This window comes from Rhinopithecus roxellana, chromosome 3, assembly GCF_007565055.1.
Source record: "Rhinopithecus roxellana isolate Shanxi Qingling chromosome 3, ASM756505v1, whole genome shotgun sequence".
NCBI lineage: Eukaryota > Metazoa > Chordata > Mammalia > Primates > Cercopithecidae > Rhinopithecus > Rhinopithecus roxellana.
In genome coordinates this window covers 133,395,868-133,467,956 of record NC_044551.1, presented here as the reverse complement: position 1 = coordinate 133,467,956, position 72,089 = coordinate 133,395,868, and the positions used below count along the sequence as shown (strand labels likewise).

Sequence of the window (72,089 nt, the reverse complement as noted above, 5' to 3'; positions counted from 1 at the left end):
CAAGATAGGGCTGCCCACTTCAAAACTATCATTCAGGATTGTACTAAGGGCTTACCTCACCAGCAAGAGAAGTTAAAGAAATCAGAGGTACAATATTTAAAGTAATGTAACTTTCATCATTACAGATAATGAAATTATCTACTTGGAAGATCCAAGAAAATCATCTAAGAAATTTCAAATTAATAAGAAATTAAGGCTAACATAAAAACAACGAATATGAGCTACAGTCAAAATGTGATTTTAAAAAATCTTACATTCACAATACCCCGGTTTGTCTTTGTCTAGTTATTCACTCATCTATCTTTTTCAATAATTTACAAGTAATAATAAAATATGTATTTTTCAGATTTTGTGTTTTTGGGTGTTTAACAGGAAATTGTATTGCATATGAATTGATTAGGCAATAATGGCCAGTATTAATGTGTTTTTTACACTCTCCTGAATAAAAACAAACAAAAAAATACAATTACTGTTGTTTTTGGGAAAATAAGAACGATACTGATAATGGTTCTTTAGAAATCTCAGATGTTCTGTTTTTATTTATCTGTTCTCAAACTTGAAAAAATTCATTGCTATACCATCTCATTTCAATACAATATAATTTATCTTTATTCCAAATATTGCAATTTTCAGGTGCCTCTTAAAAAATATTATGTGACAGAGATAACTAATTTGTATTTATTCTTATGTTTATATTAAACAATGGACGTATATTAATTTTAACATAGGATATTCTGGTAATTTCTAGGAACACCTTATTATGTGTAATTCACAAACATAGCTCTAAAGTTTTAAATGTAAAACAAAGCCTTGCCCTAGAAAATAAGCACTGATTAAAGTCACAATGTGCTCTTTTGTGGTGGTGTTTTTAATAAAATATTATCAGTGGTAAAATGTAAATAAAAAAGCAAATTGCTTCATTCATCATGTATTTGAAGCAGTTAAAATGAATGAACTCTCCTTTGAGAAAACATCTGACTAAGCAAAATAATGGTTATGAGTTTGGGAAAATGTTTAATGAACTTACTGGTTAAAATGCAGTTGTTATTTTAGAGCCCATTATTGTGTGTTTTAAATTAACTGAAGCTTCTTTGCTGAAAGACTTTATTTTTTCTTTTTTTACTTAATATACTAAAATAAGTGACCTTAGTAACTCATGTGGATGCCAAGAAGTTACCAGGTTGGGAAGGCTGGTTGACATAACAATGTGTACCTAGAAGAGTGTGTAACCAGGAATCTTTATATGTATTTATCTCATATCAGTTCAAAGGCAAAGTGATCGATGATCAGACACAAATGTGCTTTGAAGAGCTCATATTGTAAACACTCTGGCTGGTAATCTCTTTCTTTGTGTTCTGTAACACACTTATTTATTGTAGATTGGAGGTTGAAATAATATTTCTGTCTATATATTGAAATATTTTAAACAATATATGTAACCATTTGCTTAAGGCAATGAGAGAAAGTATTTACTTTAAAAATGCAGCTTTATTCTTTTTTTTTTTTTTTTTTTTTTTGAGACGGAGTCTCACTCTGTCGCCCAGGCTGGAGTGCAGTGGCTGGATCTCAGCTCACTGAAAGCTCCGCCTCTCAGGTTTACGCCATTCTCCTGCCTCAGCCTCCGGAGTAGCTGGGATACAGGCGCCCGCCACCTCACCCGGCTAGTTTTTTGTGTTTTTTAGTAGAGACGGGGTTTCACCGGAGCCAGGATGGTCTCGATCTCCTGACCTCGTGATCCGCCCGTCTCGGCCTCCCAAAATGCTGGGATTACAGGCTTGAGCCACCGCGCCCGGCCTTGGAGCTTTATTCTTAACTGCCAAAACTTGGAAGCAAACAAGGAGTCCCTCAGTACGAGAATAGATACATAAACGGGATCTAGGCACATCCAGACAATGGAACATTATTCAACACTAAAAAAAAAAATCAGCTATTAAGCCATGAAAAGGCATGGAGGAAACTTAAATGCATATTATTAAATTTAAAAAGTGAATCTAAAAAGGTTATGTACTGTATGATTCCAAATACATGATATTCTGGAAAAGACAAAACCATGAAGGCAGTAAAAAAATATCAGTAGTTGCCAGAGGTTAGTGGAGAGTGATGGATGAACAGAGGGAGCACAGAGGCATTTTAAGACAGTGAAACTACTCTGTATAATACTCTCACGGTAGATACATGTTATTATAGATTTGTCCAAACCCATAGAAGGCACAACACCACGAGTGAAACCTAATGTAAACTATGGACTATGGGTGATAATGAAGTGTCAGTGTGGCTTCATCATCATTTGTAACAAATGTGCCACTCTGGTGAGAGATATTGATAATAAGGGAGGTTATGCATGTGTGGGGAAGGGAGTGTATGGAAAATCTCTATTTTCCACTTAATTTTGTTGGGAGCATATAATCTATTACTAAATGAGTTAATGATGACAAGTCAATCTGTGTACCATGGAGAATACTATGTTCCTGCACATGGTAGACATTTAGTAAATCTAATGTAATGTTTAATTAAGCTAAAGAATAAGTAAAATGAGAGCTTAGACTAAGAAAAGATGAAGTCATTTTGGCAGGGGTAATCTATAAAGAAATGACAACAACAACAGATCACAGCCAGAGACATTTTGAATGAGTTCCTTCATAGTAGAATGGGTTTGGGAGTCATGGCATTTGTCATCTGAACATGAATTATTCTACCTTTTCATTTATAAGGTCTATATGTATATTTACTTTATAGCTTTATGGTGAGGAATAAACAAGGGGGTACATGGATATTATTCAAATGAATATAACTGAAGTAATACTTAGAGAAAAATTAACTCACAGTATCAAGATTTCTGAAGCATGAACTTGCCATTCCATTGTATTCCACATCCTATGGGACCAGTGCATTATCTGATGCATAGTTAGAAACTAGTTAGCATGTGTTGAATGAATAACAAGGAAAATATGGTGACAAGAAAGTACGTGCTGGGTAAGAGTGATTTTCTAAGCCACATTGTGAGGAATTGTGGTCAGAATCTTTTGTTTGTTTGTTTGTTTGTTTATTGTAGTTTTACATGACACCCTGCACGGTGGCTCACACCTGCAATTCCAGCACTCTGGGAGGCCAAGGTCAGTGGATCATCTGAGCCCAGGGTTTTGAGAGAGATGATATGGTGAATCTTAAAGGTCCAAAAATAAATAAAGGGAAACTAGTATTGATACCTACTGTGTGTCTTTATAGTTTAAAATATGTGGTAAAAAATTTTGTATATATTATTCAAAAGTGTGTTTGATATTTTGACTGATGAAATTGGGCATTTTATATATATGGCAGCCATTATTACATATCCTATAATGTTCAAGAATTAATTAATTCATTCATTCAATGACATTTCTTGAGTGTCTATAATGAGCTAAGTATCAGAACAAAGCATAAAGACAATGGCCTATTTTCATGACGCTTATATTCTAAAACAAAAAGGTGATAATTATATTGATAATTCTGATTTCATATTTCCTTGATCTATCAGATATCTGATAGAGACATCAAAATTATATGATAGTATATTCAATTATCTTTTTAAAAAGCATACTTTAAGAATACTTTTACAGTGGCTCACGTTTGTAATTCCTTTGGGATTTACAACTTTGGGAGGCCAAAACAGGTGGATCATGAGGTCAGGAGTTCAAGACCAGCCTGGCCAAATAGTGAAATTCAGTCTCTACTAAAAATACAAAAATCAGCCTGGCATGGTGGTGCACTCCTGTAGTCCTCACTACTTGGGAGGCTGAGGCAGGAGGATTGTTTGAACTGAGGAGACAGAGGTTGTGGTGAGCTGAGACTGCGCCGCTGCACTCCAGCCTAGGTGAAAGAGTGAGACTCCATCTCAAAAAAAAAAAAAAAAAAAAAAAAAAAAAAAAAAAAAAAAAAATTAAATTAAATTTGCGTACAGTAAAATTAACTATTTTTAGCATACAGTTCTATAAATTTAGGCAAATGCATAGAATTATATAACCACTCCCATAATCAAGATATAGAACAGTTTAATGAACCCCAAAAGTCCCTTGTGAAAACAAACTGTTGATAAAGCTTTGAAAATTTATAAAGAAAATAGAAATTTAACCAAGAGTAAACCAATTAACTCACAAATTGTAAAAGTATAATTAAGCTCCATTAAGTGTAGTCTTAAGGCATATTTAACCTCAAGAAACGGAAATCAGTGCAAAGTAATTTAAGTTAAAACAAGGAAAAAACACGGGATACAGTCTTTGTTAGTGAAGACAGCAGTGTCTTTCATAAATGAAACGCAATGTCAGTACTCACGGGAACTTTCTATTTGTTAGTCCACTACTCACTTGAGCTTCCTTTTGTGGTCAACATAATTGTTTATTTTTGTAGTTCTCTGAGCAACTGTCCACTCGGTAGTGATGGCTGTTCCAAAAAGGCATCCTCAAGCCATGAGTCCTTGTAATCTTACAGAATCTGTACTCACATGGAATAAACATATGCCAAAATCAGGTCCCAAATTTCAATTAAAAAAATATATGTGGCCAGGGAAGCAAATCAGGTTGCATACAGAATTACACAACTTAGGACCCATAGGAGGGATTGGCAACCTCCTGCTTCACTGCAAAAGTAGTAGTAAGTGTAGTCGAAGTAGAAATTATAATAGTAACAACAATAGTAATTCAAAAATACCAAGGTGGAGAGCATACTTTATTTTAAAGGGATGTCTAGAGTATAGCTATTATTAAAGTGCACTAAGATGATATCTCAAACAAAGGAGGAACTATCAGATCTAGGAAAAGTGAGAGTCTCTATTAAGGTAATACTAAAGTAACTAAGTGAGAAAAAAAGTTGTAGTAATAGTGATCAGTGCTGAAATTAACACAGTCAATGTTTAGAATCTGGGTTATTGAACAAGGGATATTCTCAAAACATATTCCCTGAAGATGATTTGGAGATATGTGTTTGAATAATATTAATACAAATACTCGTATTATAGTCGTTTGGTTGATAGTTTAACCTGAACACATTAATAAACACAATTTTAAGACACTGACAATATAAATAAAACATTAATACATAAAAGTGAGTTCTATACAATAAAACTTAGTTCATTACACTAAATTTTAGATTGCCTGCAACAGTTGATGAAATTATTTGTTTATATTCCTATAATGACATACGTCAGTGATATTGGACTAGAATATTTAGATCATCTACAATTAAAGTTGCATATCTCATTTATCCTAAAGATCTTGATTTAAAAATCAATGGTATAAATGTAATTACCAGTCACTCTGTCAAGTGTCCAGGAAAAAAAATAATACTGAAAATTTATAAACAAGATGGAAAGAGAGGGATATATCTATATATTGCTTTTCATTTTCTTTTAAATGAGATCCAAGATGATAGAGAGAGATTCAAAGCACACCTTTTCCACAAGCAAAAAAAAAAAAAAAAAAAAAAAAAAAGGTGATTCAGCTTGAAAACCGGAAAAAAATCTCAGAGTGGAAAACAATAAGAACTAGAATGTTTGTAGAGTACTTTTTAGGGTCAAAATTGTATCCAAAAATTGTAAGTATTAGTTTTATGCAAGTGATTCCTGACTCAGCAAAATAGAAATAAATAACTCATTTCTAAGGAGTCCTATTTCATATTCATATTTGCATTCATTATGGAGAGCAAATATATTTTAAGCCATCTGCCGTGTTCTCTCCTTTTGGCCTCAGTGGTTCTTGGTACCACAAAATGAAATCTATTCACACACACACATGCATGCCCATGCACGTGCTCACTCACACATAAACGCAAAGCAATAAATTGTAAATTTTGTAATTTTCTAAATATAAGACTGATAAAATTTGAAATTAATTGTGGACTAATAGATCTACAACTAAAATTTATACCTATATTGATAGGATCACACAAAGTAATAACGATCAGTATAATAAAAATCTTGTGCTGATATGAAGAGTTTAGATAGAGTGTCTATAACTTCAGTGTAGATTAGATACATATCTGTGGAAATAATATATTCTACAATTTGGAATATGATTACTTGCAAAATATTTATATTTCTTATATCATCTAAGGATCTTGCTTTCATGAAAGGAATGGATATATATTCCATTCTAAACCCGTATTGAGGATTCTGAGTGTGTGGGTCTTTTCAGCTACAGTCAATGAAATGGACAAAGTCTTTAGAACTTCTGAAAATAGATTTTGAGCTACATCTCCAGAAATTTTTAATTTAAAAAAAAGTGCACGTAGCAGGCAGAGCCTTAACTTAGTTAAATTCTTCATTATTCAATGGCTAATTACTCATTTTGTGGTGACCCAGGTCTGTGACTTCTCCTCTTTTCTCCCTCTGGCTGTCTGCCTTTGGCCATTTCACAGTTCATTAGCACCTTTAACATAGGAGGGGCAGGAGAAGAACCTAGGTATGGCTCAAATCAGTCAATTTTACAAGTTTGCATTACTGGGACTACAGATTTGGTGAGATTTGCAATTGAAACTAACACATAATATGGAATTACAGAGGTATTTCTGAATTTCAAATAATTGTTTCCACTCAAAAGTTGATTACACTGAGATGGTATAACTAAGCATTCTTTAAGAATTGATTTTTTGGTAGAAATTTCCTCTGTTCTCTCTTATATAATTACTGAAGGTTCACTAGTTCACTGTATAATGTAGAGACATGACAGACATAGAATGTGGCTGGATTAAAGCCATGGAAAGAACACGTTGCACTAAATTTAATATTGACCACACATCACCAATGATCCCTTATCTTCTTAATGACTTTCTCTCAAGTAAATGAATAATATAATAAGTAAATGTAATACATACATAAAATACTGTGTGGTATAACTGTATATGTCACTGTTATCATATTTTGTTTAAGATTCATATTTTTTCATGTATCTATTGTGATTTAATGAATAGATACACAGTTATGGCATAGTTTCTTTAGAAAATCTATGGAGAAATATTTACGTATTGAAATTAAGAAAACAGATATATAAAAAGAACAAGTGACTTTACTCATTTAAGCTCTGTTTGCAACAAATTTAATGTGAGATTTAAATAAGAAAAATATATATTGTGCATGATAATGCCTGGAGCATAGGAAATGATCAACAAATAGCATCATATATTGTTAAGCTTATATAAGTACATATGTATTTATATAATAGTTGTCTTTGTTTATGGTTTCAGGGTAAGAAATCCTGACCTCAGTGCTACTTTTACTGTTGACATGCATGTCTCTCTAACAATCTCCCAAGGGATATATTCCATTTATACCATGTACAAGCTTCACCCATGCGCTATAGAGTGGGGAAACATCTACATTCAAAAGGCAAGAGTTAATAACTGAGTTCTAGTTTTTACTGTGTTTTTATATACTGTGTGACTCTGAGTAAGACGTTTGATTTTTCAGAACTTCAAAACTTGATTTATATAATGACCAAGGCCGAACCTACATCATCATTTGCTGTATCCACTGCTGAAATATTTTGTTACCAACTTATCTCTGATCTTACTGGACCAGTTTTTTTCCCATCAGTGTCTTACATTCCATAATGGTGTAATTCGAATTCGATGTTTTCTTACTTTGCATTGCAGTAATCTTCTTTAATCTGTCTAAGTTTGGGGAGTTTTGGTGTCTTATCCCTTTATTATGGTATTAGTTTATAAAATTTTGTAAAATGGGACCACTCTTACTTTAAGACATGGTAAGATAGTCACCCCTCTGTTACTTACATATCCTATTTTATCTTCCCTTGAAATTGTCTTGCCCTAGTCCAGTTTGTATATCTCACTTTCTTGTCTTTATAGACATTATCTCATATCCTTACCTTTCCCCATTTTTTGGTATATAAGCAAATTATATTTATAGGAAAGCAAAAATGATGTCCTATTTTGCCCTTCTGGAGTACTCTATTTTTTTCTTTTTTGGATCCAGGAACTCCTTACAGAGTCAAGGACATAGTGGGGGGTCTCAGGAAATAGGAGTTGAATTGGTTGGGTGAGAAAGACTACATGATCTGAGTTGGACCATATGAGAAAGTATTGAACACCAAAGTACCTTGATGGATCATTGGATAACTGGAAAGAAAAGAACAAGCGAAAGATGGGGAGACTGAAAGAGAGTAAGTGAGCATTATCGGGGGAAAGAGCAAAATGATCAATGTTAAGAAATGAGAAGTTCTCTGAAAGAAGGGGAGTCTCTTCCAGGGTGTGATGTAGCATCAGATAATCCATCTACCTTCTTTTTGCTTCTGTTTTTAAAATAAAGCACCTTTCTCTAGTCTATTATTTTATTTTAAACTTATTTGATTAATCCATGCTATGTGCAATAAATCATAATAAGAAATGTTTGAATGAAAAGTTTTTAGAAAAACAAGAAAGGCCAGTTGGATTAATTTTTTTGTATGTGACTTTATTGTCATACTTTTTCAAGAGGGGAAGATTAAATTAAATGAGATTTTTGTAAAAAATGCATTTTTTTGTAAAAAAGGAAGCAAATTGCTGAGCACAGGTAAATATCACCACAGAACACAGATATTCATGTAAGAAAATCATCCTAATTATAAAAAGAGAGAGAGTACATGCATGCATAAACACACAAATATGTGTGTGTGTGTATATGCTCTAAAGTATAAACTCATACTTTATATCCATACACACACAACCACAGAGAGAGAGAAAGAGAGAGAGAGAGAGAAGTCTGAAAATCCAATCTCAGGTACATATTATTATTATTATTATTACAGAAAAATAAACAAATCAGTACAAAAACCAGGCTAAATTTTCTATTTCAATGAAATAGCAGATTTGAAGCATTTTCACAATAACCGTGTCTGCTGACAATGAGTAGTAGAAGAAAATGAGAAGTGTTTTCTTATGAACACTTTGTACCTTTGGTTTCTGTATTTAAAATAAAATAATTTCCTTCTTATGTTAGATGTTAATTATGACCTTTGACTCTAGATACTAGTGTATAATGACTACTAGGCTTCATAATATCTCTGCTTCTAATTTATCTAAATATTTTGAGCCTATATTTTTATATTTTCAAAACTTAATATGAAATTAACACATCTGATTTCTGAGTAATATATGATCCTAAATCGTTTGTTACTAAAATCTTATATATAAATAGGATCAAAAATGCAAACAGAAACAAAGAGAAGCATCACTCTACAAACAACTATACTTGACAGGTGTTTGTTTGAGTTTTGTTGTTATTGATAAGCTTTTCAGAGCATTTTTTTTGGGTAAAATTGTATACTCTTCTACCTTCTGTCTCATTTCCAACATTACAAAAAATTGTTTGTATTATTTCAATTAAAATGATATTTTGGAATTACCATATGGCCCAGCAATTGAATCCTATGTGTATACCCAAGAGAATCAAAAACATATGTTCACACCAAAATGTACATGAATGTTCATATCAACATTATTCATAATAGCCAAAAATGAGAAACAACAGAAAATTCTATCAACAGATGAAAGGGCAAATATAATTTATTACATTCATGAAATGGAATTGTATGCAACATAAAATGGAACAAAGTACTGATATACTATATGCTGCAACATGGATGAACCTTGAAAATATCGTGCTTAATGAAAGAAGCCAAATGCAAAAGGTCACATATTACGTGATTTTATTTACATGAAATATCCAGAATAGGCAAATACATAGAGAAAGAAAATAAGTAAACTGTTGCCAGAGAATGGAGGAAGGGAATGGAGAGTAGCTGATAATGAGTAAGGGTTTATTTTTAGGGTTACAAAAAAAAAAATCCTTCAGCTAGAGGTGATGATTATACAACATTGTGAATATGCTGAAACCATAAATTGTACATTTTTAAATGGTGAATTTTATGGTAAGTGATTTATATATTAGTTAAAATATCTAAACACAGTAATATTGGGGTTTGCTTTTATTTTTTAATTTGACTATTTTGGAGTAAAGTTTGCAATATTTTTCAACTTTGGAGGTTTCTCAAACTTAGGAGATAAATTTTATCACTTATAACATTATCAATTCTTTGCAGCTCTTTCTTGAATAGTCTTTATTATGGCCTTCAAGCAAGTGCTCATGGTGTTTCCCCTAAGTAGACCTTTTTTTTCTTTTTGAGACTGAGTTTCACTCTTGTTGCCCAAGCTGGAGTGCAGTGGCACAATCTCGGCTCACTACAACCCCCGCCTCCTGGGTTCAAGCGATTCTCCTGCCTCAGCCTCCCAAGTAGCTGGGACTACAGGCGCGAGCCACCATGCCCAGCTAATTTTTGTATTTTCAGTAGAGACAGGGTTTTACCATGGTGGCCAGGCTGGTCTCGATCTCCCGACCTTGTGATCCCCCACCTCTGCCTCCCAAAGTGCTGGGATTACAGGTATAAGCCACTGCACCTGGCCCCCTAAATTGACTTTCCAACAGTAGCAAAAGATGTTGATCATGAGCATCTCATATGCCTACTCCCCAAACATGTGAAAATATTAAACATTATCTGAATTTACGAGTGAAAAATGTAAATTACTGGAATGTTGCATCAAGAAAAGAAAATACAATAAAAGATTGTTACAAGTACAGATTTAGGAATACAGAAATTAGGTGAAGTTACAACAAAAATGTTCCTTCCTAAGTTTATTATCTTACTATTGATCATATTTGTATTTTGTAAAAAGTAAGCATATTTAATTGCAGAAGTCTAACGTGACACTTTCCAAAATTGTACAAATTTATCCTTAGAGCCCATTACGAATGGGGTACTGATAAAATGTAATGAAATAAGTCCATGTCACAAATCTGATAAATTACTTCCTGCACAATTTTTCATAATATTTCACCTACGAATATCTATTCACAAGCATCCTGGATTTCAAAGAACATTAGTGTACTACAAAGTGACAAAACAGTCAAAAGAGGGAAATTCTAAAAGACCTACATTTTTAACTTGAAGCTGGTAATTAAATAGTAGGATAATATAAAATAATATAAACGAAAATAGAGTATAAGTATCAGTTTGAAATTCCATTTTCTTAGAAATTATTCATCATTCCATAGAAATATATAAGTGCCTAAAGAATATTCAGAAGTTTCTGTTTTCCAGACAAAATGTATCTTATCCCATTCCTGTGCAAATCTTGCATACCAACCAGGTTTGTCTTTTAGCGAGAGTCTAAAAACTCAAACATATCTAAAAGCCATGAAACAGACGGCCTGGAAACTGCCTGGAATGATGAGGACCACGGTGAACTCTGAAGTGCATACTCATGTGAAACGAACAAGTGCTATTCAGAAGAAGCAGATTGTGTTAATGTGGATATCTAAGCCTAGAATCCTGAAATTCTATTTTTAAGAGAAGAATTACAATGTGAATTTTCATGTTTCATCATTAAAATGCTTTATTAAAACACTAAACATGGCCACAAAGCTTTATGGATAAAACAGACAATATCTGGATATTTTGCATGAATCATAAAACAAGAAAAAGGAGTAAGGAGTTGGCACCATATGAATCATTATAAAAAGGGAGAAAGTGCAAAAATTTATGGTGTAAAACTGAGAAAATATCTCTGTAATATATGTGCCTACTGTTTTTAAATAAAACTTAAGTTTTTGTATTAAATTATTTTTAATGATTATAATATTTGTTATAGTATTTCAAAAGATATTTTAAATGGTTTGCTATTAAACTTGATTATTTAAACACTAGGAAAAAAACTTAATGTTCTTCTGTATGTTACAAGTCTGAAGGTGATTTTAATACCCCACATCTTTATGTTTGAGCCGGCAGCCAGCAGTTGAAATTGACATGTGAGAGTTCTTCTAAGTCCCAGATGCTAGCTGCCAACTGCCTTTTTGTTCTTGTTTCCTTGGAAACGGAGGTTGGTTTCATGAAAACAAGGTAAGTACAACTTTTACAGCAGAGAAGTGGAACGCTCCTTTGTCAGTTTCAGCTTGCTGGCTGAGACCTGTAAGTACAGCCTTCCAGAATAGACTGAAGTTGGAAGCCAGTTGAGGCACATCAGAGTTTATGGCAAAACATCAGTACATATGTTCTTCCTATTTAAATTTAATGTGGGAAAATGATCCAATAAAAGATTAAAGTGATGAAAATTAACACAACAAAACTTTATCAAGTCAAAAACACTTGGAGCCTAAAGTGAAAAACATGATATAGCACATTTAATAATGAAATGCTTTTAAGTCTTCAATAATCTCAAATATACTCTCTCTGAGGAATTATCTGGGTCAGTTGTTCTCAGATATGACATACTTCTCAGTGGCAAGAATGGCTCACCCTGCATGACTCTGGGGAGAGATAAGGAAAAAAATAAGAAGTGAAATGAGGCATTCTCCCCCAGCAATGTTTTGCAAAAGTTCTTCAGGTGATTCTGATTGGTCTCAATTCCTCTTCTTTTAAAAAATCACTGACCTGATCTAATCAGCTAATTTTAGGGAAAAGGACACCAAGGCACAGAAAGATAAAGTTAGTCAGCAAACTTGAAGTCCAGCTAATGGTGAGTCAGGCAGAGAATCTAGCTCTGTTTCTGCTTCAAACGTTTTCCTTTTTATACAATGATACAGATGGTTCCCCTTGTAATTATTTCAAAATTCACTTGGTCACGTTATTTTTCTTTAGTATCATCAGTTGAATGTAAAAAAGTGTACTCATGGTATCTGTAATACCATGTATACTATATGTATCATAAGGTAATGATACATATAATTATGTATTATAAGATACAAGTATTTCAACAGTTATTCTGGATTTCAACAGTCACCCTTTTTTAACACCATAGTTAATTTGTCCATGCTATATACATAATGAGCTGAAAAATGTAGCAAAATTAGGAGAGGGCATATCTTACTTTTTTAAGTTTTAACTTAATCAGTGGTGGTAATTTTGCTTGACTTCAGTTTCATCCACAGAATTTATGTAGGAAAAAATTCACCTTCTAAGAGTTGAACCATATTGTGTGAAGATTCTTTGTATCCCTGAAGTGAATTGCTGGCCAAAACAAAGGCTGTAAAAGCCCATGGCTACATCTGTTACCTGTTTAGGTGTCTTTAAAACATATTTACATTTAAAAAATTGAAATTCCCTTTCCTCTCTTGGTCATCACTTGGTAAATTGTCAGTATGGTCTGATCTTTTAAGAAAAACTGTCTCTTTAAAATCATGATAAAACCCAGAACTAAAAAGCTAATTTCTATTTCAGTGAATCAAAGAACAGCGATTAAACACAAGGTTCCTTCAACGATGTTCTATCACAGCCTTCATGTTTCCCATCACACTACATATGGTCCAATTGTTTACAGATTACAAAAAAAATCCCTGCTCAGATGTTAAAACAAGATGTTTTCTTCACTTTCAAATGGCAGGCTGACTGCCAATTTTTACAATTAGTTATTCTGTGCAAAGAAAAAAAAAGAAGTTTAATTATCACAATTTCTCATGTTTGGACATTACTCTGTGATGGGCGATCAACCTGAGAACTGACAGAAATGAACTCTGGTTCATGACATTGGTGGAAGGCTCTTGGGAAGGCAGCTTTTTGTAAGAGAGAAAATAGCAAAATAGAAAGGGGAAAGAATCTTCGCCAGAAATAGGTATCGAAACATCAAGGCAAACCAGCCACCTGCCAGTGATGCTGTTTCCCTATGGCACCGTCTGGCAGGCAGAATTTCACAGTGTTAAACAATAGTGCTGTGTACACCATGAGTGCACCTATCAATGGGTCACTGACTCTCTAAAAAGACTTGCTGATGGAGGTAGAGTGATTATAGGAGAGCAACAAACTGGTGGTAGAAAGCCTCCTGTTCAGATGCCAGATTCCTCATATTGCATGAGCTCAAAATTGGCATTCTCATTTTTTAAAGGAATTATTTGCATCTGCATTAAATTATGATAGAACTGTTAACAGAAAGTTGAAGAAAATAGATTAATGAACTATATACTTAGAATTCCATGCCCCTCCCCCCCCACATACATCAGTATCCACTCTCCCTCAAGCCTCAAACAAGCAAGCCCCCAAGCTGTGCATATAATAGTCAATTTAGAAATTACTATTTGGATAAATAGTACATCCAAAATGATAACCAGTGACCAGAGACAGAGGATCATTGCTGGTGGAATTAAATCATTTTACTTCATTTTGATTGCCTTCTAATAGAGTTATATATTAAGAATCAGAGTTTTAAGAATTATTTGGGACAGTGATAATAAATATTAATTTCAGGAAGAGTTGGGCTAATGCAGTGCCCAGCAAAGCTTTTTTTCTTTTTTCTTTTTTCATCCTGTCTCTTTTTGTAGATGGAAGTAGCTGAATGCCAGTTTTCTGAGATTTGCCCAAACATGGATGACTCGCATGTTACTAAAGGATTATGCTGTGTCAAATGTTTTCGTTTCATTTATTAGTTAAGACATGTAATTCAAAACTCTTTGGCCACCTCTAGAGGTAAGTATCTCATTAAGATTATGTAAAAACTATTAATAGTTTCACAATTGAAAACATAAGTATGTGCCTATTTGGGGAGGAGGGGGCATTCAAATGACAATTAACAGAAACAGAGTAACAGAAACTGCAATCTCTTGCCTACCTCTAGGTCCGTTCCCAAGAGTAACATTGTTAGTCTCACCCCAATTCTATTTAGAATTTAGTGCTATTCATCTATATCCTGATTTAATCATTGTTAAAACAATTAATTTTGCTCTCATTAGGAAAAAATAAATAATTTATCTAAAACCTATCTCTTTTCCTCTTGTACATTGAAGGTTTGTTATAATTTTCCATTCTACTAATGATTCTCATTTTAAAGCATTCGAATTGATGTTAATTGCATAAGGAATACAGTAATATTTCTTCCTAATAAAAATATAAAATGTTGCAAATAAGGCTATTACCCCTTTCTTATTTTGATCTACACAAACAATTGAATATTTGTAAGGCTGTGATACAATAATCACAAATAAGTGATACAATAATCACTTTGGCCTCCCAAAGTGCTGGGATTACAGGCATGAGCCACCGCGTCTGGCCAACATTTACTTTTAACATGTTACTGAAACCACTATTCAGGTTGAGTATGTACATAATGGAAGCTGACTCAAAATTTAACTACTCCTATCGGAAAAAAAACTATGCATTCTCATATTGTTGTCCATCCATTCATTTATTCATTCATTAAATTGTTTATGTATTAATGCAGAGCCAGATATTATGAATACTCAGATGATTAAGAACCATATATTACTCTCAAGAATCCACTGTGAAGTGAAAAGATCAATGGTCAGTCACAAACATCAATTCCCAAGCCAATATTAAGTCATTAGATCAATAGTAGCCAATAATAGGACCAAGCCTCCTTCCCTTTGGACTCCTATCCAGCTGTTGCCTCTGTCAGCAATGCAGCTTCCTAATTTATTTGGTATACAAGCTTTTCTAGTGTTTTCTTTACTTTTTTTTTTTTTTTTTTTTTGAGACGGAGTCTCGCTCTGTCGCCCAGGCTGGAGTGCAGTGGCCAGATCTCGGCTCACTGCAAGCTCCGCCTCCCGGGTTCACGCCATTCTCCTGCCTCAGCCTCCTGAGTAGCTGGGACTACAGACGCCCGCCACCTCGCCCGGCTAGTTTTTTTGTATTTTTTAGTAGAGACGGGGTTTCACCCTGTTAGCCAGGATGGTCTCGATCTCCTGACCTCGTGATCCGCCCGTCTCGGCCTCCCAAAGTGCTGGGATTACAGGCTTGAGCCACCGCGCCCGGCCTTCTTTACATTTCGAAGGCCTCTGCCACCACTTTTTAAAATTTAGTTTATTAATTGTCACTACTTAAGTTAATCTTTGTTCTAGGAGACATATTTTCTCAAAAAGATCTAGAAAGAGATAAGTTTCATTAATAGAGACATTTTCTTCTTAAAAAGTTGCCGGAAACCGTTTTCTCATGCTTCTAAAAATAATTATTTTAAGAATAAGGTGGTATTCCAATAAAGGTCTTAATTAACATAAACTTAATAAAATTTGACCTAACGAGGGTTTACTTAATGTAGGCTTCATTAGAAATGTCTTTTATTCTAAAATATTAAACCTAATCAACCCAAGCAAAATTACTCAGCATGCTGAATATGATACTGAATGTAGTTCTGTACAGTGTTTTCTTTAAATTTGAAAGGTCAATCCAGACTATCAAACCATGACCAGCAATTACCCATTACAGGATTGTCAACAATTTTAACTTTGAAAATAGTAGACAGAAAATAGGAGTTCACAATTCTTTGCTGAATGAGTGAATGGGAGCTGGAACAGGACTCAGGCAACCTAGTATAATTACAACTAGTTTGTATTCCCTGGCCCGAGTTACCTCACCTGCAGAGTGAGATACTTGGATACCATTCGATTGTAACATATTTTATACGTATTAGGTTGGTGCAAAAGTAATTGCAATTTTTGGCCTTACTTCCATGGGCAAAAACCACAATTACTTTTGCACCAATCTAAATACTTTCTATATACTGGTGACGACAGAAATTCGATGATTCAAAAATATAATAGGAATGTTTTTCCCCTCCAAGTACTTTCAGTTTAGAAAAATTGCCAAAATTTCTGTCTGTGATAGTTCTAATATTGAAAAAATAAAGGTAATATAAACCATAACAAACAGCAAAAGTATATTTTATGTGATTATTTTGCTCATTTATTCCCCAATAATACATGACTATTTCCTGTGTGACACGCACCCCACCAAGTGCTTAGTATGTAATATAAAAATATAGACATACCTCATTTCATTGCACTTTATTTTATTGTATTTTGTATTATGCTTTTTACAAATTGAAGGTTTATAGAAATTATAGAAATTCTGCATCTAGCAAGTCTATCAGTGCTCTTTTTCTAATAGCATGTCCTCACTTTGTGTCTCTGTGTCACATTTGGTAATTCCCACAGTACTTAAAACTTTTTATTATTAATATATCTGTTACAGTTATCTGTCATCAGTGATCTTTCATGTTGTTTTGTAATTGTATTGTATTGTAATTGTACTGGGGCACCCAAACTGTGCCCGCAGGACATATAAGATGGCAAACTTACACAGTAAATGTTCTGTGTATTCTGACTGCTCCACCAACTGGACATTCCCATCTCTCTCCATCTCCTTAGACCTCCCTATTACCTAAGACACAATATTATGGAAATTGGGTTAATTAATAACCCTACAATGACCTCTAAACATTCACATGGAAGGAAGAATCTCATCTCTCTCACTTTAAAGCAAAAGCTATAAATTATTAAGCTTAGTGAGAAGGGCATATCAAAAACCAATATAGGCCGAAAGCTAGGTCCCTTGTGCCAAACAACCAATTTGTGAATGCAAAGGAAAATGTATTAAAGAAAACTAAAAGTGCTCCTCCAGCAAGCACACAAATGATAAGAAAGTGAAAAACTCCTATTGCTGATGTAAAGAAAGTTTGAATGGTATAGACAGAAGGTCTAACAAGCCAGATTTCCTTAATCCAAAGCCTAATCCAGAATAAGACTCTAACTCTCTTCAGTTCCACAAATGCTGAAAGAAAGAGATGAGGAAGCTGATGAAGAAAAATTTGAAGCTAGCAGAGGTTGGCTCATGAGGCTTAAAGAAAGAAGCCATCTCCAAAACATGAAAGTGCAAGGTGAAGAAGCAAGTGCTGATACAGAAACTGCAGCAACCTATCCAGAAGATCCAACTAAAATCTTTGATGAATGTACCTACATTAAACAATAGATTTTCTATGTAGACAAAATAGCCTTCAATTAGAAGATAATGCCATCAAGAACTTTCACTAATAAAGAGAGGTCAATGCCTGGCCTCAAAGCTTCAAAGGACAGGCTGACTCTCTCATAGGTGAAAGGGACTTGCCTCGTCTCATCAGACTTTGGACTGTGGACTTTTGAGTCAATGCTGAAATGAGTTAAGACTTGGGGGACTGTTGAGAAGGGATGACTGTATTTTGCAATATGAGAAGGACATGAGATTTGGGAGGGGCCAGGATTAAAATGATATGATTTGGATTTGTGTCCCTGCCCAAATCTCATGTAGAATTGTAATCCCCAGTGTTAGAGAAGGGGCCTGGTGGGAGGTAATTGGATCATGGGAGAGGATTGCTCCCTTGCTGTTCTTGTGATATTGAGTGAGTTCTCAGGAGATCTGGTTGATTAAAAGTGTGTAGCACCTCCCCATGTGCTCTCTTCCTCCTGCTCCAGCCATGTAGGACGTGCTTGCTTTCCCCTTACCCTAAGCCTTGATTCTAAGTTTCGTGAGGCCTCCCCAGCCATGCTTCATGTACAGCTTGTGGAACCATGCACCAATTAAACCTCTTTTATTTATAAATTACACAGTCTCAGGTAGTTCTTTATAGCAGTGCGAGAATAGACTAATAAATAATTCTATAACTACAGTTCTTTGTGAATTGGGATTTACTCTCTTCATTTTTTTTTTTAAACTGAAACAAATGCAGAAATAAATCAGGAACTTCTGCTACCAGTCATGATTGAAAAACAGGAATGAGATTTACCCTCCTACCTTAAATAACTAGAAATCTGAGCAAAATATATAAAACAGTGCTTGTCAGGCAATGGACAACAGACTGCTGACTGCAGAGATTCCTGAAAAAAGGAAAGTAAATGATTAAGAACATTGAAATTATTTCTAGTAGGAAATCTTTTGTTTCAAAGCTAAGTCACTAAAATATCTAAAAACAGCTCATATTTCTTTTCCTAAACATAAATGTCACATGATAAGCAAACAAAACTTACAGTATAGTGTTTCTTGCATAATATTTTCAAAATGCCACATACTACTTTTTCTATTGCATACATTTTTGTGATTCTATTATGTGAGACTCTGCCAAGCCAATCTAGTTGGCATTTAATGACTTCTGACTTATATAAGTACTAGTAGAATGTTTACCTTTAAATTTTAACTGCATGTATGTGCATATGTTTGAATTAAGGAATAAAGAATGGAAGAAAAAGAGAGGAAAGAGAAAGAGGATTGCTGAAGAAGAAAGATTATTTTTTGAAGGTCAGAGGCAAAATTCTCAAGACAGAGAATATTTAGAAGTACATTAAATATATCCATAAATGTAGCCAAGTAAGCTTCTTGGAGAGCTCTGAATTATCTTTGCAACACAATTAATTCATTACAGATATTCAATAATTTTTCTATATAATTTTTTCTTAAGGCTATAATAATCATTACAATGATGAAGAAAAACTATACAAAAGAAATTCAACTCAAACTAAAAGAATTTGAAACTAGTTGGTGTAGTACAAGGGGATTATGGACAGAAGTAGTATAGAAAATTAGTAGGAAAGAAAAAGATGAACCCTCATTCTGGTCCTAGAAAGCAAGGATGTGGGGTTTAAAGTTTATTCTCTGAGTCAGTCATCTCCAAAAAATGAGTTGTTTTCTATTTGCAAATGATGAACCATTGAGGAAGCAATCGTAAAAACAAGTTTTTAACATTTATTTTCCTAAATATAACAATCATATGATAAACGAATAAAACTTTGTATTAACTGCACATACCCAGTAGCTACAGATGTATAATTTAGAGAGAATTATACATCTGGATGTATGTTTAATATATATATATATTGTGTGTGTATATATATATATATTTTTTCCCCCAAACTGGAATTAAATGATCAAAAATTATCAAGATCATAGTCCTAAGCAAAGAAGGAAGGGGCAACTGAAACTTCTTGAGCAAAGGGATAACAGGATCAAAGCAATGATTTAGGAAAACTCTTTCATTTTTCGTTTGTGGAGTTGTTCCCAGTTTCACTACTTTAGGCAATTAGAATGATTCAATCTTTAGAAGTCTCATCCTCTTTTGCCACAGCTGTCACAGCCTTTCTTGCCTCTATTGGTGCAAAAGGAAGAGGCTGTCCTGAGTGGTCATTTGGGAAATTTTAAAGGGCAATAATTTGAAATGTTATTTTATAAGAACAAAATATGAAGAGCAGACCTTTTCATCCTTTATGCAGCATTGATATTCAGGCTGTGAGAACTGCAAAGGATAATCAGGCATTTGTTTGTGAGATAACTACTAAATTACATTGTGTGCTTTATCCTAGGTAGGAGAGGAAGCTGGCAGTGTTCTTCAGCTTCTGAGAATGCTGTCTAAAGGCATGGCATGGAAGGAATTTACTTAGCTTTCTGTTTTGGAGGGTATTTCAGCCTGCTTCAGTTGACTATAATGTGTAAACTACTCTCAGTATAATATCAGTGTGTGTGTGTGTGTGTGTGTGTTTCTAAGTGAATTAAAGTTACTTTGCCAGAGTGAGGAGGGCCTGGTATTTACTCTTAACAATTAGCAAGCTTGAGAAAATACTTAAATATCAAGGAATGATCATGCTAAACGTATGGTAAATTTGCATATTAATACTGCTAAAAGAGAATGAACACAAATACAAAGACTAAATCAAAGATATCCCTCATCTTTCAGATGCTGACTCGAGTTAAGACATAGAATTTTAAGAATGCATGATGGAATTAAAAGCTAAAAAATGTATATTTCAGTTTATAAACATTTCTATAACTTGAAAAAATATGTAAAGCTAGGCATAGTGGCTCACACCTATAATCCCAGCACTTTAGGAGGACAAGGCAGAAAGATTGTTTGAGCCCAGGAGTTGAAGACTAGCCTGGGCAACATAGGAGACCCCATCTCTAACAAAGAAAATAATGATAATTACGTGGGTATGGTGGTGTATACCTGTGATCCTAGCCACTGAGGAGGCTGAGGTGGGGGAATCTCTCGAGCCCCAGAAATTGAGGCTGCACTGAGCCATGATCATGCCACTGGAATACAACCTGGGCAACAGAGTGATACCTTGTTTTGAAAAAAATTATTTTTTGAAGTTTCCTTTTAAAAATTAAGAATTTTAGAATTTCTATATAAAACAAGTGCTGTGAAAATAGTGATCATATATTTTTGATATATGGTTCTAAATCTATGGATCTGTGCTGGCCAATATAGTAACCACCAGACATAGGTAGCTAATTACATTTCCAGATAAATTAATCAATTAAAAGAGCCTACATTTAATAAAATTAAAAATTTAGTTCTTCAGTAATGCTTGCCACATTTCACACGTGGCCAGGTGCTACTGTTTGGACAGCTATATCATACCATAGTATTAGTATAGACTAACATTATTTCTAAACTAAATCTGAAAATAATTTGGGATCTTGTGATAATAAAATACTTGATATTATTGTCTACGTTTACATTTGTGTATGGTTTCCATAAACAAGAACTATTTCAATAATCAAAAAGACTACTAAAGTCCTTTTTATTGTAGGAATGCTGAAATGAAACCATTTTATAGTTTTACATACCAGAGTGGTGCTGTAGATAGTAACAAATTATTATCATCCATTTGATTAATTCATAATGCATGCCACTTAAAATAATGGGATTGCTACAATGGTCTGTTATCATTCTTTCAATTAAACATGAAAATAATACATTTCACAAGCATCAAAATTAATATTCATTTGGCATTCTATCAAATTACTTCATAATCATTGTGAATTTCTCAATTAGAACTATAAACCCTTGTCTTACTCAGAATAATATTAACAGAATTTTTAAAATAAAAGTACAAAGCAGGTCATTTAAAACACATCTGTTATAAGTTTGATAAGTAATCATTATAATTAATGCTTTTACTGAAGATTTTACTGCAGGAGTTCAGTTTGTTTGTGATTTAAAAGCCTGTCTAGAATAGGTATGTTACTATTAGGCAAGTTTAAACATAGGGAATTTAATATATGACCAAAAGACAACAGGATATGACTCAGAAGGATATAGTCAGTAGTTTAATCCTATTACATTTTAGGTATAATTTAACCCAACCACCCAATTTTATTGATGAAGTGATTAAGATGTATGTGTGTGTGTGTGTGTGTGTGTGTGTGTGTGTGTGTGAGAGAGAGAGAGAGAGAGAGAGAGAGAGAGAGAGAGAGAAAGACAGAGAGAGAAAGAGAGAATGTGTTTGTATAAATTAATTGGCTAACCCAAAATAGAGCCTAGTTTTCCAGAGTACCGAGACAATGACAAGGTTCTTTTATTTCTGTACCCTTGTCAAAGAGGCCGAGAAAGGTGACATTAGCTTAGCAAAAAAAAAAAAAAAAAAAAAAAAAAAAAAAAAAAGAGAAAAAAAGAAAGAAAAAAAAAGGTAAAAAGAAATCCAGTGTCTTGTCTTATCATTAGCCATTCGAATATGGAACATGGTAACTCCCAAGGTTACACATAATTCATATCTGACATTCATGACTATAGGAATAAATGTCCAGTAAACTGCACATAAATCATTATAAAATAACTCCTTCACACATTAACAATTAGAGTGGTAGTCAAAATGAAAACGATAAATTCAAAGTCTTGACTTAGCGTATAAGATCCTGAACAATCTGGCTCCAACCTAATTTCTATTGCTTATATAACTAAACAAAACTTTGCTTTAATCAGTAAATTTTCAATTCAATGAACATTTATTATGGTTGCCTACTATGTGTCTAGAATTGTTCTCAACATCAAAGATGGCCCAAGAAAGAAGGCACTGTTACTGTTTTCAAGAAACTGAGCAGGATGGAGAAACAATTATTTCTCTCTTCCTGGAGGATATTGACTTTATTATAAGAGAAAATAAATAATTCAAAAAGATAGTAAGAGCTGTGACAAACATCCCTCCTATGGAAAACATAAAATGGAGTTAACCCAGGGATTAAAGAGATAATACAAAATTTGAATTTTAAATAGTGAGGTCTGAGATGGGTATTCTAGACAAAGGTCACCCACATTTCTCCTAAGGTTCAGACCCATTTACTGAATTGCCTCCTCCATGCTTCTTAGATGTTCGATAGTTTCATTAAATTTAATATACTATAATTTAACTAACTACCTCCCATTTTTCCGAAGCCTGCATTTCTCCCTACTAAACTCCTGAACAAACTAGACATCTGATGTCATCCTTCACTCCTTTGCCCACATAGTTTACTTCCCTTCAACTACAAAATACTTCTAATTCCACCCTGAAGGATCTTTCAAATCTATTCTGTTGGCACCCATCTTCCCTATCCCTAATTTTGTTCAAGGCCCCATCATAGTTCACTTGGATAACTGCAATTACTTACAGTAGGTCTCTTCCTTTAATGTTACCATTCCTCCATCCCCTTTATGAAGATAGAGTAATATTTTGAAAGGCAAATATGAACATGCCACCTCTTGCATAGAACCCTTTGATAGTTCTTTATTGCCCTGAACAGAATGAGCACTGCTAATCTCTCTACCTCATCTCAGACACCTGCTCTGCTATCTAGCAATGAGGAAAGTGTCTGAGTTCCTTCAACCCAACGTTCTCTTTACCTCTGGGGTCTTCTATATCTATAGAAGGCAAGGGGGAGCCAGTGTATCATATGGCAAGAGATGGAGCAAGAGGGAGAGAGAGGGGAGGTACCAGACTCTTTAGAACAAACTGATCTCACATGAACATAGAGGGAGAGCTCACTCATTACTGCAAGAACACCACCAAGCCATTTACGAGAAATCTGTTCTCACAATGCAAACACCTCCCACTAGGGCCACTGCCAATATTGGAGGTCACTTTTAAACATTAGCTTTGGAGGGGACAAAACATCTAAATTATATAAACTAGATTCAAAGATATTATATTTTTAGCAATTCTGAATAATTTTTTTGAAAGCATGTGATATGAAGCAAGTGCAATTCTCAAAAACTTCTTATCTCCTTCACCATCTTATTAGAGAAAGTCTCCAAATGTCAAAAGACGCTTTTTGAGTATTGCTGGAGAGCTTATATTTTACCCATTTCTTTGACTAGAAAGAAAATGAGAATATTCAGCAGAGTAAAAGTGGTAGAAAAAGTTGTGATTACCTCCCAATTGCCCTACATCCCCAACTGCTATTCACTAAACAGACTGAAATCTCTCTCAGCTGCAAACCTCAAGAAGTAAAGACATATGTCAGGAAAAGGCTCACATCTCATGTACCCATAGTAAATTTTGTGTATGGGAGAAGCAGAGAACCATCTTGGAGAAGAAAATCAATGCTCTCTTAATTGGGTGTTCTAAGAGGTTAGAACACTGAATGAAGGCTGGGGCTTGGTTAGATCAAGTTAAAAACAATGATTTTAGTGTAAGTATCAGTTGACCTAGAAGGAGGGAAGTAAGAATGTGAGAGGGAGAGTTATAATTGTATTGTGCTGATGAGCATGTATGTATCTCTCATATGTAAAAGCATCTGATATATAGATGATTCTTTACAAATACCCATTAATCATATTCACTCCCAGAATACAACTTTTTGTTCACTATCTAAATGCATTTGTATGTGTTTGGCTATGCTAAGTACTTAAGTTATATTCTGCCAAAGGAAGTATAACATATGTGATATAAGGTTAGAGATCGAGAATATTCCAGAAACTAAGAATCATTTCTCTTCCTATGTATCTCAAAATGCTCTCTCTGTGTATGTAAAAAGAATCCTAAATGCATCTGTTTTGTTCTGCTACTCACTGGCACTAGCACTCAAGAGAATCATGTAACTTCCTTAGATCTCATATGTAAAATGAGGCACTTCATTATTTCACTTATAAAGTTCCATGTGCACACACCTAATAAATTTATCATGCTCATAGAACAAGATGTACTCATGATAGAGATGTGAAATCAGCTTCATACATCGTGACATGTTTATAGTATCAACCTTTAAGTGTGTGTATGTAGATTTATTTTTGCTTGTAGCAATAGTGCAGTACCCACACCTTTAAAATAAAGGGGGTCCTGCATTGTTTATATTCTAAAAGCCAACTAGTTAAGATAAAATTAATGAACTTGTAACTGTATTTGGGTAAAATTAAAATAAATATCAAAAATATAAGGAGTTGTTCACATGTCTCTTTTCTGGTTAAGCATGTCGATTTTCAGATGGGCCTGCTGAAAAGCTTGAATTTTTTTTTTCCTTGCCCAGTCTTTAAGACTATTGATTCTGACTTGCATAATATCATACATTTAACTGTAGTATTTGTTGAACTAATCAATGGATAATGAGCAGAATACACTACTTTTACACTAACAAGTACTAGTTTTATATTCTTTTCTCTTTCAAACTGTAAAGCTATATGTTCAAAGATAACATATTTCAAAAGAAACCTTTAAGGGTTTTTGCTGTTTTTTAAATTGATCTAACCCTAAGAATGCATTCAATTGGCCACTGACGCTCATAAGAGTGTTTAAATGTTAATTATCTCCTCTTGATCCTTGATTTTTTTTTTTTTGCATCAAGAATGGGTCAATGCACACTTGTATTTATAGAGTCTCTCTTTGAGTGATTCATTGATCCTGATATGTTTTGGATTCTAAGATGAGAAATTGTCAAATATTACATTAGTTTATTTATGATATTTTTGGAGAAAAGAGGCATTATTTTTTAAGGAAGAGTGTACACTGATTCTAAGAAGGACTCACATTTATAATATGTGGAAATATAGGAGGAAAGACTGTGACTTAGAAAAAAGGAAAGACATATATGCATATTTATTTGTACATATATGTACATGTATTTCCATCTGTATGTAAATACATATATATTTACACACACACACACATATACACCATGTTAACAACTTCAGACACAACTTACTTCTTTGTGGTTTTAGCATTTGATGCCTAAAATAACTAACCTAGGAAAGATAGTTCAACAGATTGAATTTTGAGAAAGAAAAGAAAAATTAGGGTTGCAGATTTTAATCCCAGATCTGCCACTTCTTTCTAAACTATATGGCCTTGGAAAGTTACCTAGTTTATCTTACCTAGATTCCTCATTTGTGACTAGGTTATATTAATAATATTCCATATAGTGTTGTTATGAAATAATACATAGAAAATTCTTAGGATAAAGAATGTATTGTGTAACTGCATATATAGGTAACACAATTTTAAATTGGATCTTTTCTCTTTCTGTTTCAGCTGAGGCCTTTGAGATACTATGTCAACTGCTCCAACATTCTGAAGAGAAGGTCTGGATCATTTAAGTAGGACTTGCAAAGAACGTGGCCTAGATCCTTAGCTGAGCTGATCATTTACCTCCAACCTATAAAGAAGTGGAGGGGCCAAGAATAGGTGTTGGATGTCAGTGGGAGAGTTTCATCAAAGAGCTGTCAGTTTCATCTCAACCTTACCCTCCAGGAGAGGTAAGATGGCCTCTCTCTCACAATAGATGAGTTTGACTTTTGGTCCTTGGCATCTGTGGTACTCAGAGCTTAGAGCTGGTTCCATGCTTTAAAATATGTCTATGTGAGAAGTGCATGAACTCGCCAGTGGGGAGATGAAAGAGAAAGAAAAAAAAATTGGAAGTTCCAGAGCTTTCTACATTTCTATTTGAGATAAGGACAAGGATGCCTGAATGTTTTTCTTGAAGAAGTTGAACAAATGGAACAGAGAACTGTATTTTACTTGAGAGAGGAAAGAGAGTGCATAACTGTTTCTCATGAACCATGGTGAAGTTTGAGAGCATAGGCTCAGAACCAACTCAAATCCTCTACACAAAGATTGCCTGGAGAGTCAGGGTGAACACCCCTCCCACGCACACACCTGCCAACACACACACAAAAGACAGAGGAAGACTACAGGATTGCAAAAGGAGAGAGAAGGAACACAAGTGGCTAGCTGAAGGAAAAGTATTACTTAAATCTGGGGACAACTGCAGAAGGTTTCCAGTAGCACTCCAAAAAAAAGGAGGGCACATGAATCATAACCAATCCCAAAGGAATCCATCATAAACAAATACTCTATTGGTGTCTGTCTGTCCTTGTTCATGTACTTGTCTCCCCACCAGTCAGACCTTCATGCCCACTCACCGCTGAAGCTGAGTCTCTTGGGCGGTATGCAAAGGAGATCAAATCCAGCCAAGTGACAGGATGAAAGAGAATCTGACCACAGTCTCCATCCTTGCCACAGGCTTCTAAGCTCAAAGGGTCCTGTAGTGAGAGAGGAATGGCTCTTTGTTTTTTTGTTGTTGTTTTGTTTTGTTTTGAGATGGAGTCTCCCTCTGTCACCCAGGCTGGAGTGCAGTGATATAATATCGGCTCACTGCAACCTCTGCTTCCTGGGTTCAAGCAATTCTCATGCCTCAGAGTCCCTGAGTAGCTGGGATTACAGGTGCCTGCTACCACACCCGGCTAATTTTTGTATTTTGAGTAGAGACAGCAGAGATAGGGCTTTTCCATGTTGGCCAGTCTGGTTTCAAACTCCTGACCTCAGGTGATCAGCCCATCTTGGCCTCCCAAAGTGCTGGGGATTACAGGCGTGAGCCACTGCACTCGTCTGAGAGGCTCTTTTTAAATTTTAAAATATTTAATTGACAAATGAAAATTATATATAATCAAAGTGCACACATGATGATTTAATATGCGTGTACATTATATACTGACTACCACAGTATAATTAACATATCCTTCACCACCTATAGTTACCATGGTGGAGTGTGGGGCAGGAGTGAGAGTTGAGGATACTTATAATCTGCTATCTTAACAAAGTTCAAGTAAACAATATAGCATTAGTAACTATGGTCACTATTCTATACATTTGATGCCTAGAAATTATTCATCTTATAATAGAGTTTGTACCCTTTGACCAAATTTCCCGAGACATTCTGTGCTCCCCACCTCCCCTGTCAACCACCATTCTGCTGTCTGCTTCTGTGAGTTTGACTTTTGACATTTTGGACGTTTTAAAGATCACTCTGGTCTAAACCTGAACTAGCGAATTCAGTAGCCACTAGCAGCATGCAACCACTTAAATTTAATTAAAATAATTAAAATTAAACAAGGTTAAAAATCCAGTTTATCAGTCATACTAGTCAAATTTCAAATACTCAATAACTACATGCAGCTACTTTATTGGACAGTGCAGATATTAAAAATTTCTATTAGACAGCACTGGTGCCATATATTTTAATCAGTGAACAGAGAGTTTGGTAATTTGTTACTAAAAGTTATCAGAGGACTTTTGTTATTACCTGAGTGTTAGCAGATGACATGATTGCACAGGGTAAGATTAAATGGCCTAGAGAAGAACAGAATGGTTGATTTGATTTCAAATGATGAATTGCATCTCTTCAGTGCTCTCTTTCTACACCCAGGTAAAACTCGTTGCCCAGGCAAAAGTATTGATTATTATTGAAAGCAATACAGATCAAATTTAGCGCCTTGGCATCTATCTGGCTCCATATTTAACTTTGTTTTTTCTTGGAAAATTTCAGGTAGAGTGAGGGAAGAATATAAAAAATCCAGGGAAGTCATTTAAACCAAATAAAATGATGACACTTGTGATACTGTGATACTCTAAATGTGGATTCTAGATTTTAAAAATGAATGTAAAAAATAAAAACACCACTGAAGCGTTATAAATATTGTAACATTTGTGGGGTTGAAAATTTGAAAATTACTTATCAACTTATTTCTTCAAACTTTTGTAAATTTTATTTCATTTTTAAGTCTTATAGTAATCACTAGCATGCATCATTTAGATGCTTGAAAATCCTGGACTCTCGTGTGTTTTGGAATAACAATTATAGTTTTCTTTTTAGTCATGTGCATAACCTAGAACAGAAGGCAATTCAATTTAGTCTCCTTACAAGATATTTGTTCTCTTTTATCCATTACTTTCTCAAGATTTAATGTGACATATTAAAAAGGTAAAATTATATGAAATACTTTATCATAAACACCAACCTACAAAAACATTTCTTAGTACATTACTCCATGGGGAAATAAATGTAAGCTTTCTGCTGAAAACATATGGCAAGCTCACAAATAGTGCTTTTGCAGGTGTTTTATATGGGAATAATGTTGCTGTACATCTCCAGAAAAATTCATATTAGTGCTAGGGACACTAAAACACTTAAAGTCCGATCATCCCCTTTGACAGTTGTGGAAATTGAGGCCTGTTGCCATTTTCCTCGGGTGGCAGAATAATATGAGAATTAAGAACGTGGATTGAAATTGAAAAAACTAAATCCATGCCCTGACCCTGGCCCATATCTACTGGGCAAATTTGGACAAGTAGCTTAACAGCTCTAGGTTTCAATTTCTTCCCATGTGAATTTAGAATAATAATGCCAAATAATATAATTACAAACTGACCAATTTCTTATGAGACAGACGATGTTCGTAACATACAATTTATGGTAGCAATCATTTCTTTCTCCTCCATTAGTGCTTTAAATTTTTCTGTAATTACCTGCTTAAAGTCACAAGACAAAGTGAGTCAAGTCCCCAGGCATTCACTTTCTTCTGTTGCCCTCTGCTCAGCGATCCCAGGATCTCAGGTATTGGCAGCAGGGGTGAGCCCTGCTGAACTATTTTTCCCAAAGTAGGCCTTTAGCACCAGAGTAGGATTAGGAGGGGAAATTGAGGCAGTGTCCAGTCTCAGCTACATTTGCTTCCAGAATCCTCTTTCACATTTTCCTGCCCCCAGAATGAAGAAAATTCTGACCTTCTCTCAATCCCAATTCCTTTCCCATTTCCATTCTCAGAACAAGTGCAAATTTTTTTCAGGGAAAAATACACTTTCTTATACATGAGTTTCATGTGCAGGATTTTGCATATAGACTATCCTTGGAACAGTCAAGGGACAAACTGGAAACAAATCAATATGTGCAGAGCAGGAAACTAGAGGATTTTGAGACTGAACCAAGAACCACTCACTACAGTATATAGCCTATGTTGGGGAAACAAATGGCTATAAAAGAGGACACTGGGGCTTTTCTAAATTTAGCTTCCAAAGTACTTAACAATTCTAGGCATACTTCAGGCAATCATCAATAATTAAAGTAAAAGATACAAATCTGTCAAATAAATGAGAGAGTATAACCAGATCCATTATATTCTGGATAGTGCGCAGGGATCTGACTGGGCTGGGTATTAGACTTTAGGAAAAGACCCTCGTTCTGAAAATGTAAAATTTATGTGTTGCGTGACAATGGGAGCACTGGCCTTTGTTCTGTCAGGAGCTGGAGTCCAAGTTCTGCAATTAAAGTTTGTGTCATGGGAGAGCCTTCACCTCACCCTTTGTTCTTATACCAGCAGTGAAGTGCAGTTGGTCTCCATTCCCTGCAGATTTTAGTTCTAAAATGATCTGTTCTTCAAGAACATCCCAAAATCTCAGCTGAAGTGTACAAAAATAAAAAAATATATATAATTTTATATTTATATAAGAGAGAAATATATTTATATAAATATAAAATTATATTTAGATAATTTTATAAATCATATTTTATGATTATAATTATTATTTACTTTAATAATTATATTAATTTTATGAATAATTATTTAAATTATAAATTTATATATACATGAAGAGGGAGAATTGAAATTGGACACCACTTTAATTTCCCCTCCTAATCCTACTCTGGTGCAAATATATATACATATATATTTCTTTTTTAAATTTTTTAAATTATCAAATCCAGTATCTATATAACATTGCCATTTATTTCTTCAGGTAGCAAAAACAAAATATCAACCAATCACACATTTCCCATACTTTGTGTTTATATTCTGAGGCACTTTGAAGTAGCATGGTTACTGAAACACCAGGTGGTTGTTCCAGGCCCTGCTGCTTGCCACACAGAAAGACAATCACTGAGACAGGAAGTATTGCCTGGGAAGAAGGCTTTAGTCAGGTGCTACAGATTAGATGGGGGAACAATCTCAAATCTCCCAACTAACTGAAATTAGGGGTTTATAATGCAATGAAGAAACGCAACTATGTGTGGGAAAACAGCAGTTAGGGAGGGATAAGGAAGACATACATGTTGGTCAACAGGAAGCAGATAATCGATTGAACAATTATGACAGTTGAGGGGTCTGGTGACTTACTGTCTAGTTTCAGTGATTTGCCAATTTATACCATCTGGGAGTACTGACGGCTGTTTTCCTGAGGAAGGAACTCAGATTAGACAAATGAAACTGTCTCAATTTTTAATACTGGGAAGTTCAATTTCTATGTTTATTCAGAAGGAATTGTAAAGACTACTTCTACAGGACAATTGGGCTGATTTCGGTCTCCCCTTTTCTATTTATTAATTCCTCAATCATGGAGAATCTGGTATCAATTTCTCTGACTGCTTTATGATGAAGAGAGGTGTTGTGGACAACTCCAAATGTGGCCACCCATGAATTAATGGTTAATCTAGTTCTATAGTTTTCTTCTGCAACACAATCGCTCTCTTCAGTCATATAAGAATACAATATTCTTAAGGATAAGGTCTATCTTTCCTGAATATTACAACATTGTAACCATAACAGTTTTTCCTCATTATCTAAAGGAGAAGATCTGAATCCAATTCAAATTGCTGATTGAATTAAATTACCTTGGAAATAAACACCATTTAAACATTTCTACTCTCACCTACTTTTCCAAAAAATAGAATATGTGTACTATTTCTGTTCTGTAAAATATATGTACTATTTCTGTTCAGAACTTATGAAGATAAGCCTATTTTCTTTTCCAAGAACCTGAAAGCATTTATAGCTCTCTAGGTCATCAGAGGTAAGCAAAACCAATCCAATTTTAAATAGCTGGTGTATTGTATCATTTTTTGGAGGCTTGACAAAGGTAGCTTGGGAGTGTTACATAAATAGAGCAAATGATCAGTTGTTGGAAATGCATAGGAAACAAATGACAATTAATGGAACCAAATACAAGCCTTCCATCAGAAAGTAAAAAAAAAAAAAAAAAGTGGTTTTATATATGTATATATAAGTAAAACCCAAAGGAGATCAAAGAGTAAATGAAAATTAAAAGCAAAAAGCAAATAAACAGAAAACCAAATTTTTCTCCTACTCAGTTTACCTTAGAGGCTACAGTGTTACCCAGAGTCTAAAAAAGAAAATACAAAAAAAGATGAATATTTTGTTCCTGATATACAAATTAACATCTTTAAGTCTACCAACACCACATACATTTTGTGCAATTAAGAAGTTTACTTCAAGCACATAACCAATAAACATTTTAGTGCTAGTACCATCTATGCAGAATAGCAAATACAGTATGAACCAAAACAATGAAAGCATCTATGTGAAATTTGTTTCCATGGTAAATCTGGCTTTGTGCTTACCTATACAAGCAAGGAATTTTCAAACACCAGCATATTTATTTACATTACTTCATATTTTACCTTTATCAATATTAGGAGCTTTGATTATGACCAATGTTAATTAGTTGAATTTTTCCAATTTTCTATCTTGTCTTAAAGAATGTTTTATTAACTAAACTTTTTCAATTTCCTATTTTCTCTGAATGTATATGAAGATAAACACAGAGAGAAACAAGAATAAATGTGCATATGACTTACACAAATCATCTATGACCTGCTTTGACTTTCTATTTTGTCCTAAATTCTCTCTTTTTTTGATAACCAGTCATTTTACTTTATTACAAAATAACTTAATTCATAATTTGAATAAACAGATAATTTCTGAATTAGACAAAATTATTCCTTTCCTCAATAAAAACACATCTTCTTTAGCACATTTTATATACAGAATTATAACCTTAAATTTTAGTGAAAGTCTAGGAAGCAATAAATCTATCAGATGTTAGCATTTGATAGCTGAAAACATTCCACAATTTTTTTAAAACATGCATTCCCATATTATAACCCTCTAGTAATTGGAAATGATCCAAACATCAGAGGAACATTAAAAATAATTTTAAGATTTTTAAATTATACAAAAAGTTTCCTTATGTTAAAAGAAAAACCTCAGCCCAATTAAAGAGTTTAATTGAGCAAAGAGTGATTTGCAATTCAGGCAGCCTCCCACACCAGAGTAGGCTCAGAGACTCTGGTGCAGCCACGTGATAGAAGATTTATGGACAGAAAAAGGAAAGTGATGTACACAAATCAGAAGTGAGGTACAGAAACTGATGGATTGGTTATAGCTTGGTGTTTGTCTTATTTGAACACGATTTAAACATTTGATTGGCCAAAATTCAGTGATTGGCACAAGAGTACAGTATAGTCTGTTTACACTTCTATTTAGGCTATGATTGAGGATGTACAGAGAAACTTTAAGGCCAAAGTTAAAATACGTAAAGAGGCAGTTTCAGACTAAACTTGATTTAATAATTCCCTCCTTTTGGTCATCCTCTCAATTTTGAGAGGATGACCAAAAGTTTAGTCATTGATGGCACTATCATCATTGTAACTGTACTTATTTGCTCTTGAAACCCACTGGAAAATAGAACTATGGGTTCTGTAAGATGAGAACAAGGACTTCAGGTCATTTTTTTAAACGAGGTCCATTAAAAAAAAACCACAAAACTTGGTCTTTTCTAGGATCTATGTGTTTTCTTAAAGTCTTAGTTTGATTATGTCACATTTAGCATAAGTGACTCCATTTTGGTTTGATCTGGTTTTTTTGGGGCCTACTGCATGAGCTCAGTCCAAAACAATGGCCTCTAATAATTTTCTTTAAAAAATGTCCCCCCTTTAGTTAAGTTCTCCTTAAGTGAGAGTGTGACCGAAACTTATGGTCTTAGTGCCACTCTCAGTTACCATCATTTTGGGTTTCCAGGCTCAGAATGCCATTTACAGGTTATGGTGCCCTCATGGTCACATCTTTTTTCACTCTAGTCATTATAGTTGAAGCGAGACCATTTGATATTCTAGAGATAGCTGCATGCAAACTTTTAAACCTTTTCAGAGACCACAGTGCACCAGGGAGACTACTATTATGACTATCAGGAAGATAATAACAAGATAATGCTCCTTACCCAGGGCCTCCATAAAGCAAACAAACTAAAATCAGTAGATCAAAGAATGAGCTAGATAAAGAGTCTACTTGCTTTGACTAAGCAGTCTCTTCATTAATCCCCTACTATTTAATCTCTGTAATACCAAATGTGATATATTTCTCCATGGGCAACAAGTGCCAGCAGCTGCATGGTTACTCCTCTGTTTAACCAGGAAGTAATCTAGGGCAATTCTATTATTTAGCATCACTTTTGTGAGAGAATTTAAATTCTGTTGTGTAATCATAGCTTTTACAGGAGAATCTTCTATGGAGCCTATGGTGAGGAACGAATTTCTAATCATTGCCTCCTTTACTTATGGAAAAAAGGACCTAACAAATGATACCCTTCTAGAAGAGTGATGACCTTCTGGCAATGTTCTTTTTAACCCACACTGTAGGTTGAGAGGAGTAGATAAATGTTCTTTCTGACTGATTATAGGGCAATATACATACCATTAAAATTTCTCACCTACATTGGGCCTTCATCTTCCATCTGTCAAGGCATAAGTTTATTGTATTAGTCCTTTCTTGTATTGTTATAAGGAAGTACCTGAGACTGGGTACTTTATAAAAGAAAGTGGTTTAATTGACTCACAGTTCTGCAGGTTGTACAGGAAGCATGGCTGGAGAGACCTCAGGAAAATTACAATCATGGCAGAAGTTGAAGGAAAAGCAGGCACATCTTCACATGTCAGAGCAGGAGAAAGAGTGAACGGGAAGGTGCCACACACTTTTAAACAACCAGACCTCATGAGAACTCGATCACAAGACAGTACTAAAGGGATCATGTTAAACCATTAGAAACCACACCCATGACCCAATCACCTCCCACCAGGCCCCACCAACACTGGGGATTGCAATTCAACATGAGTTTTGGGTGGGGACACAGACCGAAACTGTATTTGTTATCCATGTATAAGTCTGGCTGCAGCATCCTTCACAAATAAAAGTATACCCCACGAGTGCACACAACAGATTCCATTTTTACTTCTATTGTTTATAAGAAAGGAGAAAAAATTCAAAGATAAGAGTCTCATGGTACTAGAGAAGTCTTGATCTGTGATCTTGGGAAAAGCTTCTGTGATCTTGGGAAAAAAGATGCCATCTTCTGGGAAGAAAATCTTCCTTGGTTAGCTTTACCTTAAGTGTTCCCAAGGGTGTCCAGTTTCGAGAGTATGGAGGGATGCTTCTGAGTTGTAAGATTATTAACCCAAGGTTCAAGGTCCTGAAGTTGTGCTGCAATGTGGATGGCAGGAGCAGTCTTTCTCTGGTGTTCTCAGAAAATTCAATCTTTGGGTTATGGATTATGAAGGGGTTGATTGTCCTCATTCAGTGAACCATGAACAGCTTTCTGTACCTGCTGAAAACACACAGTGGCATAATAAGCTACTGTTATAACATCAGCTCCCTTGAATGGAAAATCTTTTATAGAACCAGAAAACATGTGTTGAAAATGACAACTGAATGATATCCCTCTATAAATGTTTAACGGGCCTATCACGTTATGGAATGTACCTGAAGCTTTGTCTTCCCAGGAATATTGGTTTGACATACTGAACATTGGTCATACACTATTTTAGCAGTTTATAAGCTACCACAGCAATATATGTATATATATATATATATATATATATATATATAATTTGGGTCATTTTATCATTTTTATGATAAGTCATGGAATGCAAAACTCAGGAAGGATAAGGCAGCCATCCTGGTTCTCCATGCTTGACATTGGACTTATGTCCTTTTGAATACCAGTTGTTTCCCCAATTTAGGTGCATAGAACTGATAACTGATGGCTTATCATAGACAATTTAACTTAGACCATGGAGTTCATTCAAATTGTATATCTAAACAATTTCAGTATTGGCTGATTTAGCATGAAAACTGGAAAAGTATCTTCTTGGTATTTAATTAGTTTCTGTTCTACTTGGGTTAGCAGATTTACAAAGCAGTCAGTCTTTTCACTGAAGTTCCAGGAATTCAGCCAGATGTGGTAGCTCACACTTGTAATCCCAGCACTTTGGGAAGCTGAGGCAGGTGGATCACTTGAGGCCAGGAGCTTGAGACCAGCCTGGCCAACATAGTGAAACCCCATTTCTACTAAAATATACAAAAATCAGCCAGACATGGCGACACACACCTGTAATCTCAACTACTCAGGCAGATAAGGCACGAGAATTTCCTGAACCCAGGAGGCAGAGGTTGCAGTGAGCCAAGATCATGCCATTGCACTCCAGCCTAGGCAACATGTGTCAATAACATAAACTTCTGACATTTAATTGTACTTATCATTCTACATGCCATTTTTTTTTTCATTAAAGTTAAATTCATTAAAAGTTTCTTTGGCTACGTGATTACACATCTTTGAAAATTGTTCTCTTCCAGATTGTTCTCCATAATACTTTGAGTGAAAATGTTACATACATTTGTAAAATACAGGATTATATTAAACTAGCAATATGAAATTTCCATGAATATACACTCTAGGAATATACAATGTTCATGGAAATATAGTTTTGCTTACTTTATATTCTCAATATCCTGCACAAAATGCATGACATCTAGTAATTCTCAATATATAATTATTAAAATAATGAACAACTATTGCTAATGCAGGACTTTGGTCTGTTCTCTTCTCATTACTGAAATATTTTGCCCTACACACTCTCCACTTACGAAGATCATATTCAACTTCTAGTGGTAGTGTAAATAAGACTCTCTCCATTAGTCTTGGCCTAGTCTCTAAGCTAGAATTTACCTCTTTTGCTCTTGAATATGAACAGTATATTTATTTTTTAATATTTTAATTTTGAGATAATTATAGATTTATATACCTTTGTAAGAAATATGACAGAAAAAGTCTATGCATCACTATGTGGTAATATTTTGTATAATTATATAGCACAGTATTACAACTTGAAAATTGGTATCAATGAAATCCATCAACCTTATTCAGATCTCACCAGGTTTACATGCACTTTTATTTATTTATTTATTTATTTATTTTTATACTTTAAGTTCTAGGGTACATGTGCACAATGTGCAGGTTTGTTACACATGTATGTATGTGCCATGTTGGCATGCTGCACCCATTAACTCCTCATTTACATTAGGTATTTATCTTAATGCTATCCCTCCCACCTCCCCACACCCCACAACAGGCCCCAGTGTGTGATGTTCCCCTTCCTGTGTCCAGATGTTCTCATTGTTCAATTCCCACCCATGAGTGAGAATATGCAGTGTTTGGTTTTCTGTTCTTGTGATAGTTTGCGGAGAATGATGGTTTCCAGCGGTATCCATGTCCCTACAAAGGATATGAACTCATCCTTTTTTATGGCTGCATAGTATTCCATGGTGTATATGTGCCACATTTTCTCAATCCAGTCTGTCACTGATGGACATTTGGGTTGATTCCAAGTCTTTGCTATTGTGCATAGTGCCTCAATAAACATACATGTGTGTGTGTCTTGATAGCAGCATGATTTATAATTCTTTGGGTATATACCCAGTAATGGGATGGCTGGGTCAAATGGTATTTCTAGTTCTAGATCCTTGAGGAATCACCACACTGTCTTCCACAATGGTTGAACTAGTTTACAGTCCTACTAACAGTGTAAAAGTGTTCCTATTTCTCCACATCCTCTCCAGCACCTGTTGTTTCCTGACTTTTTAATGATCGCCATTCTAACTGGTGTGAGATGGTATCTCATTGTGGTTTTGATTTGCATTTCTGTGATGGCCAGTGAGGATGGGCATTTTTTCATGTGTCTGTTGGCTGCATAAATGTTTTCTTTTGAGAAGTGTCTGTTCGTATCCTTTGCCCACTTTTTGGTGGGGTTTTTTGTCTTTGGTTTTTTTTCTTGTAAATGTGTTTGAGTTCTTTGTAGGTTCTGGATATTAGCCCTTCGTCAGATGAGTACACTGCAAAAATTTCTCCCATTCTGTAGGTTGCCTGTTCACTCTGATGGTAGTTTCTTTTGTTGTGCAGAAGCTCTTTAGTTTAATTAGATCCCATTTGTCAATTTTGGCTTTTGTTGCCATTGCTTTTGGTGTTTTAGTCATGAAGTCCTTGCCCATGCCTATGTCCTGAATGGTATTGCCTAGGTTTTCTTCTAGGGTTTTTATGGTTTTAGGTCTAGCATTTAAGTCTCTAATCCATCTTGAAGTAATATTTGCATAAGGTGTAAGGAAGGGATCCAGTTTCAGCTTTCTACATATGGCTAGCCAGTTTTCTCTTAACCATTTATTAAATAGGGAATCCTTTTCCCATTTCCTTTTTTGTCAGGTTTGTCAAAGATCAGACGGTTGTAGATGTGTGGTGGTATTGTTTCTGAGGGCTCTGTTCTGTTCCATTGGTCAATATCTCTGTTTTGCTACCAGTACCATGCTGTTTTGGCTACTGTAGCCTTGTAGTATGGTTTGAAGTCAGGTAGCACGATGCCTCCAGCTTTGTTCTTTTGGCTTAGGATTGTTTTAGCAATGTGGTCTCTTTTTAGGTTCCATATGAACTTTAAAGTAGTTTTTTCCAATTCTGTGAAGAAAGTCATTGGTAGCTTAATGGGGATGGTATTGAATCTATAAATTACCTTGGGCAATATAGCCATTTTCACGATATTGATTCTTCCTATCCATGAGCATGGAATGTTCTTCCATTTGTTTGTGTCCTCTTTTATTTTGTTGAGCAGTGGTTTGTAGTTCTCCTTGAAGACGTCCTTCACATCCCTTGTAAGTTGGATTTCTAGGTATTTCATTCTCTTTGAAGCAATTGTAAATGGGAGTTCACTCATGATTTGGCTCTCTGTTTGTGTGTTAATTGGTGTATAAGAATGCTAATGATTTTTGCACATTGATTTTGCATCCTGAGACTTTGCTGAAGTTGCTTATCAGCTTAAGGAGATTTTGGGCTGAGACAATGGGGTTTTCTAAATATACAATCATGTCATCTGCAAACAGAGCAATTTGACTTCCTCTTTTCCTAACTGAACACCCTTTATTTATTTATTTCTCCTGCCTGATTACCCTGGCCAGAACTTCCAACACTATGTTGAATAGGAGGAGTGAGAGAGGGCATCCCTGTCTTGTGCCAGTTTTCAAAGGGAATGATTCCAGTTTTTGACCATTCAGCATTATATTGACTGTGGGTTTGTCATAAATAGCTCTTATTATTTTGAGATATGTTCCATCAATACTGAATTTATTGAGAGTTTTTAGCATGAAGGGCTGTTGAATTTTGTCAAAGGCCTTTTCTGCCTCTATTGAGAAAATCATGTGGTTTTTGTCTTTGGTTTTGTTTATATGCTGGATTACATTTATTGATTTGCATATGTTGAACCCGCCTTGCATCCCAGGGATGAGGCCCACTTGATCATGCTCGATAAGCTTTTTGATGTGCTGCTGGATTTGGTTTGCCACTATTTTATTGGGGATTCTTACATTGATGTTCATCAGGGATATTGGTCTAAAATTCTCTTTTTTTGTTGTGTATCTGCCAGACTTTGGTATCAGGATGATGTTGGCCTCATAAAATGAGTTAGGGAGGATTCCCTCTTTTTCTATTGATTGGAATAGTTTCAAAAGGAAAGGTACCAGCTCCTCCTTGTATCTCTGGTAGAATTCAGCTGTGAATCCGTCTGGTCCTGGACTTTTTTTGGTTGGTAGGCTATTAATTATTGTCTCAATTTTAGAACCTGTTATTGGTCGATACAGGCATTCAACTTCTTCCTGTTTAGGCTAGGGAGACTGTATGTGTCCAGGAATTTATCCATTTCTTCTGAGTTTTCTTGTTTATTTGTGTAGAGTTGTTTATAGTATTCTCTGATGGTAGTTTGTATTTCTGTGGGGTCGGTGGTGATATCCCCTTTATCAATTTTTATTGCATCTATTTGATTCTTCTCTCTTCTCTTTTTTATTAGTTTTGCTAGTGGTCTGTCAATTTTGTTGATTTTTTCAAAAAACCAGCTCCTGGATTCATTGATTTTTTTGAAGGGTTTTTTTTTTTGTCTCTTTCTCCTTCAGTTCTGCTCTGATCTTAGTTATTTCTTGCCTTCTGCTGGCTTTTGAATGTGTTTGCTCTTGCTTCTCTAGTTCTTTTAATTGTGATGTTAGGGTGTCAATTTTAGATCTTTCCTGCTTTCTCTTGTGGGCATTTAGTGCTATAAATTTCCCTGTACACACTGCTTTAAATGTGTCCCAGGGATTCTGGTATGTTGTATCTTTGTTCTCATTGGTTTCAAAGAACATCTTTATTTCTGCCTTCATTTCGTTATGTACCCAGTAGTCATTCAGGAGCAGGTTGTTCAGTTTCCATGTAGTTGAGCGGTTTTGAGTGAGTTTCTTAATCCGGAGTTCTAGTTTGATTGCACTGTGGTCTGAGAGACCATTTGTTATAATTTCTTTTCTTTTACATTTGCTGAGGAGTGCTTTACTTCCAACTATGTGGTCACTCTTGGAGTAAGTGTGATGTGATGCTGAGAAGAATGTATATTCTGTTGATTTGGGGTGGAGAGTTCTGTAGATGTCTATTAGGTCCGCTTGGTGCAGAACTGATTTCAATTCCTTCATATCCTTGTTAACTTTCTGTGTTGTTGATCGGTGTAATGTTGACGGTGGGGTGTTAAAGTCTCCCATTGTTATTGTATGGGAGTCTAAGTCTCTTTGTAAGTCTCTAAGGACTTGCTTTATGAATCTGGGTACTCCTGTATTGGGTGCATATATATTTAGGATAGTTAGCTCTTCTTGTTGAATTGATCCCTTTACCATTATGTAATGGCCTTCTTTGTCTCTTTTGATCTTTGTTGGTTTAAAGTCTGTTTTATCAGAGACTAGATTGCAATCCCTGCTTTTTTTGTTTTCCATTTGCTTGGTAGATCTTCTTTCATCCTCTTATTTTGAGCTTATGTGTGTCTCTGCACGTGAGATAGGTCTCCTGAATATAGCACACTGATGGGTCTTAATTCTTTATCCAATTTGCTAGTCTGTGTCTTTTAATTGGAACATTTAGCCCATTTACATTTAAGGTTAATATTGTTATGTGTGAATTTGATCCTATCATTATGATGTTAGCTGGTTATTTTGCTTGTTAGTTGATGCAGTTTCTTCCTAGCATAGATGGTCTTTACATTTTGGCATGTTTTTGCAGTGGCTGGTACCAGTTGTTCCTTTCCATGTTTAGTGCTTCCTTCAGGAGCTCTTGTAGGGCAGGCCTGGTGGTGACAAAATCTCTCAGCATTTGATTGTCTGTAAAGGATTTTATTTCTCCTTCACTTATGAAACTTAGTTTGGCTGGATATGAAATTCTGGGTTGAAAATTCTTTTCTTTAAGAATGTTAAATATTGGCCCCCACTCTCTTCTGGCTTGTAGAGTTTCTGCCGAGAGATCTGCAGTTTTCTGATGGGTTTCCCTTTGTGGGTAACCCGACCTTTCTCTCTGGCTGCCCTTAACAGTTTTTCTTTCATTTCAACTTTGTTGAATCTGACAATTATGTGTCTTGGAGTTGCTCTTCTCGAGGAATATCTCTGTGGCGTTCTCTGTGTTTCCTGAATTTGAATGTTGGCCTTCCTTGCTAGTTTCAGGAAGTTCTCCTGGCTAATATCCTGCAGAATGTTTTCCAACTTGGTTCCATTCTCCCCGTCACTTTCAGGTACACCAATCAGATGTAGATTTGGTCTATTCACATAGTCCCATATTTCTTGCAGGCTTTGTTCATTTCTTTTACTGTTTTTTCTCTAAACTTCTCTTCTCGCTTCATTTCGTTCATTTGATCTTCAATCACTGACACCCTTTCTTCCAGTTGATCAAATCGGTTACTGAAGCTTGTGCATTTGTCACGTAGTTCTCATGTCATGGTTTTCAGCTCTATCAGGTCATTTAAGGACTTTTCTACATTGGTTATTCTAGTTAGCCATTCGTCTAATCTTTTTTCAAGGTTTTTAGCTTCTTTGCAATGGGTTTGAACTTCCTCCTTTAGCTTGGAGAATTTTGATCATCTGAAGCCTTCTTCTCTCAACTCGTCAGTCATTCTCTGTCCAGCTTTGTTTCATTGCTAGTGAGGAGCTGCATTCCTTTGGAGGGGGAGAGGCACTCCAACTTTTAGAATTTTCAGCTTTTCTGCTCTGTTTTTTCCTCATCTCTGTGGTTTTATCTACCTTTGGTCTTTGATGATGGTGACATACAGATGGGGTTTTGGTGTGGATGTCCTTTCTGTTTGTCAATTTTTCTTCTAACAGTCAGGATCCTCAGCTGCAGGTCTGTTGGAGTTTTTGCTGTAGGTCCACTCCAGACCCTGTTTGCCTGGGTATCAGCAGCAGAGGCTGCAGAAGAGTGAATATTGCTGAACAGCAAATATTGCTGCCTGATCATTCCTCTGGAAGCTTAGTCTCAGAGTTGTTAGTCTGCCCCTACTGGGGTTGTCTCCCAGTTAGGCTACTCCGGGGTCATGGACCTTCTTGAGGAGGCAGTCTGTCCATTCTCAGATCTCCAACTCTGTGCTGGGAGAACCACTACTCTCTTCAAAGCTGTCAGACAGGGACATTTAAATCTGCAGAGGTTTCTGCTGCCTTTTGTTTGGCTATGCCCTGCCACCAGAGGTGGAATCTACAGAGGCAGGCAGGCCTCCTTGAGCTGCTGTGGACTCCACCCAATTCTAGCTTCCTGGCCACTTTGTTTACCTAGTCAAGCCTCAGCAATGGTGGACACCCTTTCCCCAGCCTTGCTGTCACCTTGCAGTTAGATCTCAGACTGCTGTGCTAGCAATGAGGGAGGCCCCGTAGGTGTGGGACCCTCTGGGCCAGGTGTGGGAAATACTCTCCTGGTGTGCCGTTTGCTAAAACCTTTAGAAAAGCGCAGTGTTAGGGTGGGAATGACCCGATTTTCCAGGTGCTGTGTGTTACAGTTTCCCTTGGCTAGGAAAGGGAATTCCCTTACCCCTTTTGCTTCCCAGTGAGGTGATGTCTTGCCCTGCTTCCACTGCACCCACTGTCTGACATGCCCCAGTGAGATGAACCCAGTACCTCAGTTGGAAATGCAGAAATCATCCATCTTCTGTGTCACGCTGGGAGCTGTAGCCTGGAGCTGTTCCTATTTGGCCATTTGGATGCCTTTTTTCTATTTATTTATTTTTGAGACAGGGTTTCACTCTGTTGCCCAGGCTGGAGTTCAGTGGTACAATCATGGCTGACTGCAGCCTCAACCTCCTGGGTTCAAGCAATCCTCCCACCTCAGCCTCTCTACTAGCTGGGACCAAAGGCACACACCACTATGCACAGCTAATTTTTTGTAGAGATTGGTTTCACCGTTGCTCAGGCTGTTCTCTAACTCCTGGGCTCAAGTGATCCTCCTGTCTCAGCCTCCCAAATTGCTAGGATTACAGGCATGTGCCACTGTGCCTGGCTGCACTCGTTTGTGTTTGTGTGTGCATTTGGTTCTTTGTGATATTATCACATTTGCACATTTCTATGACTATTACCATAATAAAGATACAGAACAGTTCTCTCCTAACTACTCCTTGTGCTACTATTTATTGCTATAGCCATATCCTTTTCCCCTTAACTCCTTAATCCCCAGCAACCACTAATCTATTCTGCATTTTATGTCATTTGAAAATGTAATATAAATGAAATCACAGGCTAGGTAAACATTTGAGATTGACTTTTTTTTTTTTATTCAGTGTAATACTCTTGAGATTTATCCAAGTTATTGGGTGTAGCAATAGTGGTTCCTTTTTATTGCTCAATAATATTCCAAGGCATGAATATGTCTGTTTATTCACACATGGAGGACATTTGGGTTGTTTCCCATTTGAGGCTGTTATGAAAAAGCTCTTCTGAACATTAATGATCAGGCTTTTGTGTGAACATAAGTTTGTATTTCTTTGAGACATTTGACATAAAAAAACATTTTAATATTAAGGAACTATTAAAAGATTAAATGTTGGCAGAAATGGAAACTTTTAGTCTCTAAGAAACTGAGTTTCCATGAAAGATAAGTATTGTATTGCTAGGTAATGTATAGAACTTGTTTAATAACTACAACATAACGAACATTTGATTCGATCAACTTTGGTTCTATCTAGAGAGACAATATTGTGATCATGGACATTTGATGCACTCACACAATCAAAAAATGCAGTCAATCTACTAATTATTTGCAATGCATTACAAAGAACATAATGTTTGATGTTTTTATTGAACAACTGAATTGTCTATTCATTCCAGGCAACCAGAGAGTTACTATTGATCTTGATTTTTTTAAGTTGCTTGTCAGTCAAGGCTACATCCTTTATGCAACACTTTTTTCTCCCTTTTTTTCTCCAGAATGTGCTTCAATTTTCTAAATGAGACACAGTTTTTGCTTTCTAATTCACTGAAAAGAAACAGCCCTCTCAATTTATGTCCTCTTATCTCAAGATACTTCTATTATTGTTCTCATTTTCTATCACTTTTTAACCAGTTTAAAAGAATGTGTGTATGTAAATACATTCCAATTGTGGAAGGTAATACACACCTTAGATTGCATACCTTTATAATTCTTTACCCTTCTTCTTTATTGAGTTTCTCCTTTTCTGCCTTCAAATATACAAAACCTCATTCTGCAAAATTATTTTATTTAGTACTCTTAAAGATTTTTATTTCTTTTAATTATCAAACCTTTTATATGTGTGGCTCATAACCTCAGGTTTCACTTTCTTTCAAGCTAATCCTTTGTTAACTCTCTGAAATGCATTTTTCATTCTTACCACTCAGCTAAAATGACAATTCCAACTTTGACAACAGTAGTCTTTTTATTCCATAATAATAATAATAATAACAGTCTCTCTGTTGTCACGCTTTCTGACACTACTGTCAAAGTTGGTTACCGATTTCATCTAAAAATTTTCTCCTGTCAGGGGTATCTAGAATAGTTTCTTGTTTTACTTGAAATAAATATTCAAGTTGGATGATTTCTTCTCCATCCTGTGAGGGTTTCCACGTTCCTCCTTTTTTTGAAGCATGAATCAGCCAGATTAATTAAGATGTCATCGAAAGAAAGGTTTAGGATTATGTTCTCTGACCATGGAGCAGAGGCCTTAACAGGAACCCAGTGCCAAAAGGGACAGTAAAGCCAGATGCATTAACATGCATCACACTTCAGTAAATTTCTGGCATATACCCTGAATGAAAGAGAGCACCCATACTCAGCACCACGCAAGCCTTTTATTTTATTTATTTATTTTTGCTGATAGGGCAAACGCTGACTTCATTTCTATTCCTCTTACTGCCAAATAAATATCACTCACAACCTCAAAAAAATGTTTTACAGAAGTAATAAGAATATTGCACTAAAAAAGAAATAATTTATGAACAGGTTTTTTATGCTCCATCTCTCCAGAAAGAGAAAAGTCAATTGCACGTATAGTAGACATTTTAAAACTTTTGTTTATAGTTGACATATAGTAATTGTACATATTTATAGGTACAGTGTGATGTTTCAATACATGTATACATTGTATACAATTCAAACCAAGCTATTTAGCATATTCATATTCTGATGCATTTGTCATTTATTTGTGGTGAGAACATTCAAAATCCTCTCTTATAGCTGTTTTGAAATATGCAATACAATATTGTTAACCATAGTCACCCTACTGTGCGACAGAACACTGTAACTTATTCTTCCTATACAACTGTAGTTTAGTACTCATTGAGCAGTCTTAAAAATCTTTCAAAACACTTCATTCTGAAGATTTGATGCAGGTTTATCTTGACCTACAATTTCCTCTTTAATTACAGATTGAAAAGGAATGTTTGTTACCTACACTTCTGGATCACAGTACCTTACTTTTCAATGGCATCCTTGATGTAGCTTAAAAAACTAAATTCAGATGCCAAGACTATACTCTCCATGTGTGTGTGAGTGCGTGCGCGCGTGCACACACACACACACACATGTTTACTAGGAAACCAAAAAAAATAAATAACCCTTTTTGCTCCCATAGAAGGATCTAGAGTCATTTCCATGATTTTGAAAATTCAAGCCATCAAAATGAGATATCCTGAGCAAAAGGAGAAAAGGAGAAAAACACAACCTTGGCAATATATGATGTTCACTTTCATTTAATAGAGTTAATATAAATCTTTGCAGCTGTATTCCTAAAAAAATGAAATTAAAAGTATCAAACTTTTGAAGTCCTTCATGTGACAGTGACCCCTTTTGGCCTTGCATTTCTCTCCTACCCTTACCTTGCTTTTACATATCCTCGAACATAATAAGCCTGCCACCACTAATGTTATAAAGTAGTAATTGTTCCTAATTGGTAGGGAGGCGACAGACCATTCTGGTAATGTTGTGAAACTGTAAGAAAGGAGGAGTGAGAACATTCATGGGCCCAGCAGTAATTATCCACTAATTTGGCCTGTTTGTGTGGGGACAGCTCATTATAGCCCTTAAGAAACCTCAGAATAAAGAGGGAAAGTAGGTAGGAGGCAAGGTTAAATAATTAGTGTTCGGCAGATTTTTTTTTTAAGATTCAAAGAATAGGATTAAGGGTGGGAAATGTGACCAGAGTAACAATTAAGAAACGGTAGAATATTCTGAACTAAGTGGGTTTTATGTTTCTGTGGGAGTAGGGGTATATAAGAATCCTATATTATGGCATAAAAAATGACATGTCACTTTTATTACACTTTTTCAATTATGACCCTGATCATCTCCTTACATTTTCTAGTGCCAGTCTCATCTTAACAGGAGATTTATTCTCATGAGTCTTAAAAGATTTTCACAGTTTTCATAAAACAATGTATGAAATTTTTATATCATCTTATCTTTAACATTTGTAGATTGTTTTGGGAGTTGGAAACACATACTTTTATGCACACACGTGAGGAGGAGCATAATACAGACTTTGCAAACAAATAATTATTCAACTATAAATCTGTTAGCAAACTTGAACTCCTAGATTTCTCACTTATTTATATCTGATACCTATTTTAAAAGTATGTATGCTTACTCTTGCTTTTATATGAATATGTACATATATACATTCACAGACATATACATACATATATTTGGTAAATAATTTGTATAGAGTCTTTCAAATATATATATATATATATATATATAGAGAGAGAGAGAGAGAGAGAGAGAGAGAGAGAGAGAGTCTCACTTTGTCACACAGGCTGGAGTGCAGTGGCACGGTCTTGGCTCACTGCACTCCTCATCCCAGGTTCACGCCATTCTCCTGCCTCAGCCTCCCGAGTAGCTGGGACTACAGGCGCCCACCACCACGCCCGGCTAATTTTTGTATTTTTAGTAGAGACGGGGTTTCACCATGTTAGCCAGGATGGTCTCAATCTCCTGACCTTGTGATCCACCCACGTCGGCCTCCCAAAGTGCTGGGATTACAGGCGTGAGCCACTGCACCCGGCCAAATATTTTCTAAGAGCATCATTTTTAACAGTCTTTTTAAAGAAGTAACATTGTTCTAACCAATTTCTGTGATTGCAACTAGTGTTTTTATCCACATAATACAAAGTGAAATGCACTGGTTGAAAAATTTTAAATCAAATGAGCTCTGTAATTTGCGTCACCCAGAAAATACCTACGTATGTCTTAAATATTTACTCAGTAAAGGACTTTGGGAAAAGTTCCAGAATATTATATTCCCCGTTCCTTTGTTAAAAGGTGAGAATATTCCTAATTGCAATATATAAATAGAAGCATTGGATGGGTCCAACAGATTTAGGCTAAAATATGATATTAATATTGCAAAGGTCATACCTTTTATCCATATATACATTAGATAATTTTTCTCTCTTATAACTCAAAATAAACTTCTTTAAACCAAGAGATGGGTTAGAAAAGTATTCTTCTCTTCATAAGGGTAGTCATGTGGTATCAATATATGCATGAATAAATTAGTAAAAATTTATTACCAACATTCGAAAAACAATTTCAAACAAGTCGCTGGCCCTATCTACTCTTGATTAAGCATTGACTTTATTTATGCATAAAGTTACTGCAGCATATGAATGATTACATTAATTTTTCTCATTTTCCTTCTTTGAAGCACTAGTATGTTTCAATGAATGATATGTTATTGTGTGCTTTTCTGTGTTTTTTTGTTTGTTTTATTACTTTTTAAATTTTTCTGCAGAAACAAGGGTGACATATGAATGGCATGTTTTTGACTACTTAGCAAGTCCTGAAGCTCATGACACATAAAACTGAATAAAAAAGAAATTGTTTCTATATTGCTTTTCAAATATTTATTTGTATTTCAACAGACTAGTAGTTTTCACATTATTCTTCTCAAAATTACTTAGGAGACTATAAATAATTTTATGTCATTTCCTCAATTTGCACTTCCACTCACCTTCAATTTTCTCCATATGAAAGCAACATCAAAAATACCAAACTGTTTTTCTCCATAGCTTATTAAAGAATTGGGTAAGGGGCCAGACACAGTGGCTCATGCCTGTAATACCAGCACTTTGGGAGGCTGAGGCCGGAGGATCACTTGAAGCCAAGAGTTTGAGACCAGCCTGGGCAACAAAGCAAGACCCTGTCTCTCCAAAATAAAAAAAAAAAAAAAAATTAAAAAAAGCTTAAGAAAGTGGAATAGCCAGGTATTATCACATTTACTACCCACCTAAGAATAAGTTACTGCTATAGAAATTCAATTGCTATGGTTCTATCAGATTATAAATGCTCAATCTGCAATCTGAGAAACAACATTTTGGGGAATAAAGATTTAAATGTCTTCTCAGGTCCCTTTGTTTGATAAAAATATTCCCCCTAAAAATAAATGACCACACAGATTTATTATTGTTTTGTCTGATCTATTAGAAATATCACTAACATTTTACTGCCAACGTATCATAGATGACTACTTTGCCACAGATACTAATGCCAAATATTTTATGTGCTTCCTTATATTTTCCAACCTCCTTTGCAGTTAGCCTGTGACCATGTGTGTAGTTCTTGCTAATGTGCTGAAAGTGCATGTTTCACATGGCACTGCCAGAGAAGTTAAGAGAAAATGTGAGTGGTTCACCCTTTATCATCACCTGCTTTGAGGATTCTGGAAAAATCCGTAAAGATTTGATAGCAGCACAGCATAGAGCACCCTCGCTTCCAGAGTCATGTCTTGGAGACAGCCTGGAGTGTATACAAATACACAGCGCACTTTATATGTTGAGAAATAAATCTTTGTTGTCTTAAGTCACTTTGTTGTCTTAAGACTTTTGATTATGCATGTGTAACTACTCTAAAGTCTGGCCTCAAATGAGTACTACAGGCCCTAAAGTTTTGATGTAAGAAGATACTATAATTCACAATTAACTTATGTTATCTCCAACTGACATCTTAAGCTCCTAAATTCAGAAATGCTATCAGGAAATTAAAAAGAGAAGTAGGCCTGGTGTGGTGGCTCATGCCTGTAATCCCAGCACTTTAGGAGGCCAAGGCAGATGGATCACCTGAGGTCAGGAGTTCAAGACCAGCCTGACCTACATGGCGAAACCCCATCTCTACTAAAAATACAAAAAATTAGCCAGGCATGGTGGTGCATGCCTGTAATCTCAGCTACTCAGGAGACTGAGGTAGGAGAATCACTTGAACCTGGGAGGCGGAGGTTGTGGTAAGCCAAGATTGCGCCATTGTACTCCATTCTGGGCAACACGAGTGAAACTCTGTCTCAGAAACAAAACAAAAACAAAAAGAGAATTAATTTTTTTCGATCAGTAAAACATTTTTTAATTCAAAAGTTTAAGTATTAGGAATATTGAAGAAATAGACACTCCAACTACTACAACTAAAAGTCCAGATAAAAGATATTAAAAGATACCTGAAAACTACAGAGGCAACCAATACTTGAGAGTCCATTAATTCAAAGACAAAGGAATTACAATACAAGAAACTGACCTTTTAAGATAATCTTTTCCCCTGCAGTTTTGCTAATCTTTTTGGTGATAGATAAGAAACAGATAATCTATTCAGGTGACTAAACTAAAAGGCAAAAAATTAGCATATATTTGGAAATCTCAAGAAGCTAGAAAGACAATATTGTAGTTCAGAGCTGCTTAGGCAATCAGGATTTTCAGAGATAAGAAAGTAGAAGAGCCAAAGATCTTGGAGAGGAAAAGACATATTATCTTCAAAACAGCATCTGTAAGACTAACAGCCAGCTCAATTCTAACAGAAGCAATGGAGGCTAGAAGACAAAGCAATGCCATCTTGAAAGTACTAAGGAAAAACAGCTGTCAACCTACAATTCTACGCCTGGTAAAACTGTCATTTAAACATGAAATCAAGGTAAAGACTTTGCCAGACAAACAAAAATTTAGATAATTTGTCACCAGAATGCCCCCTCCACCTACCACCACATACACATACACAAAAATAAGCTTAGTGAAGATCTCTAAGCATAAGAGAAATAGTGCTGGAAATAAGCATGGAAATACAGAAAAAAATGAAAAGCAATTTATAAAGTAAGTAAATGAGTAAATATGCATAGAAATTGATTATACAAAATAATATTTTTAATAATATATTGGTCCAAATTATGTGAAGAATTAAAATTCATATAACAAGAACACAAATACTGAAATAGCAATAAGTAGAATTAATATATTCTAATTTTGTTATATTTTTGACACATAGTATAAGTTCTAATGTAAAATAGACAGTAATGTATAATTGATGCATTTTAATCTGTAGTGAAATAATTTGACATTCTAAAAGGAAAGAAAATAAATTATAAAACAAGAAAAGAGACTATAAAGAGATGGAGAAATGGAAAATAAATGGTTTGAGATATGAAACCAAATATGTCAATAATTACACTAAATGTAAATAGGCTAAATATTCAAATTAAAAGACAAAAACTTCAGACTCAATTAAAATAAAAAGTCTAATTATGCAATGTTCCAAGAGATCTATAACCAATATAAGAATGAAGAAGCATTGAAATAAAAGTACAGAGAAAAAATGAAATACAAATCAAAATAAAATTCTTGCTGATGTGTTAATATCAGAAAAAAATAGACTTAAAAAGTATTGTCAGATTTAAAGATGATAATTTCATAATGACTAGAAGGTAAATTCACCCAGCAAATATAACCATCGTAAATGTATACATAGTTAAAAGCATAGCTAAAAATTATATAATGCTAAAAATATCAGAACTAAAAGGAATAATAGACAAGTTCATAATCTAGGTGAAATACTTCCATATTTCTTTTAATACTGATAAAACTAGGCAAAAAATGTCACTAAGAAAAAAGATCTGAGCAACAGAATTAACCAATCTTAGGTAATTGACATTTGTAAAACAATGCAGCCAACCACAACAGAACATACATTTTACAACAGAACATACATTTTACATCAAAATTTTCTGAAAATCCAATATATGCCAGAATATACAGAAAATCTAATGAAAATTCTAGCAACTTCAGTAAGATATGCTGTCTTATTTCAGCAAAATTAAAGTTAATAATAAATGTTCAAAATTAGAATATTCCCAAATATTTGGAAATACATTTTATTTAATGGTCATATGGTTAAAGAATACATTATGAGGAAAATTAAAAATACTTTGAGCTTAATTATAATGAATATGAAATAAAAAATTTGTAAGATAAAGCTAAAGGTTCGCCTACAAAGAAATCTGTAACCAATAAAAGTATATAATAGAAACTTTTTTTTAAAAAAGGTTGAAGTTCAGTGATATATAGATTTCATATACATTATATAATATCATACAGTTAGCAAAAGAACAGCAAAATAAACATAAGGAAAATTAAGAAGAGAAAAAAGTGAAGTTATAGATAGCAAATATATATTGCCTGATGGTGATTTTTGAAAAGAATAATAAAATGATAACCCATAATTATTCAAGAGAGATGAAAAAGCACAATTTACTAATACCAGAAATGAAAAGGGATAAAATAATTATAGATTCTACAATAATTAAAAGCCACTAAGATAATATTTTGAAAAATGTTCTGCCAATACTCTTGGAAAATTAGATAAAACATACAAATTCCTTAAAAATCAGTCTAAGAAAAGTGACACAAGAAGTGAAAAATCTGAATAGAGGAAATTGAATTCAATTAAAATATTCCCACAAATGAACCTAAGAAAGACAAAATGTCCCCCAACAGAAAAATAGGTAAATAAATTATGACATATGGCAATAAAAATAGAAGAATTATCATTATGCTCATGAATAGATCTCAAAAGAATAATAGTGATTGAAAACAACACAAGCACATTTTGTGTAATTTCATTTATATATATAGTTCAAAAATAGAAAACCAATCTATAGCCTTAAAATCCATAAAAGTGTTTATCTTTGTGGGAGGTAGTAAGGTGAACGGGGCAAGAAGGAGCTTGGTGGGATGCTCACAATGTTTTATTTCTTGATCTGTGTGTCCATTACACTGCTGTACTGACATTATGAAAATTAATCAATGCTGTTAATTTACAGCTTGTGCACTTTTCTATATAAATCAGTGGTTCTCTACTAGCCCCCACCCCTTCCACAGGATCTTTTATAATCTCTGGAGACATTTTTGGTTGTCACAATTTGTTGGATGTGCTATTAAGCATGTCTTGAGCAGAGCCTAGGAATGCTAAGCATATCACAAAGCAAAAGATAGCCTTTCTCAAGAGCAGATTCTCAACAGCCTCTCAGTTGGGATCTGCTTAAGCCCACTAAACTCCCAGGGGGAGGGGCAACCAGAACCACAACTGCGGCCATCTGCTGTCTAAGCTGTTTAAGCTCCTTGCAGGAGGGGCAGCAGCCAGCAGTAGGACTAGCAACTACCTAACACACTAAGCTACTTGGGTGGCGAAAGGGCAGCATCCATCTCTAGGCTGCGCTTTTCCCCTGGTGGAGCAGGGGAGGCTGAATGGCTTGGTCCCAAGACTTGTCCCCCGCAGCCCAACACAACTGTTCTTCAGGCCTGACCCTGACCCATCCTTCCTCATTGGGTGAGTCTTTATTGCAGGAACTCCAATAACTCCAGCCAGAGGCTCACAGACAGAATCTGGATCTCCCTGGGCCTAAGCCCCTGGGGGAGAGTTGGCCACAGTCTCTGCAGACCAGCAGACTTAACCTTTCCTCCCGGTAGTTCTGAGGAATCCAGGCAGTGCAGACAAGTGGGTTTCCCCTGAGTGAGACCTATCCCCTTCACTAAAGAACAAAGTGCTTTGTTAAATGGGTCCTGTTCCTCATGCCACTCAACTGGTTGAGACCCTCCAACAGGGGTTGTCAGACACTCTATACAGGAATGATTTTACTGGCATTAGGTTGGTGCCCATCGAGGTCAGAGGTCTCAGAAGGAGTAGTCACCCATCTTTGCGGTTCTCCATCTTCCTTGAGTGACATTTCCAGTTGCAGGAGCGAATAGATGAATAGGGCCTGAAGTGAGCCCCTAGCAAACTGCAGCAGCCGTACAGAAGAGGGACCTGACCATTGAAAGAAAAAAAAAACAAAAGCAGAAAGCAACAACAGCATCAACAACAACACAAAGCCCCCACAAAAACCCCATCCAAGAGTCAGCAGCCTCAAAGAACAAAACCAGATAAACTCAAGAAGATGAGAAAGAATCGACAAAAAAAGTCCTGAAAACCCAAAAGGCCAGAGTGCCTCTTCTTTTCCAAATGATCACAATGTCTCTCCATTAAGGGTACAGAACTGGACAGAGGAACAGATGAACAAATTGACAGAAATAGGCTTCAGAAGATGGGTAATAAAAACTACGCTGAGCTAAAGGAGCATGTTCTAACCCAATGCAAAGAAGATAAGAACCTTGATAAAAGGTTAGAGGAATTGCTAACTAGAATAACCAGTTTAGTAGAAAGATAAGCAACATGATGGAGCTGAAAAACACAGCACAAGAACTTCATAAAGCATACACAATTATCAATAGCCAATTCGACGAAACAGAAGAAAGTATATCAGAGTTTGAAGACCACCTTGCTGAAATAAGGCATGCAGACAAGACTAGAGAAAAAAGAATGAAAAAAAATGAAAAAAGTCTCTAAGAAATATGGGACTTCATAAAAAGACTGAACCTATGATTGACTGGAGTACCAGAAAAAGATGGGGAGAATGGAAACAAGCTGGAAAACACACTTCAAAACATTATCCAGGAGAACTCCCCCAACCTATTAAGACAGGCCAACATGCAAATTCAGGAAATACAGAGAACACCATTAAGCTACTCCATGAGAAGATCAACCCCAAGACACATAGTCATCAGATTCTCCAAGGTTAAAATGAAGGAAAAACTATTAAGAGCAGCCAAAGAGAAAGGTCATGTCACCTACAAAGGGAAGCCCATCAAACTAACAGTGGACTTCTCAGCAGAAACTCTACAAGTCAGAAGAGATTGGGGACCAATATTCAACATCCTTAAAGAAAAGAATTTTCAACCCAGAATTTCATATCAGCCAATCTCAGCTTCATAAGTGATGGAGAAATAAAATCCTTTCCAGACAAGCAAATGCTGAGGGATTTTGTTACCACCAGGCCTGCCCTATGAGGGCTCCTGAAAGAAGCTCTAAATATGGAAAGGAAAAGCCAGTATCAGTTACTGCAAAAACATACCAAAATATAAAGACCAATGATACAATGAAGAAATTACATCAACCAGTGTGCAAAATAACCAAATAATAGCATGATGACAGGATCAATTCACATATAACAATACTAACCTTAAATGTAAATGGGCTAAATGCCCCAATTAAGACGCAGACTGGCAAATTGAAGAGACAAGACCCATGAGTGTTCTGTATTCAGGAGAGCCATCTCACTTGCAAAGACACACATAGGCTCAAAATAAAGGGATGGAGGAAAAGTTACCAATAAAATGGAAAGCAAAAAAAAGCAGAGGTTGCAATCTTAGTCTCTGAAAAAATAGACTTTAAACCAACAAAGGTCAAAAAAGACAAAGAAGGTGCCACTTCCTCTCAAGATTGGCGTTTGTTTGCTGGGGTCCCACGCGGGTTCAAGATGCGTATTGAGAAGTGTTATTTCTGTTCGGGGCGCATCTACCCTGAACACGGCATGATGTTCTTCCGCAACGATTGCAAGGTGTTCAGATTTTGCAAATCTAAATGTCATAAAAAGTTTAAAAAGACGCACAATCCTCGCAAAGTTAGGTGGACCAAAGCATTCCGGAAAGCAGCTGGTAAAGAGCTTACAGTGGATAATTCATTTGAATTTGAAAAACGTAGAAATGAACCTATCAAATACCAGCGAGAGCTATGGAATAAGACTATTGAAGCAATGAAGAGAGTTGAAGAGATCAAACAGAAACGCCAAGCTAAATTTATAATGAACAGATTGAAGAAAAATAAAGAGCTACAGAAAGTTCAGGATATCAAAGAAGTCAAACAAAACATCCATCTTATCCGAGCCCCTCTTGCAGACAAAGGGAAGCAGTTGGAAGAGAAAATGGTACACCAATTACAAGAGGATGTGGACATGAAAGATGCTGCTTAAAAATCTCTGTAACTATTTCTTTTGTGTACATTTGAAAATGCCCTTTGGATACTTGGAACTGCTAAATTATTTTATTTTTTACATAAGGTCACTTAAATGAAAAGCGATTAAAAACACATCTTTCCTACATTGCCATCTACATAACATCAGATATTACGGATGTTATATATTGCATCTCAGAGTTAAATCTTCACTGATAGATGTACTTAAGTAAATCATGAAAATTCTACTTATAACTATACAAGTGAATTGTGGATGTAAAATGGTTATGCCATTTGGATAATGGCACTAGGCAGCATTTGCATAGTAACTAATGGCAAAAATTCATGGCTAGTGATGTATAAAATAAAATATTCTATGCAGTAAAATATTCCCTTTGTTAATGTTATAGACGGGGGGTGGGGGGCATACAAAAAGGAACTAACAATTTGTATGGCAGTGTCAAATATTATTTTTATTTTAGTATTTCCTGTTTTGGTTTATTTGCACCTTAGAAGAGCATAATGACACTGTTTGATAAAGCCTAAATTGAGCTGGACTGTTTTGACCTGGTTTAACCCTTCTGATAGGTAGTTGTGGATGTTGGGGATGAGAACTGAATAATCTTTGCCTGGAGTGACACTACACTCTAGAATTTCCACTTTGGAGAATATTCAGTACTAACTTGTGATTCCTAGTAGAACAAATTTTATTTTTCTAGTCCAGCAATGATCTAGAAGCAGAGGAATCCCAGCGCCTTTTAAAAGTTATTATGTGGCTTTCTTTTAAAAAGCTCCTGTTTTTGCAAAGTAGTATTTGTGGGTACAACATATGTTCATTATTTGTACATAAAATAAAACCATTTAAAAAGTGAAAAAAAAAAAAAAAAAGACAGAGAAGGACATTACATACTGGTAAAGGGAAAAATTCAGCAAAAAGAGATATCCAATTTAAATGTATATACACCTGACACAGGAGCATCCGGATTCATAAAATGAGTTCTTAGAGACCTAAAAAGAGACTTAGACTTCCACACATTAATAGTGGGAGACTTTAACATCCCACTGTCAGTATTAGATCAACGAGACAGAAAATTAACTAGAACATTCACGACTTGAACTCAGCTCTAGATCAGGTGGACCTAGTAGACATCTACAGAGCTCTCTACCCCAAATCAACAGAATATACATTCTTCCCAGTGCCAAGTGTCACGTATTATATAATCAACCACATAACTGAAAGTAAAACACTCCTCAGCAAATGCAAAAGAACAGAAACAATAACAAACAGTATCTCAAACCACAGTGCAATCAAATTAGAACTCAGGATTAAGAAACTCACTCAAAGCCACACAATTTCATGGAAAATGAACCACCTGATACTGAATGACTCCTGGGTAAATAGCGAAAGTAAGGCAGACATTAAGGCAGACATCAAGAAGTTATTTGAAACCAATGAGAACAAAGAGACAATGTACTAGAATCTCTGGGACAGAGCTAAAACAGTGTTAAGAGGGAAGTTTATAGCACTAAATGCCCACATCTGAAAGCTAGAAAGATCTCAACACCTTAACATCACAATTAAAAGACAAACAGAGGCAAGAGCAAATGAATCCAAAATGCAACAGAAGACAGGAAATAACTAATGTCAGAGAAGAATTTAAGGAGATAGAGACACACACAAAAAACCCTCCAAAAAATCAATGAATCCAGGAGGTCCTTTTTTTTTTTTTTTTTTTTTTGAGAAAATAACAAAATAGATAGACTGCTAGCTAGACTAATAAAGAAGAAAAGAGAAGAATCAAATAGACACAATAAAAAATGATAAAGGGAATATCACCACTGACCCCACAGAAACACAAACTACCATTAGAAAATACTATAAACACCTCTATGCAAATAAACTAGAAAATCTAGAAGAAATTGATAAATTCCTGGACACATACACCCTCCCAAGACTAAACCAGGAAGAAGTCGAATCCCTGAATAGACCAATAGCAAGTTCTGAAATTGAGGCAGTAATTAATAGCTTACCAACCAAAATAAGCCCAGGACCAGACAGATTCACAGACAAATTCTATCAGAAATACAAAGAGGAGCTGGTACCATTCCTTCTGAAACTATTCCAAACAACTGAAAGGGAGGGACTCTTCCCTAACTCATTTTATGAAGCCAGCATCATCTTGATACCAGAACCAGGAAGAGACACAACAGAAAACGGAAACATCAGGCCAATATCCCTGATGAACACTGACGTGAAAATCCTCAATAAAATACTAGCAAACCAAATCAAGCAGCACATCAAAACCCTTATCCACCTGGATTAAGTCAGCTTCATCCCTGGGATGCAAGGCTGGTTCAAAATATGCAAATCAACAAATGTAACCCATCACATAAACAGAACTAACGACAAAAACCACATGATTATCTCAATAGATGTGGAAAAGGCCTTTGATAAAATTCAACATCCCTTCATGTTAAAAACTCTCAATAAACTAGGTATTGACTGAACATATCTCCAAATAATAAGAACTATTTATGACAAACCCACAGTCAATATCATATTGAATGGGCAAAAGGTGGAAGCATTCCTTTTGAAAACTGGCATAAGACAAGGATGCCCTTTGTCATCATTCCTATTCAACATGCTATTGGAAGTTCTGGCCAGGGCAATCAGGCAAGAAAAAATAAATAAATGATACTCAGGTAGAAAGAGAGGAAGTCTAATTGTGTCTGTTTGGAGATAAGATGATTCTATATTTAGAAAACCCCATCATCTCAGCCCAAAAACTCCTTAAACTGGTAAGCAATTTCAGCAAAGTTTCAGGATACAAAATCAATGTGCAAAAATCACAAACATTCCTTTAAACCAATAATAGACAAGCAGAGAGCCAAATCATAAATGAACTCCCATTCACAATCACTACAAAGAAAATAAAATACCTAGGAATACAGCTAACAAGGGATGTGAAGGGCATCTTCAAGAAGAACTACAAACTACAGCTCAAGGAAATAAGAGAGGATACAAACAAATGGGAATACATTCCATTCTTATGGATAGGAAGAATCAATATCACAAAATTGGCCATAATGCCAAAGTAATTTATAGATTCAATTCGATTCCCATCAACCAACCATTGATCTTCTTCACAGAATAAAAAAAAAAAAAAAACTATTTTGAATTTCATATGGAATCAAAGAAGACCCTGTATACCCAAGACAATCCTAAGCAAAAACAACAAAGTTGGAGGCATCATGCTAACTGACTTCAAACTATACTACTAGGCTACAGTAACCAAAACAGTATGGTACTGGTATCTAAACAGACATATAGACCAATGGAGCAGAAATAACACCACACATCTACAAACATCTGATCTTCAACAAACCTGACAAAATGAAGCAATGGGGAAAGGATCTCCTATTCAGTAAATGGTGCTGGAAAAACTGTCTAATGATATGCAGAAAACTGAATCTGGACCTCTTCCTTACATCTTATACAAAAAATAACTTAGCATGAATTAAAGACTTAAATCTAAAACTTAAAACCATGAAAACCCTAGAAGAAAACCTAGGCAATACCATTCAGGACATAGACATGGGCAAAAACTTCATGACTAAAACACCAAAAGCAATTGCAACAAAAGCCAAAATTGACAAATGGGATCTAATTAAACTAAATAACTTTTGCACAGCAAAAGAAACTATCATCAGAGTGAACAGGCAACCTACAGAATGGGAGAAACATTTTGCAATCTACCCATCTGGCAAGTTTCTAACATACAGAATTTACAAAGAACTTAAACAAATTTAAAAGAAAGAAACAACCCCATCAAAAAGTGGGCAAAGGATATGAACAGACACTTCTCAAAAGAAGACATTTATGCAGCCAATAAACATATGAAAAAGAGCACGACATCACTCATCATCAGAAAAATGTAAATCAAAACCACAATGAGATACCATCTCACACCAGTCAGAATGACGATTATTAAAAAGTCAGGAAACAATAGATGCAGGTGAGTTTGTGGAGAAATAGGAATGCTTTTACACTGTTGGTGGGAATGTAAATTAGTTCAACCATTGTGGAAGACAGTGTGGCAATTCCTCCAGGATCTAGAACCAGAAATACCATTTGACCCAGTAATCTCCTTACTGGGTAAGTACCCAAAAGAATATAAATCATTCTACTATAAAGACATGCACACATACGTTTATTGCAGCACTATTTACAATAGCAAAGACATGGAACCAACCCAAATGCTCATCAATGATAGGCTGGATAAAGAAAATGTGGTTCATATATGCCATGGAATACTACGCAGCCATAAACAGGAATGAGATAATGTCATTTGTAGGCACATGGATGAAGCTGGAAGCCATCATCCTCAGCAAACTAACACAGAAATAGAAAACCAAACGCCGCATGTTCTCACTCATAAGTAGGAGTTGAACAATGAGAACACATGGACACAGAGAGGGCAACAATACATACCAGAGCCTGTTGGCAGGTGGGGGATGAGGGGAGGGAACTTAGAGGACAGGTCAATAGGTGCAGCAAACCACTATGGCACATGTATACCTATGTAACAAACCTGAACATTCTGCACCTGTATCCCTTTTTTAAAGAAGAAAAATTTAAAAAGTAGTCTTATTTGTCTATGAATATTATTTTAAAACTGTGGATAAAACCCTGGATAAACCACTTTAACCTAAACTACCCAAATTTTAAAATCAAATGTTTGGACTAAATCACTACTATGGTAGCCAGAATTCTAAAAATGTTCCTCCACAAAGACTTCAAACTCTTTGTTCAATTAAACACCTATCTACGTATTACTGCAAAAGGACTTGGCAGATAGAATTAAAGTGAATAGTCACCTGACCTTAGAATATGCAGTTTATTCTGGATCACCCAGTAGGAGCCAGTGTAATTGCACGAGCACTTAAATGTAGAAAAATAAGACAGAAGGGTCAGTGAGCTGTGGTGGAAGAGAAAAGCAGAGAGATGAGATGGAAGAAGAGGTCAAAAATATTTAAAATATGAGGAGTCCAGCCACCATTGCTGGTTTTGAAGATAGAGGATGTAGTTAGGAGTCCAGGAATGTGGGCTGCCTCTAAAAGCTGAGAACAACATATAGTCAACAGCATCCAAGGTAATGGGAATTTGAGTCTTACAACCTTATGGAACTGAATCCTGCCAATAAATGTAATGACCTTGGAAGCAGATTCCCTTCAAAAACCTTTAGATAAGAGCCTAGGCCACTTAAACCTTCATTTGTCTTTTGCCACCGATTAACCACACTGTATCTCATAACCTACAGAAACCATGTGATAAAAAGTGGGTGTTGGCTTTTGTTCTTGTTTGTGGAAATTTTTTATAGCAGCAATTGAAAACTAATACAAGTACTTTCATGTTTTTTCTGATCATATGCTGACTGTTGAACAAGTACTTCCATACTTTACTTAAGCCATGAAAGCATTTCTTCAAAAGAAAACTTGAGTTGTAATTCAATGGAAGTAAACAAAGAGAGAGTGTTGCACTAAATTTGTTTCTTCCTTGTATGTGATATCTGAGGCACCTCTGGAAAACTGCAACCATTAAGTTGGAGTTTATTAGATTAACTTCCAGATCTAGTAGTCAACACTGCCTTAAAATATTCAAGAAGAATCTAGTTTCTGTGTGATCCAAAGATCATAACATATTATAATCCTTTTTAGCAAAATGAACACAAAATTATAACTACAAAATTATATGTTGTGTTAGTTTGGTCTCACACTGCTATAAAGTTACTAACCAAGACTGAGTAATTTATAAATAAAGAGGTTTAACTGACTCACAGTTCTTCATGGCTGGGGAGGCTTCAGGAAACTCACAATCATGACAGAAGGTGAAGGAGAATCAAATCCCTTCTTCACAGGTGTCAGAGGAGAGAGAGAGGGTGCGCAAGAGAAATTGCCACTTTTAAAACATCAAATCTTGTGAGACCTCTCTGATTATCATGAGAACAGCATGAGGAAAACCACCCCCATGATCTAGTTACATCCCACCAGGTCCCTCCCATGACATGTGGGGATTACAATTCAGGATGAGCGTTGGGTGGGGACACAGAGCCAAACCACATCAGGTGTAAAAGAATATATTAATTTAAAATGAAAATCATAAAAGTCAAAAAGTTGAAAAATATCCCTACAACAAAGTATTCCAATAAATCACATAGTTATTTTTATTAAATAATTTCTGAATCTACCTCTGTAATGCATTTTAAAAATTATTAAGATATAAGCCCTTTGTTTCTTCACATAAAAATAATTTTATAATATTTACTATAGTGAGATGGAAAGATACTACTTTCCCTAGAATGTCTGATAGATTGTTTATTATTATTGATACCATAGAAAATTACATTTCAGTTACCATTATTGATATCATTATATGACTTTTTAGGATTCCTGTCACATTACAGAAAAACTTTATCAACTGCCTATTGTATATGAGTCTTTTGCATACAATTTGAAAGATTTTTCTAGAGACTGGAGTCTCCCTCCATGCATATAAAACATTTTTGCTGTCTTCTATTACCCACATAATTTTGGTATTGGGTGCCAAGAACATGTTTATATCATCATATAATGGAACTCTGGTCTCTCTGTCTTCAGGTCATGAAATTGGAAAAACTAGCAATAATTTAACCATACACAGAAATGACTGAAAACTACTTAAACATGCCCATTAAACAAATAAACAAACAAAAAATGAATGTATCCAACTCAACTTTTCCCTAGCAAGACACACTAAATTCCCATCCTCTAATGTCAACTATGACAGAGGGAAGGGCAGAGTGAAAGGAGACAGCAGTCTTAATTGATTGCAGTTAAATTATCTGCTTTTCTAAATATTACAGAAGTACATGACCAAAAGACTATATTACGGAGTTCCTCCCATAGCCTTGGAATGGTCAATGCAAATGAAGATCCCTGAAGTTTAAATAAGGAATATTGGCTCCTTACTACATTAGAATGCAATCATTCTTCTTTCAAAGATTTATGGTCAGTTGATATTTTTGATGAGCTGTCATTTTAGTGCGGGGATAAATGAGAACTAAATCATCCTTCTGACTAGTATTGGTGAAATAGCTAATTGAGATTATTAGCACAGTCGGAGAACATATTACCTTAATTTAGTGCTCTTTCTAAATGAGCTAAATTGATCAACAATAGTATATTTTAGTGCTGGGAGGAATTACTTGGGTACTTCTCAAAATTATATATTTTGTGGAGGGCATGAGATTCTGAGTAAAAAAAAAAAAAAAAATCCAACTGCCTTTTTTTTACATATCTATCGTATCACTGCCTCTTCCTAACGTAGTAAGTTATAATGAATCCAAGTTTTAGTAAACTTTTACATAATATTTTCTCTATTCTTAAACTAAGTGATATGTCCATTTGTTTAAATGAAAAATAACAAACAGGTCCACCATTCCATATTAACTATATAAAGTCAGAAATTTAGAAGGTTTTTCTTAGGAATTCTGGAAACTATTTTAGATTCGACAATAATATGGTCAAATGGAGCAGAGCAGATTGTGTAACTTTTACACTCCAACTTCATTTTTCATTAAAAAAAAAAATTGCTCCCACAAATGTCAGCTTGAGAACAGAAGACATAACAAAAGACACTCCTGGGATTGAGAATATGGTGCCTGAAACCCTGTGAATCTAGCAACTACTCCCTTGGAATGATTCACATCTGTATCTGTGAAAAGTGGGTTTTGTGTTTTTTGTTGTTGTTGGTTTGTGTTTCAAATTTAGGCAAACATAAAATAAATTGTATAATTTTTTTCAAGTTTTCCTGTTAAAAAATGTATTTCACACCCCAGGAATGTGATGTTCCTTTCTGTACAACTCCTATGTGTTTTAAAAGATTGTGGGTATAATCCATAAAAAAAAAAATAAAATAAAAGAGAGAGAGAGAAAGAGGAAGAAAGAAAGAAAGAAAGAAAGAAAGAAAGAAAGAAAGAAAGAAAGAAAGAAAGAAAGAGAGAGAGAGAGAGAGAGAGAGAGAAAGAGAAAGAGAGAGAGAAAGAGGAAGGAAGGAAGGAAGGAAGGAAGGAAGGAAGGAAGGAAGGAAGGAAGGAAGGAAGGAAGGAAGGAAGGAAGGAAAAAAGTCTCTTTCACCTTTAATTGATTAAACTGAGATAGTCTTGATTGAATGTGATAGGAAAAAATGTACGTGTGTATGTATGTGTGAATATATATAAATGCATATATTTATATATACATTTAAATATATCTCTCTCATCCCAAATTTAGAGAAGAATTTCCTCCAAAAGAATGATTAAACAAACATAAAGAATAGCGTGAGACAGTATTTTGAAAACAGAAGCACTTGAGAAATATTTTCCATTTTTAAAATAGGATAACTATTTGCCAAATGTTTAAGTTGGGTGACTGCTACAATATTTAAATTTTTGTATGAAATTAGCAGTCTTTTGGCAAAAAAAATTACACAAGACAACTGCCAGATTAAAATACATACACTCAATCTGTCCTTTAACTCACCACTCATCCCCTCCTCCTCTGTTTTTCCCTTTTTCTTTCTTATTCCTTTAATCAGGGAAAAGAAGTGCCTTTTTTGTAATCAGAAATGGAAATAAATCCTGAATATGTGAAAACTGAGCAAAATGATTAAGCACAGACGATTCTGAGTTTATTAAAAGCATTCTGCTGTAATATTTTTAATCCAGAGAATATATTTCTTGTTGATAAAGAATCCAAAATAGCTGAGTAAGGACATATGTTCAAGTATCATCTTTTAATTGTCCACATTCTAATTGTTCATTTGCTAATAGCTCAGTTATAACATCAGTTATAAGAGCATTGGAAGAAATAATTGTTATTTATTAAATCTGGTTCTTTATAAAAGCAAATCTAGAAGGGTATGAACACTTTGACCTTTCCCATCTCAGTATATTTTCCTGAAAAACAGAGTACCCATTCTTAAATGTGCATACATAGAGCTATACACATATGAACACAGCACACACACACAGATTCACATACACACATATGTATTTAAATAAATTACAGATTAGTATTAATCTGTAATTATATTATTAATCTGTAAATTAGTATTAATCTGTAATAAATTACTGCTTTTAAGTAGTGTAGCCTGATGATTTTATCATGTCAGTGAATATTCTTTTGGATTGTTTTCAATGTTAATTTTTTTCAGTTATGTAGATATACTATAATTTATTTAATTTTAAAGCATTTCTTCATAGTTGTACTTTGATTATTTGTAATGATTTCCTATTACGGAAATACAATGAATATATATGTTACACTTTTCAGATTCTTTTCTTATATGATTATTTACAAAGATTTTATTAGATAGAACCAAATAACAACCTTAATTACGTCTATGAGAGTAACCAACTTCCCAACACATTCACGAATATTGGATATCATAATGATATTTTTAATTTATCAATTAGTTTAAAAATTATTTCAGTAATGTTTTAATCTCTTTTTATTAAAAACTGGTGAGATTGACAGTGGTTTATTGTATATGCTTATTCTTCTTTTGGTTCATGTACTTTGTTCATTTTTCAATTGGTACTCTCATCCTCATTAACTTAACTTTAAAGAACTATTTTGGTGTAGATTTTACAGTTTCATTTATTCTGTTCTGTCAATATGATGTCACATAACTTTCTTTAGGTCTGGAAGCATTTCAGGCTTCATCATGTTTGGAATTCTTAATAGTCTTGAACTATTCACTTTTCTTTAAATGCTATTTATGTAATTAGGCTTTTAATCTGTCTTCCATATCCTAACATACTTTTGATGTTTTCTATGGCCTTTTCTATGACGTTAGAGTTATTCCTTTCTATTTTTATAATGTTTTTCTGAAATTTATAGTTATTTCTTGTCTCAAAATTTTCAAATTTTGTTTTAGTAATCTTGCTCAATAATATCCTATTCTCATTTAGGGGGCTTAGATTCTGCTTTATCTTGTAGAGAATTCTAAACATAGTAGTTTTTAAAGTTATTTTCAGATTGCTCAATTATTACTATTTTTTAGGTAATTTGGTTGACTAGTGTTGATCATCCTGGTGATTCTAAAATACTCCCAAATTTTCAAATAAACAATGGTCCAAAGAAGTTTAATAATTTGTTAAATGTCACACAGTGAATACATGGATAAGTTAAGAAAGGTGCAGATGATCAGATTGCCTCAATTGTGTGAAAATTTAATGAGATAATGCATAAAAAGTTTCTGACACATAGTACATGTCCATAATTGTTGGATGGTGGCCTCTACATCCTACCATTCCACTCAATCACAAACATCATTTTGCTTTACTGTAAAATCATAAGACTATGTGAATATGCAATTAATCACATAACTTCATTTTATCTCTGAAACCTCATAGGTCATTTGTCATACAGGTTACACTCTGCACAGCTAGAAATGATGTTTTCTAGGCAATAGGGGATTATTCAAGTTAATAAGAATATTCTAAGTGAACAGTTATAACAATCTTCCTGCAATCCTCGCCTACTATTATCATTGAAGACATATACTATGTCTCTATCTCAGTTCCTTGAATAGATGTTCATAAACTAAAACCTCCACTGCAAAAAATTTTACTGTCTTCCAGATTTCTAAAATTGCAACAAATCATTTTTAGATGTGATTTTAATGAGGCATTGTTATAGAATAACATTTTTTAAAAAGAACTTTCTACCATCCATACCCATAGAATTATTAGAGTTGCTTCGGCTGCAAAAAAAAAAAAAAAATAGCTGGATCTAGTTTAAATTTAATTGCAATTTGTGGGTTCGATAATAGTCTTTATCAAAACAATACTAAAAGCTAAATCAACGTCATGCCAACTTTGCCATGTTTCAATGTTTATTTTGAGTATCATATTGAATATATTCATTTTTTTTCCTACAAAGACCACTCAAAACTTCACATGGTGATCATTTTCTGACATCTACATATTTTGAGACTGCCATAGCCCAACTAGAATGAGGGGGGGATTTGTAAAAGGAACTCTGCTCACATACCAGTTAGACAGCTGTCACCTGAGGTCTTCTTAGGGAGTCAGTGTTATGAAAGAACTAACAAAGGCATGACTAACAGAAGTCATTTTCCTTGTTTGTACCTTCCTCTTAAAGTAAATGCTTTAACAACCACATATAATTATTGTTATTCTTTTTGCCATTAGGCTGTAGAGAGTTGTTTGAGAAAGTATAAGATCCCATGTAAACAAATATTGGTCCACTTACTTGTTTATCAGTTGGAGCACTGATGCTGTTTTCTCATTTCATGTCTATAAATGATCATGAACAAAATAGTTTTGTGTTGTTGGCTATTTATTAAAGCTAAAAGATCAAGTTATTGATGGTGTGGATCTTATTTTACTTAGTTTGAAATCTACATGAACTTGAGAAAGTGATAATATGATGAGCAGAGGTGAGTGTGATGACTGATGGTGCATGAAGGGAGTCTTACATGGAAAGATGAGAAGTTTCATCTATATGTGGCAAATTTATGAGCCATGCAAAGAAATTCTGAGGAGTCACAGGTAAATGTAATATCGATATTTCTTGAAGAAATGTCTGCCAAATGCTCAAGTTTGAATAATCATAGCTTTCTGTCATCCATTCATTTAGGTATAAAAATGTGTTCCACACAAAAAGTATCTACTACTATTGCTCACACCTCAATTAAACAAAAGTTTTTCTTTAAGACAACTATTGTATTTTGGTATGCAGCAAAGTGTTTTATATCGTTCCCATTTTTCAAACAGGATATTAAAAAGTCTATACTCAAGGTTTGAGAGGTAGCAAAGTTAATATGGTTTAATTGTATCATCAGGGACATCTTTAAAGGAAATGAATTCTTATTTTTCTGTGAATGTATGGTGATAAAACAGTATAGTGAGTATAGTGTTTGGTTAATGCCTTGAATTACACTGAAGCACCTACAGTTCACCTACCATTGCATTGGTCCTATCAGTGCACATGTCAACACAGTTACTGCAGAATAAGCCGTGAGAGTCAAAAAGGTTGTTTAACACTTCAGCTATTTGCTCCTTTTATGTTTGTTATCAAACATTTACATAAAGAATCATATTCAGTGATTAGCTGGTGTTGATAATAAAGCCCAGCCACATTTGGAGATTTATTCATTTGTAGTTACAGTTCTGCAAGTGAGACAGTCTTCATGTTCATAGATGAATCTTTAATTCAATAAGTTACTGAATCATCAGAAAGTGGAACTTTGTAATTCTTTTTACTGACTCTTCATCAAGAAGGCATTCATTAATGTCAACTGTACAAAGTTTTTTGCTTTTTTTTTAGTATTTTAACTATTGTGTACAGGTCTCCAGCCAACATACTACAATAAGTTAGTCTCTAAGAGTCTTTAGTTGTTCTTTTCTAGTTTGAAATGCTGTAGCAGGAGCTTATCATGTCTGTTTAAAATATTAAATTTTTTTCCTTAAATTATAAATGTTTGATTTCAATATTGCATCACATCATAACTGACACTGTAACACTATTCAAAAATATTCTGTTCCATAAAACACAATAAGCTGAAGTATTAGTATCTATAATCCCAAATGAAATAAAAATTTCATCATATTTTTATTTCTTATTTATAGTTTCACTAGTTTCTTTTGAATCATTTTCTCCCTCCTATGAGTTTGATATCTCTCTGATGTTAAAGTTTCACCTTTTTCAGCATCTTTAGAGGTAGCTGGAACAGTTATGTGTTGATAAAATGTGTCTTCTAATCTCCCTAGTGTTATGTAAATGATCTATTATTCAATATAAGACAAATATATGGCAATATTTTATTTAAATAAAATGTTCCACAGTTCTAAGATAACTGTTTTAGATAAATTTAGAAAAATTTTAAATATACTGCAAAACAAGGTAACCAAATACAATTAATAATTAATTATTGTGTTTCAACATAGGCATAAGGAAAACTTCAGGATTTCAAAATTATGATTTTTGAGGGGATTATATGAGAATACAGAGATTAGAAAAAGTATAACTAAGGCTAGCTAGATCAAAGTACCAAGAACAAACCAAGTTAATCTCTGAAAATATACATATCATACCTTACCTACCTTACCTACCACCTTAGAAAAATTGTGAAGACACGAGAGCATATGAGCACACATTCTATGCCATCAGAGCAATTATGTTATCATATATCAGCCTCTGAAACACTTCACCATACAATCACGTGAGAATAAGCATGAAGAAGACAAATAACATCTTAGTAATACTACATATAAAAATAGTTTTGACCTTGAAGACCCCTGTAAAGGTCATGGGGATCTTCCTTTTGGAAATATTACTCTAAATAGTTGAATAAAAATAAAGATTTTATTTCTTGTACTCATTTCTTTTATCATATCTATTCTCACTTATCCTCCATATTGTGTATTTCTTTAAAAATATAAAAATCTGATACCACAAGAGTGTTAAATATTCCCACACTGAGCTCAAGATAAGAACTAATTCAATGATGCAAAACAAACATTTAGATATCCAAACACAAAGGATTGGAAACTGTATTTGACTTTTTCAGTTACTTTAAAAAAGTAAGCATGAAATTATTTGCTACATTCTTAAATGCAAGTTAATGTTAACTACAAGTGATGTTTTTTCCAGATTAACATATCCTTAATCATAATATATATAATACATAAAAAATAAAACAGGAGTTTTATTTTTATGAAGTCATTTCATAAAATGACACATAGTATTCATTTTATAGAAGTATGTTTTACAATGTATTTGCTAGAAAATATCTATTTTAAAAATGATAAATGACCTGGACTAGTTTTAATAAATTTTGAAAGAGAAAGAAAAAAGAAAGTGGCAAAAGACAAGAATGAGTATAAAAATTATGAAAAAGTAGGAACAAAATAAAGAGAAAGGAAAGAGAATGATCCCTTAATAACTCATATGATATTTTTGTATGAAGATAACCTAGGTAAACATATTTCCCAAGAAGAACTATATAACTACAAATATGTTTGTATATTGTAGTTTCTTACTAATAATACATTTAATAACACAGACCAAAGATATGAGAAATTTAGTAAGAAGCATGAGCCTCAGCAGAAGCTCATTAGTCAAGAGGGAAGAAAAAAACAGTGCCTATTTTTCTTGAGAAAGTCTTTGTCCTGTAAGCTGTGGCATCAGGGCTTCACTATTTTTTTCCATCACAGTTTTAGAGCAAAGGCCTAATTGCAGAGGTATCATGCTCTAAAACATCACAAACCGAGATAGCAGATGCCTTCATATTTCAGAAAACAAATGAGGCCATATCTTTTATTAGTTATAGACTCCTTCTACTGGACTTCCGAGGCTGGCAGCATTTTATGGCCATGACGATTCTGCCTACCATGTGGAGAAAATGAGCCGGAAACATAAAGTCCAACACAGACAAGAAAAGATAAGCAGAGCAACCACAGGAATAGATGACAGAACTCTTGTCCTATCTGATCTATCTCATACCAGCCTTCATCTGCAACTTCCCATTTATGGGAGTTACTAAATTTTTACTTCAAGTAAATGGGATTTGGTATCTGCCACTTGCAATAAGGGAATTCAGACTAATACAATGATTCATTTTATTTATCTTCTATGGCAAACACCTTAATAGAGTTATAAAGCAAATTTAGTAGAAGATAGTTTCCTTTCCTGGGTCATAAGTTTAATTAATACCTTTTTAATTTTTGTTGGATGCCATTTTTGAAATCCTCGAACATAAAACCTTATGCTCATTTTTAGGCCATTACAGCAATGGGGAAAGAAACTCTACAAGGAACATGGTGACTTCTGCTAAAGTTGTTTCATTAAATCCCACAGGGAAAATGTGTTAAACATAAAGTATATATGTTTGTCCAAGAATAAATTCTTCTTTTCCTACTTAGAGATAAATATCCAAAAGACTAGGGTCCTAATTCCTATATGTTAGTCATAGAAGACAAATTTTTATGATTTTTTGACACATTTGTACTGCTAGACTTCACTAAAGCATATGAAGCACACATGTTACCCTGACAGCAAAGAAATGAAAATTATGCACTATATATATTTTTCAGTGGCATCTTTGTAGACCTTGCCAGTATCTGAACTGTTAGAACATGGTTGAATGTCAATTTTGTGCCGGAATTTTAAAGCAGGTTTATTATAGTGCTGAACATATCTGGTCATAAATTTTACCGTGCAGAAAAAGCAAACTTTCTCCAAACATGAAATTTTATAAACACCCATTAATTGTTCAATATAGCATGGCTTTTGACTGCTAGACATTTTATTAATAATGATGTGACTTTTCAGAGGCTTTTTTTCCCTAAGAAAAAAAAAATATAATAGATCCTTTATTTTAACATTATGAGTTTCAGCATAGAGTTTTGATAGTGACCTCTTCTGTCTCCCAGACTACTTTAAGAAAACACTGTTAAAATAGCATTGTAGGGTTTTGAGTGATTTCGAATCTTTTAAAAAGGAATCTGGTCAACGAAAACTGAGTCAGAATTATAATAAATACTGAAAATACCTTCACAGTTCTGTAATTTAATTCCATCCTGCTATCAACACTGCTCCCAGTTTGTCAAGAATGACATTTAAATCATGGGTAATTAAACAGTTCTCAGTTTTAAAATAAATTGGAGAGCCCATTGTTTTGAGGTTATTTACAACACTTTTAAGATTTTCTATTGCTATTCAGACCTCCATTTTTAACAAATGAATTGATGTTCATGTATTTTTTTAAAGCATGACTACTCAAAAGGAAAACTCACCTCACCAACATGGGATTTGGGTGACTATATTTTACTTACCTACGTATATATGCACACATTCATTCACACACAATTATAAAAATGAGATACTTCTATGACAGAAAGTTGAAAATAAATGTGACACAAATAGAACTGAATTTTAGTTTCATTCATGTAAGTCCAGTAAGGCACCATTCCTCAAAGTGTTAGGCACAAAGGTCCTTCTAGCTCATCGTTTATCCAAGCTTAGGACGTGACTTTTGTCCTCATAAGCCAAAATGAGCTATCACATCAACTTTCTAGGAAGTAGGATTTTAGCACTAACCACTAAAAATAAAATGAGAGCCATATCTATATGTTTTTGGTTTGGTTCTATTTTATTTTCTTTTCTCTTTGAGACAGGGTCTTGCTCTTTTGCCCAGACTGGAGTGGGTTGGTGTAATCACAGCTCACTGCAACCTTGAACTCCTGGGCACAAATGATCCTCCTGCCTCAGCCTCCTGAGTAGTTGGGACCAAGGCATGCACCACCACATCCAACTAATTTTTGTAATTTTAGTAGAGATGGGGTTTTCCCATGTTACCCAGGCTGGTCTCAAACTCCTGGGTTCGAGTGATCACTTCGGCCTCCCAAAGTGCCAGAATTACAGGTTTGAGCCACTGTGCCTGGCCATTATGTAACTGTTATACATATATAATGTTAAGTGTTAACTAGCCTACATTAAAAGCTAGCAAGTAAAATTATGTTAATATATCATTTTAACATGTAATCGTTATAAAAAATATGCATGAGATTTTTTATTTTCTTTTTTTATACAAAATCTTCGAAATTTGGTATGTATTTTCTACTTTCAGTATATCTCAATTTAAACTAGCTCCATGTCAACTGTTCAGTCTGTGCCTCCTGGTTGCCAC

The 72,089-nt window shown here is 34.7% G+C and overlaps 1 pseudogene; it reads left to right on the top strand.

The window, feature by feature from the left end:
• The first annotated feature begins 54,878 nt into the window (after nucleotides 1-54,878).
• On the top strand, nucleotides 54,879-55,370 carry LOC104668100 (annotated as a pseudogene).
• Nucleotides 55,371-72,089: the final 16,719 nt, after the last annotated feature.